Here is a 54,577-nt window from a genome sequence, read left to right as displayed (position 1 = left end):
TATGGAGGCGCCATTAAAACATTTTAAGCAGGGGAGTGGCCTGATCTGAGTGGCATCAATGGAAAATTCTGGCTGCCTTGTAGAGAGGTTGGACTGGAGACGGTACGCCAGGTGAGAGATGATACTGGTCTGAGCTCAGTGACTGGACAAGGAGGAGATAATAGATTTGAGAAATGGAGGGGGGAAATTTGACAAGATTTGGCTAGATGTCAGAAGTAGTCGGGGGAGGAGAGTCAGGTTTCTGGTCTGAGCAGTTGGGTAGATGTGCTGCTTATTAAAATTTTAAACACTGGAAAAGGAAACAGGAATAAGATGAAGGAAATGAATTCAGTTGTGGGTAAGTACAATTTTTGACACTTGTGAAACTTTCACATAGGGACATTCAATAGGCAACTGGGTGTGCAAGTTGCAACTCCATTTCAGTGGCTCAGTCGTGTCCGACTCTATGACCCCATGGACTGTAGCACATCACCAACTCCTGGAGCTTGCTCCAACTCAGGTCCATCAAGTCGGTGATGCCATCCAGCCATCTCATCCTCTGTTGTCCCCTTTCTGCCTTCAGTCTTTCCCAGCATCAGGGTCTTTTCCAATGGGTCCGTTCTCATCAGGTGGCCAAAATATCAGGTGGCAACTCAAGAGAACAGCAGAATTCAACATTACGCTCCACTGATTCCTTACTGCTTTCTCCTTCTCTAACTTCTTGTTTTTATCTTTTCCTTCGCTCTTTACACGTTAGAAGTTTCTCAGCTTGTTCTGATCCCCTTTATTCTACTTACACTCACTTTTATCCTGGGTGAACTCATTCAGGCTGTGGCTTTAAATACCATGTAATATGATGACTACACCAAATTTGTGTTTCCAGTTATCTCTTCCCTTAACCCTGGATTATATCCAGCTGCCTACTTGACCTTTCCACTAAGTTGTGTGGAACGTTACTTTTTTGAAGACTCTGCTGGGACCAAACAGAACATCTCCAAAATCCATTTCTCTTTTCCTAGTATTCCTTATCAGTCTTCACCATCCACCCAGGTTGGATCAGATAAAAAACAACTGATTTCTTTTACTCATGTATACTTGAAAATCCTTTTAATTCTACCTCTAAAATATAGCCTTGAAACCATCTTTATATTCCTAGTTGTAATCCTAGTATTAGCTATAGTCTCTGGTAAGTGCAGTTAGCCCATTAATAGACCCCCTCCCCCTACAGTCTTGCACCTCTAAAAACCATTTTTCGTACAGTAGCCAACAGCATTGTATATCATGTCTCTTTTAAAGTCCTTTCAGTGACCTGTTGTATGTAGGCTATAAATTCCGTACCTTGTCTTACAGAGCCCTGAGTGATCTGGCCTTTGTCTCTGTGACCTCATAGAACATTTATCCATATTAGCCTTCCTTAACCACAGCAGTCCTAGCTCTTAAAGGTACCAAACGTGCTTCTGCTTTAGTGTCTCTGTATATGGTTTGTCTCGGATTCTCTTTTCTCATGCTTACCTGGCTGACTGCTTTTCATCACAATGTTGGGTCACATTCCACCCTCCCTCCCAGGTCTTTGCTGGCCTTCCTATCTACAATACTTCTTCCAGTCACACATCACCTCTTGTAATGTCGTCATAGTACCTAGCACTACGTGAAATCTCTTTGTAGTTAGTTTTTCTCCATTAGGATGTAAGCTCCAGGAGAGTAGGGAACCTCTTCTCTTGATCACTGTTGTACCCCAGTACCTAGAACAGTGTCAGACACAGAATAGGTAGGTACTCAATAAATACTGACTAAATGAATCTATTACAGATTTGAGTCATTAGTGTATAAACGGTAATTAAAGATGAAAGTGGATATGATAAAGCAAGACAGTAGTGGTTTTTCCGTTCTCAGTGAATTCTAGAATTAGCTAGGAACCTTTTTAGAGAGTAGAGCCTAGGACGAAACCTTGAGAAATACCGACATCTAAGAGGTACTAGGAGAGATGGAAGCAGACTGACCAGTGAGGTGCCTGTGGAACCCAAGGGAAGAGTGGATTTCAAGGCGAGAAAAGCTACTGATGTCAAGTGCTCAAGTTGGCCAAGCTATATAAAGACTAGGGGCTTCTCTGATAGCTCAGCTGGCAAAGAATCCGCCTGCAAGGCAGGAGACCCTGGTTAGATTCCTGGGTCGGGAAGATCCCCTGGAGAAGGGATAGGCTAACCAATCCAGTATTCTTGGGCTTCCCTTGTGGCTCAACTGGGAAAGAATCTACCTGCAATGCCGGAGACCTGGGTTCAGTCATACCTGGCTTTGATTCCTGGGTTGGGAAGATCCCCTGGAGAAGGGAAAGGCTACCCACTCCAGTATTCTGGCCTGGAGAATTCCATGGACTTCTGGCCTGGAGTATATAGACCATGGGGTCGCGAAGAGCCGGACACGACTGAGTGACTTTGACTTTCACTATAGGAAGCATTCGTTATGTATAGCAACGTGGAGTTGTAAATTATCTGCACAGGGTTTCTCAACCTTGGTGCTACTCACATTTTGGGTTGGATAATTCTTTGTTGTGAGGGGCCCTCCTGAACTTTGTAGAATGTCTAGCTGCCTCCCTGACACCAGTAGCAGTCCCCAGTTGTGACAACCAAATGTATCTCTGGACATTACCAAATGCCCCTGGCTGGTGGGGGCAGGGGGGTGGGGAGCAATTACCACTTTTGAGAATCACTGCCTTAGCAAAGGTGGTTTTGGCAGAAAATTGAACCCAAACTGAAGTAGGGTAAGAAATAATAGAGAAATGGAGACAGGTGATGTGAATGACGATTTAAGAGCCTTGATTATGAAGGGTGGTTAGAAGTAGGATGAGGTAAGAAGGGGAGACATGTAGACCAGGGGTATGGGTTTTTATTTTTAAGGTGGGTGGGAATTGATCATGTTTATGCACTACTTGGAAGGAAGTGGGGATAATTGGTATTTAAATTCCTTGAAGGAATGGCATCCAGAACAAGAGGATTTTGCCTCAGGAGAGGAGCGTGCCTCTTGCATCGTAATCGGATTTAAGTGCAGATGCTGTTAAGAGTAGTAACAAATGACTAACATTTATTGGGAGCTTCCCGTGTACCAAGCGCTTAATGAATTGGTGTGTGTTAACTCATTTAATTCTTGTAACAATGCTGTGAGGCAAAGAGGTATAGGGAAAAATACTCTTTTTGAATATGAAATCACTGGAGAGGTGAATGGTGTAAATGATTTTGATTGCTACCCGACGGGGCTTTCAGAGGATACACTGAGGAACAGAGGCTCTGAAAGGTTAAGTACCTTACCCAGCATCACATCTCTAGTTAAGTTACAGAGATGAGATACTAACTAGAGTATCTGGCCTTAGTACCTGTGCTCTTAACTACTGTGTATAAGGATTCTTATAACAGAGATGGCAAGTATTGGGTAATTTTCATCTGATGTCTTTTTTTTTTTTTCTCCCTGAAGAGAAATTACAATGGTCTTCTGAGAGTTGAGGAGGTATGCGATAGAAAGTTTGAAGAGACTGTAGGGAATGTGACGAGAACAGAGAAAGCCTGAAATAACTTGTAGGAAATAGGAAAGCATCATTACTCAGCACCCATAAGGTTGCCAGAGAGCAATAAGGGCTCAGTTAAGATAGGAGGCAAGTATTTTGGAACCAGTCTATGGATGTGTGAATTCTCTCCACCGTAATCAGCAACCTGGTTATAGGATCAGAGGCAATTTGATTCAGGGTTGGGAGTTTTATTAGTCAGGGAGAGAGATGCTAGTGGAAGTATGAGGCTAGTGAGGAGAGTGGTTGCTGGATGGGGTCCAAGCTGAGTAGAAATTATAGTGAGAGGGGGCTGGCTAACAATGTAGGGGAATCAAGAGCTTAGGGTTATTGATGAGATTCAAAGGACTGGTAGTGGGGATAAAAAGAGCTGGATAGATGGGAGATTTGGGTCAGAAAGTATTACAGATGTTCATGAGTATTTTGGAGTTGGAGCCATTCATGGGGGTGATAAGGGCTAAAGTGTGGCCACGGAAATGAGTAACTGAAAGGGAAAAGCCTTTGTAGCTGAGCTTAAGGACCGAGGAGCTGAGGTGTCAAGACGGTTGTACATAGCGATGGCGATAGCAAGACTAAGGTTCAGGCAGTGAATGAGAGGAAATAGGGAAGTGGGCAGAGGGTGGGAGAGCTAGTTTGAGCCAAGACCCTGAGGGAAACAATGACAGGAGATCGTAACATTGGAAGGAATGCAGGAGGAGGAACATCTGCCGTTTCAGGAAGAGGCCGGTTCAAGAGCCGGGTTTCAGGAACAACACAGAGACGGGTGAGAAATGTTTGAAGAGGCAGAGAGTGTAAATCCGTTCCCCACCCCCACCGCCCATTAGGGAGTATCTAGAGATCCCACTAGAAAGGGAGGAGAAGGGAGGGGTCTTGCGTTTTGGATGGTGTCCAAAATCAGTCCCAACAGATCCGGATGGTTGAGAAGAGTGGGCAGTTCAGGCCTCAGCGAAGTTGCCCCAGTTTGGACTAAGCATGTTTCTAAGAACGTTGGGTCTAGGTAGCTCTAGTACTGGGAAGACTGGAATGTTGATGGTCTACCAGATGGTAGATGCTGTATACCGACGTTTATGCTCATGCTGTCTTAAATCTGGTGAGGGCTGGTGGAATTAGGATGGAGGTCCTGCTGAGCAGAGACTGTGGTATTTGGCTGAATAAGGAGACCCCCCGCTGGAGAGATCCACAAGTGTGGAAGAGGAAGGGTTGGAGATCTGTGGGCAAAACTTTGCAGGTAGTGGAGAGCCTGAAGTAAGTATACAGTTAAGGACTCATTTTGTACCCATAGGCTGTTAGAGTGTAAAAATGTTAGTTGCTCAGTTGTAGCCAACTCTTTGTGACCCCGTGGAGCCTGCCAGGCTCCTCTGTCCATGGAATTCTCCAGGCAAGAATACTGGAGTGGGTAGCCATTCCTTTCTTCAGGGAATCTTCCTGACCCAGGGATCAAACCCCAGGCTCTTTCATTACAGGCAGATTCTTTGCCGTCTGAGCCACCAGGGAAGCTCACTTTCACTTTTCACTTGTACCCACTTGTACCCACTGTTAAGGCCCAGGGAAATTTAGGTTAGGATGCTCATTGGTGCAAAACTGCAGAGTGGACAAGAGAGGAAAAGATCATTTTTCCATCTTTGGCCTTTGTGCCACACTATTAGAGGCAGTCCTGCTTACACCCCAGAATAGTGATACTGTTCCTTTGGTTTTTACTTAAAATTCTATAAAGCAAAGCATGAATTTATAAGTGGTAGGGCAGGTGGGCAGATAAATCTCAGTGACATATACCATGCTGGATTCAGAATAACTGGACTACTCTAGAACCTGGAATGTGGGGCGGTAGGAGGGAACGTTTTGTTTCACTTTGGCCTTTCCTGCTCAACGGGAAGAACTTGACCTCTCGCTGACCACTCAATAAGATGGCAGGGGTAAATGAAGGCAGCAGAGCTTTTTAGATCTCTGGTGGTCACAGGCTCACATGGCAACACTGGAGAGAGGAACAGAGAAAAGAAATCGCCACTTGAGTGCCTTCTATGGAATACCAGGCACCAGTAGGTTTTGTGTTATTCTGACCTCCCAGGCGGCACCAGGAGACGTGAGAGATGCAGGTTCAATCCTCGGGTCGGGAAGATGCTCCGGAGGAGGCATGGCAACCCACTCCCAATATTTTTTGCCTGGAGAATCCCCATGGTCAGAGGAGCCTGGCAGGCTACGGTCCATAAGGTCGCAAAGAGTGGGACACGACTGAAGCAACTTTGCACACACGCACGTAATCCTAAGAGCCCTCAGGAGTAGTGTGCATTACTCCCTTCATTTTGTAGGTGAGGACGGTTCAGTAACTTCACAGTCGAAGATCAAGTGAGTGATGGGCCCTGGGACTTGATTTCAGATTTGTCTGACTCCAGAGTCTGGGCTTTTCCTTTTAATGGAGGACATAGCTTGCTGGGATTGGTGTGACCAGTCCTATTGGCCGAGGGAAACTGAAGCATTTCGTAAAATGAGGGAGGCACTAAGGCAGTTCTTAGAGAGTAAATTGAGTCTGTCAGAAGGAATGACCCTGAGGGAGCTGGAAAGCAGGTGTGAGGGAAGAGACAGTGGAGACGATGGTCATCTCTTGACCACCAATAGGGAAATGGGGAGGGGGGATGGGAGGGACAAGTTAGTAAGAGGAAATGGCCCAAGAGCCAAGCTCTCCAGGATTTTCTCCCATTTTCCTCCTCAGCAGCCCCCTCTGGACAGAGGCTCAGCTCTGGCTTTGTCATAACATTCTGGGTGCAGACAAAGGACTTGCTGTAGGAAGACAGGCTGGCCATCCAGAGCAGGTTTGTCTCGTGGAACGGACATGTGGCTGAGAGCAAGGAAGGCCCAGCCAGGAGTGAGGAGATCTGTGTTTCAGTGCAGCTCATGAGGAAGGGAACCATCATCATGATGAAGGTAGGTAGAGTGATGCTCATTTATTTATGGAAGATAAGTACTGAACATTTTCCCAGGCGAACCTGAGAAACACCCTTAAGAAAAGAGCAGGGACCCGACCTAAACAACTGACCTAGTTGGGGGTCTCAGCAAAGATCTGGAGCTGTTTTCTGATCCCTTGTGCCCAGGACCCCTGTGACTCGTGTTTTGGGGTTATAGAGAAAGAGGGTAGGAAGCCAGGGGTATCAGACCCTTTCTGGGGGTTTAGCTTTTTCTGGTGGTCTAACATGGCACTGGACTTTGTAAGAAACAAGGGGTTCAGCTCTGTAAGTTGAAAATCTTGGATATTTGACTCTTCAGGTTTCTCAGGCTCTTTCCGGAACCTTGTAAACTCCACCTTCATGCTGGTCTTTGGCATCTCACATACAAAAAGAACCTTGTTCTTTAGCTTGTTTTGGATCCAGGGATCGTTGGAGGCCAAAAGAATTAATGTTTCTTGTAGCTGCATTGAAACAAGCCCTGTGGCTGGCTCCCTTCAGGCCAGCCCTGGGAGGCGGGAAGGGGAGTTCTGGCCACAGGTCACTCTGAGTCCCAGGGAATGAGGTCAAGGGACAACGTCTAAGGGCGTATTCCCCTCCCCTCCGTCAGAGGGCATGTGGTGTGAGGAGAGTGGGAGAGGCTGGAGGAAGAGGAGAGCAGGGGTGCCTTACACTCTTCTTCACAGACGCGTTCTTCTCCACATCCAGCATGTCCAGGACCAAGTGGAACACCTGTGGGCTGCGGATCCCCAGGACGCTCTGGCAGAGGCAGGATGAGGGCATCTCGGTAGCCGGCCCAGGAAGATGCCCCGTCTACGCTCTCTTCCATTCTAGCGCCCTCGTGATGACCCTTTACCTGGACAGGAGATGTGGCTTCCCAGCTGCTTCCTTACCTTTGAGGGCCTGCCTCTGCATTGGGTTCCGGTACAATTTTTTTCACCAGAAGAGTCAAGATAGTTTCTGTTACATCTGAGCAATGCCCCTCACACCCTTCACCTGTCCCTTCTCCTACCCAGCTCCAGTCCTGCAGAAAAGCTTTCCCTTAACTCCTGGTACGGTGGGAAGTCTAAAATAAAAAAGCCGGCAAACCACCTCCCCACAGTTTGCCGCCCTTTCTTCCCCTCAGTAGCTCTCCTGGACTGCCCACTCCCCCAGCCATCAACACATCTGGTCAGAGTTGCGGAGCTGGCCTTACCAGAGAGATGACTGCTTCCTTGCGTGCCAATGCATTTGAGCTCATCAGCTGCCTGAAGAGAAGGGAGTGAGTGTGTTGTGGTCCAGTTAAGGGGTAGGGGAGGAAGACTGGCTGCTTCTCACAGTCCAGAGTGACTCAGGTATAAAGCTGATGAGTGATGTTAATTTCATTAACGGCCCCTTCTTGTTTCTTGGGTCAGGAAAGGGACTGGAAAGGGAAAGGTTGGTACAACAGTTTTCCAAGGGGCTCTGTGTGATGATCAGGACTCACATTTGTCCAGAACTTTACCGTTTACAAATCCCTTCCAAGTCCTCATCTTAACTTGAGCTTTAAATAGTACCTCTGAGTGGTAGGTATTACCAGCCCCTTTTACAGATGAAGAAAAGCCCAGCGGTCAAAGAGTGACTTGGCCAGTGGCCTGGGCAGTGCGATCTGAGACCAGGCAGTAGGCTCTCCGCTCTCACTGGCCTTCTGTCCCCTTCCCACAGCCTAGGGTTTGGCCCTGGTAGCTCCCAGCCCAAGCCACTCACGCCTCCACCAAGTTCAGCATCATGGGCTTCATCTTAAGCTCTTCCACGGTTTCAGCAACAGCCTGCCTCATAGCCTGAAGAGAGATTAAGGTGGGACAGAGGCTCAGGGGTGTGCTCTTAAGTGCTTCCCAAACTTTTCTTTTGGATGTGGACCATTTTTTAGCCTTTATTGAATTTGTTACAGTATTGTTTCTGTTTCACGTTTTGGTTTTTTGGCCCACAAGGCATGTGGAATCCTAGCTCCATGACCAGGGATTGAACCCACAGCCCCTGCACTGGAAGGTGAAGTCTTAACCACTGGACCATCAACCTTCATTGAGAGTTTACTTTGTGCTGTGTGTATGGCCCTTGCCTCAGGGAGCTCACGGTCTGGTGGGGGAAACAGACAAGTGAACGGGCAGTCAGACTCGTGAACTAAATGTAGGGACAACAGGAGGGTCTCCTAACTCAGTCTGAGTTCCAGGAAGACTTCCTGGAGGAAGTGATGCCGCAGCTGAAACCTGAGGCATGAGTAGGAGTTAGCCAGGCTGAGAGGCTAGGGGCCAACTTCCCTGGGCAGAGGGAAAGCAGGTACAAAGGCCTGGAGGCAGGAGAGAGCACAGAGAGGTTAGGGGACAGGAAATGGTTCAGTTTAGCTAGGTGACCATACAGAGTCTTCAGAGTGGGACACTCTGAGCAATTACACTGGGACCATGGGTGTAAGTCAGGACAGGGTGCTCCTAAGTACTGCTGGTGCGTGGCTGGGCACGAGTGTGGTGAGGATAAAGAGTCAGACAGGTCTTGGGTGGTGAAGGGCTATGTAAGCCCTCCTGAGAGCTTGGGGAGTAACTGAGAAGTTTTTTGCAGAGGTGAGCTGCAATCTGATTCACAGATCAGAAAAATGTCTTTAGCAGTGCTGTGGCTGGCTTTGTAGCAAGCTCTAAGAAAGGTAAAAGTGCAGGGGAAGGCAGGGTGATTCTGTTGGTGGTGATTGGAAAGCTTCCCATAGGAGGTGTTGTCTGGGCTGGTCTGGAAGGGGTAATTGTATTTTAATAGGCAGTAGGAGAGAGGAGCTACTTACCAGTGGAACTGAAAGCAGAGGCAGTTTTCCACCTTTCAGGGGAGGGAGGAATAACAGGGCACTTTAAGCTGAGAGGACTGCCTGCACAGAGGCCAGACAGCTTGGAGACAGGAGCTGTATTCTGGGGAGTGTGACGCATGCTTTGGGGGGCATGCATACACAGAAGAACTACACAAAAAAGATCTGAACGACCCAGAGAACCATGATGGTGTTGTCTGGAGCCAGACATCATGGAGTGTGAAGTCAAGAGGGCCTTAGGAAGCATCACTACGAACAATGTTAGTATAGGTGATGGAATTCCAGCTGAGCTATTTCAGATCCCCAAAGATGATGCTGTGAAAGTGCTGCACTCAATATGCCAGCAGATTTGGAAAACTCAGCAGTGGCCACAGGACTGGAAAAGGTTTATTCCAATCCCAAAGAAAGGCAATGCCAAAGAAAGTTCAAACTACTGCACAATTGCACTCATCTCACATGCTAGTAAAGTAATGTTGAAAATTCTCCAAGCAAGTTCAACAGTATGTGAACTGAGAACTTCCAGATGTTCAAGCTGGATTTAGAAAAGGAAGAGGAACAAGAGATCAAATTTCCAAAATCTGTTGGATCATAGAAAAAGCAAGAGAATTCCAGAAAAACACTTACTTCTGCTTCATTGACTATGCCAAAGCCTTTGACTGTGTGGATCACAACAAACTGGTGTAAAATTCTTAAACAGACAATACCAGACCACCTGACCTACCTCCTGAGAAATCTGTATTCAGGTCAAGAAGCAACATCTAGAACCAGACGTGAAACAACGGACTGGTTCCAAATTGGGAAAGGAGTATGTCAAGGCTGTATTTTGTTATCTTGTTTATTTAATCTATATGCAGAGTACATCATGCGAAATGCTGGGCTGGATGAAGCACAAGCTAGAATCAAGATTGATGGGAGAAACATCAATAACCTCAGATATGCACATGATACCACCCTTATGGCAGAAAGTGAAGAGGAACTGAAGAGCCTCTTGATGAAAGTGAAAGAGGAGAGTGAAAAAGCTGGCTTAAAAGTCAACATTCAAAAAACTAAGATCATGGCATCCCATCAGTTCATGGCAAATAGATGGGGAAACAATGGAAACAGTGACAGACTTTATTTTCTTGGGTGCCAAAATCACTGCAGATGGTGACTGCAGTCACAAAATCAAAAGACACTTGCTCCTTGGAAGAAAAGCTATGACCAACCTAGACAGCATATTAAAAAGCAGAAACATTACTTCACTGACAAATGTTCACATAGTCAAAGCTATGGCTTTTCTAGTAGTCATGTATGGATGTCAGAGTTGGACTATAAAGAAAGCTGAGTGACGAAGAATTGATGTTTTTGAACTGTGGGCTGGAGAAGACTCTTGAGAGTCCCTTGAACTGCAAGGAGATCAAACCAGTCAATCCTAAAGGAAATCAGTCCTGAATATTCATTGGAAGGACTGATGCTGAAGCTGAAGCTCCAATACTTTGGCCACCTGATGCGAAGAAGTGACTCATTGGAAAAGACCTTAATGTTGGGAAAGATTGCAGGCAGGAGGAGAAGGGGACGATAGAGGATGAGGTGGTGGATGGCATCACTGACTTGATGGACATGAATTTCAGCAAGCTCCAGGAGTTGGTGATGGATGGGGAAGCCTGGCTTGCTGCAGTCCATTGGGTTGCAAAGAGTTGGACATAACTGAGCGACTGAACTGAACTGAACTGAACTGAACTTTGGGGGGCAGTGTGGTGGGAGCCAAGGCAGGGTGGGGGTCCTTTAGGGAAAGGTGAAGAGACAGGTTTGGGCTGTCTGGGCTTGGGAGCGTTGGTCTCACTTACGAAGAAGGGCTCATTATATGTCTTCCTCCTGAGTAGGTCAAATGTGAGGTCTTCCAGACCATGTGCCTGGATCCGTTCCAGTCCTATGGCCTTGAGCATCTGCATGGCTTCAAAACGGTGCTGAGGGCAGACACAAAGGACAGACCACCTTCCTCATCCCCCAGCACATCCTTGTGCTGGAGCAGGAAGGGTACTAGGCAGTTGAGAGCTTACCTCCAGGACGCTGGAACAGGACAGCTGGTCCAGGATGCTCCTGACAACTGTGGCTGAGTGCACACCCATTATCTTGACCAGCACAGTGAGTGCCTGTCGGGGTGGGCAGGGCGGGGTGGGGTACACCAGACCAAGAGGCATTTGGATGGCCAAGCACGCTTGAGGGCTAGAACTTGTAGGAAACAGGCAGAGTCCTTTCTCCTCCCTCTTTGCCTCATGAGTGAGTGTGCAAGTTCATGTGAGCGCACACGTGCATATACATGAATGAATGGACTATACACAGATCTGTGTACACTGACTTCCACGCGACCCACATACATATTCACAAACACACAGAGGACCCTGCGGCGCTCCCTGCTGAAGCTCCTTTTCTCTGGGATGAGGATGACAGGGATCAGAGCCCACCAGAGTCAGCACCGTTTCCCCAGGGCTCCCCAGGGAGCCCAGCCCGCCGCCCCTCACACCTTCATCTGCTGGGTCTTCGGCCCTTGGCCCAGGCACTGCAGCAAGTGCTCTCGGGCCACGTTGCTGTGGGGCCTCAGGAGCCCCAAGCACAGGGCCGCCTCCGCTGCCGCCTTGTACGCTGCGTTCTTTATCAGCATCAGTAGCACCAGCGCCAGCTTCTCTTCATCCTCCACCTGAGTCCTCTTGAGAGGGAGACGGGGCGGTTGGACCAGGTCTCCGGCCAGGCTTTGTGAGGGCAATTCATGACTGCTTCCAGCCCATTCTCCCTCTTCCCCAGAAGGAATCTCCTGTCAAGAGCTTAGTTTACCCACTTCCCTTCTTGCTGCCATCTACTTGCTCCCAGCTCACATCCTTTCACTTCTCTATGACTTTTTCTTGTGAGTGGGTCGGCGTTACTCTCTTTAATACCTCTGCTGTCTCAGCTCTTGGCATTTGAAAAAAATATACAGGTCATTGCCCCGACGCCTCTCCTCCCATAACCTTGTCCTTGGCGCTACGTCAGCCGTCAGTTCCCACAGAGGGACTTCATCGTTACCCGTTACTGCAGCTTCTCTCGGACTCCCTCTCCTCCTGTCTTTCTGGTTCTCCTCTGATGTCAGCACTTATTGTTCTACCTACTGTATAGCACAGGGAACTCTGCTCAGTGCTGTGTGACGACCTAAATGGGAAGGAAATCCAAAAACGTATGGGGCTTCCCTGGTGGCCCAGTGGTGAACAACTTGCCTGCCAATGTAGGAGACCCGGGTTCGATCCCTGGGTTGGGAAGATCCCCTGGAAAGGGAAATGGCAACCCACTCCAGTATTCTTGCCTGGAAAATCCAATGGACAGAGGAGCCTGGTGGGCTGCAGTCCATGGAGCTGCCAAGGAGTTGGACATGTTTTGTCCAAGTTTGTTGACTAAACAGCAACAATAGATACGAATGACTGATTCACTTTGCTGTACAGTGAAAACTTAACAATGTAAAGCCAATGAATTTTTTTTAAAGGAGTATATTAAATGGCTTTACTTTGAACTTATTTCATTATCTGTACGTGAATATATATGTGGGTTAGTTACTCATGTATTTTTTTCCATCGTAAATTGTCCGTAAAAGTTCCTTACATTTGTATAGTGTGGTCAGAGTGCTCCTATTTATTCCTGTTGTTAATTGAATTCTTCTAAACAGGAATTGGGAGTCTTTACTTGGATATTACATAAAAGATGAGTTCTTCTATGTAAATGTAGATGTATATACGGGGGACTGTGAAGGTTTATAAAAGTACACGGTCGGATCTATCACTTGGGCATATTGTGTTATCGCCATTGCTCTTTTATTTTTTAAACTTTTCTTAATGAAAGAATTTATCTGTAACTTTTGTATTCTTTACGTTCAAATTCTTATAAATAAAAACGACAGTGAATTTTTTTGTACATTTAATGCTAATAAATCACTCTATTAGAAAAGTTGCTGGACTGCATGAAGACTGACAGTTCATTGAGCAACTTCGCCCTCCTCCTCACTTTCTTCCCTTTTACCCAGCTTCAGTTCCATGGTCCCTGGACTCCTTTACCCCCTCTTTATTGTATTAAACTCTCCACCGACTCTATGCCTGCACTTCCCAGAGGAAATCAAAGTAATGATGACTAATCTCGCTTGAAGTATATGAACGCAAACCTTAAGAAAACCCTTAATGATGCCTAACGGTCAGACTGCTTTCCCTGGGCAGTTCTCTTTCCCACCTTCCTAATTCCTCTTCCTTCCTCTGGACCCTCGAACACTTCTTCCTCTGTTCTCTTAAGTTGATGACCTTGCTTCCTACTTTATTGAGCAAAATAAAAGCAACTAGAAAAGAAGTTCCAGAGACACTTTCCACCACTTCTGTCCAACTTTCAACAGCTGCACCCATATTCCTCCCTTTCCTCATTACTGTGGCCCATGGCCATCTATCTAAAAAAGTCAATCCTGGGGACTTTCCTGGTGGTCTGGTGGCCAGGACTGCACACTCCCATTGCAGGGGGCCCAGGTTCGATCTCTGGTCAGGAAGCTAGATCCCACATGCTGCCACCAAGGGTCCACATGCAACGAAAGATTCTGCATGCCACAACCAAGACTTGGTGCAGCCAAATAAATAAAAATATTAAAAAAATAAAGTCAGTCTCTTATGTGTTGCTCTCATCCCTTCTCATCTTCTCAAGAACATTGCTGCCCAACTCTTCCCACCCTCTTCAAAATGATCATTTTCCTAACGACTGGATCGTGACTCCTCAGCGTTGACACATGCTGCTATTTTTTCTCTTTCTAGAATTTACCCCTGTTGCTGACTACAGCTCTATCCAGGAAAACTTGGACAGTTGCCCATTCTTGCCATCTTGCCCTTCTTTCCTCCCATTTGCTCTTAACCCTACTCCATTCAGACTTTCACTGCCCCACCAGAGTAGTTCTTGTTAAGATAATCCATGATCCACCCATGTGGTTAAAGCCATTGTATGGATTCTCAGCCCGTATATTATTTGATATGATTGATTTGTCTCCTTTTCCTTGATGAATATTCTCTACTTGATTTTCAGTATACCACACTATTGGTTGTCTTCCTACCTGTTGGCTACTTCTTAATATTTACTGGTTCTTCCTTTTATCTCTGACCTCTTAACACTGGGGTGCCCCAAGGCTTGATTCTTGGTTCTTAGTGATCTCATCTTGTTGAATGGCCTCTATGCTGACAACTCATAGATTTCTGCCACTGGTTCAGGCTTCTGAACTCCAAATTGTATATCCAGCTGCTTGTTTGTTGTTCCCTTTGGATGTCCAGAAGACGTCACAAACACAACTTGTCCAGAACTGGACTTCTGATATTACCTCCAAGCCTGTTCCATGTGCAGCTTTCTCCATCTTGAAGTGAAGTGAACGTTGCTCAGTCCTGTCCCCATGGACTATACAGTCCATGGAATTCTCCAGGCCAGAATACTGGAATGGGTAGCCTTTCCCTTCTCCAGGGGATCTTCCCAACCCAGGGATCGAACCCAGGTTTGATTGAACCCAGGTCTCTGGCACTGCCAGCAGATTCTTTGCCAGCTGAGCCACAAGGGAAGCCCAAGGATATTGGGGTGGGTAGCCTATCCTGTCTCCAGGGGATCTTCCCGACTCAGGAGTTGAACCAGGGTCTCCTGCATTGCAGGCAGATTCTTTATCAACTGAGCTATCAGGGAAACTCATCTTAGCTGATGACAACTCCATCCTTTCAGTTTCTAGGCCAAAAGCCTTGGCTTCCTCCTTGTTGCCTCACTTTCTCTTATAGCTCACATTTAACCTATCAGAGTTTTACTTTAAAAATATATGCAGGGGATTTCCCTTGTGGTCCAGTGGCTGAGACTCCACACTCCCAATGAAGGGGGCCTGGGTTTGATCCCTCTTCAGGGAACTAGATCCCACATGCTGCAACTACAAGATCCTGCATGCTGCAACCAAGACCCGACACAGCCAAAACCAATTGATAAACATTAATACATATATACATATTCAGAACTTAATAACTGCTTACCAACCCCACTGCGACCCCTGTGGTCCAAGCCACCATCGTGTCTCACCAGGACTGCTCTAACAACTCCTAACTGGTCTCTCGGCTTCCACTTTTGCCTTTCATCCCCTGCCCGTCTTTCTTCAACATAGCAGTCAGAGTGAACATTTTTTTTGTTTTTTTGGGCCACTGTGCCACATGAGGGATCTTAGTTCCCCAACCAGGGGTCAACCAGGGACTGAGCCCAGGCCCCCTGCACTGGGAGCACAGAGTTTTAACCACTGGACCACCAGGGAAGTCCCCCAGAGTGAACTCGGAAACAAGTTAGATCACATCATTGCTTTGTTCAAAATCCTATTCCACTCAGGAGAAAAGCTCAAGTACTTATTAAAGTCATCCAGAAGGCCTCATATGTGCTAGTCTCCTATTAGCGTCTTTGGCCCAACTTCATTTCCTCCTGCTCTCTCTGCTCCCTCCCCACTTCTGTCACAGGGCCTCCTTGCCGTTCTTGCCCATACCAAGCCTGCCCCTGCCTTCGGGACTTCGGCTCGATTCTTCCTTTGCTGGGAATGCCTTCTCTCAGATATCTGCAAGGCTCACCCCTCACCTTCGTGCTTGAGCTCAGACGATGACTTCCACGTGAGGCCTCCCCTGTCCCTCGTGTTTAAAATTGCAACTCATTCCATCTGCATTCAGTATTCCCGATCACTCTCACCCCTCATCATCCCGGTCACTCTCATCCCTCATCATCCCAGTCACTCTCACCCCTCTACGTAAGTCTCCCACTTGCTGTATCTAACATACTATATAGTGAAATTTGTTGGTTATTACGTGTCTCCCCGGGCTTCCCCTGTGGCTCAGCTGGTAAAGAATCTGCTGGCAACGAGGGAGGCCTGGGTTCGATCCCTGGGTTGGGAAGATTCCCTGGGGAAGGGAAAGGCTACCCAGTCCAGTATTCTGGCCTAGAGAATTCCATGGACTGTATAGTCCACGGGGTCGCAAAGAGTCGGACACGACTGAGCGACTTTCACTTTCACCTGTCTCCCCTCCCCGCTTCCCCCACCCCGCTGGAATGTAAGCTCTACCAAAAGCTGAGATCTCTGCCTGCGTTGTTTGCTGACATATCCCAAGGGTCTAGGGTGATGTCTGGCCCATGATAGCTGTTCAGTGTAGGTTTGTTGAGTAAGTGGATGTAATGAATTCTATTTTATGTGGAGCAGTGACGGGGTCAAAATAAGAGGATCCTAAAGGGGAAAAATCTCAAGTAGTGTCAGTAGACTTTCTTGGTCCCTGTCCCCTCTGGGCAGAGGTTTTCCTTTAGCAGGTTATTTTAAGGATGAGGCGTGGTCACTGAAAAAGCACAGGCGCTGGGACTTCCGTGGAGACCAGTGGCTAGGACTCCACACTCCCGATGCAGTGCACCCAGGTTCGATCCCTGAATGGGGAACTCTATCCCACATGCCACAGCTAAGAGTTTGCATGGCGCAAGTAAGACCTGGTGCAGCCAAATAAATAAATGTATATAAAAAAATAATCTAGGCATTGAAGTAGGTGCTTTGCATATATTATCTCATTCAATCTTCTCAGCGATGCTGTAACTACTACATCCATTTTAGAGAAGGACAAATGACAACTCCGAAAGCTGGCTTTTCAGAGGTGGTATGACCAGTTCGGGAGCTACACCAATGATTCTGTCCCGGCAACCTACTCCTCAGGGTACTCCACAAGGACATCATCCCCCTCATCGGAACTAGGAGCTAGGTTACCCTCTCCCCAGCTTAACCCCCAGCCAGCACCATTGATGACCTGTCCGACCTTGCCCCGGGGACTGACTCTTACCCCCCAGTCACCTGATCTCTGGGGACAGCAGCCCAGGAGTTCAAAGCCGCCCGAAGTGCTATCAGAGTATCCATCCTCTGCCCCTCATTTTGGCCCTTCAACTTCTTGATGAGAGTTTGGATCACGTGCTTTTTCAGGCATCCTGGACAGGGAGGAGCCTCAGGTCAGGGCAGAGCCTCCGGGTCGGCTCCTCTCTGCCAGACTCCACCTGACTCCCCTGAGGTCCCACGGTCGGCCGTCCCCCCAGGACACCAGAGCAGCTGGCTGAGCGTGACCGCAGTTCTCAGAGCCTGCTCTCTGTCTCCCTCCCACCTCTTCTCCCTCTTCACCCCACCTTCCTCTCTCTGCCCAACAATCTCTCGGATCACTCCCAGACCTGCCAATGACTAGGTTGCAGCTGGGGGGCCGTCCACTGCCTTCTGTCTTTCCCTAAAGGTGGATTGTGGCTACATAGCCTCCTTCCTTCCCTGCCCCTACTCCCACCCACGGGGGGACCCACTCACCCAGGATGGCCAGGGTTCGACAGGCCTCATACTTCAGTTTCTCCGATCCGGCTTGGGCCTGATTTAAGGGGGTGGAGGGTGGGAACACGCCCTAAGGTGGTGGAATATCAGGAGCTTTCAGGATCAGCTCAGCTTAACTTTTCATTTTACAGATGAGGAAACCGAGGCCTAGAGAGTGACCTGTTTATGTTCAAACACGGGTGTGGGCAGGGTGATGTGATGGAAGGACCATAACTTAGGAGTAAGACTTTTGTTCACATCCCTATCTGGTGTCTGATAGCCACGAGGCCTAGGGCAGTTCACCTGGCCCCTCGGAGCTTTCATTTTCTCATTAGAAAAATGCAGCTACTGCTAACTAGTTCTAGTATCAAAAGATTTAAATGAGATTATGGGTAAGAACACAGCCCGCCCCACCCCCAAAGTCAACTTCTCTGTCAGACAAAGGGGATCTTCAGATCCCCCCTTCCCCATCCTTTAAGATCAAGCTGCCCTTTGAAGGAGCCAAGGGCATGAGATGGGCACATGTCACACAAGGCGGCTTCCTCCTTCCAGCATCTGACCCATCATCCTTGACCCTGGTGGGCCTTGTCTGTGCTCAGGTGCCAAGGCTCTGCAGACCGCAGGCCCTGTGTCCTCCTCTCCTGGACTCCGTGCAGCCCCAGACTCACCACCTGCCACAGTGCGTCCAAGACAAACTTGTCGCTGACCCCCAGGCACCCCAGAGCCTGCAGGAACAGGAGAGAGGAAAAGGAAGAGAGCTTGGACACCACCGCCACAAGCTGCCACCTTCTGGACACTGCTGGAGGTTGTTCTTGGAACATCACTCCCTCCCCGCCCTCCACCTCCAGCATCTTTCTCCTCACCAGCTCAGCCAACTCCTACCTGGCCTGTAACCACGCCGCTCCACCCTTGCCACTTCTCACCTGGGCTGCGTAGAGCTGCTCATCCTCGCTGGGAGATTTCAGGCTTTCTGTGAGTTCCTGCCCATCCAGGGAAGCCAGTGGAAGGGAAGAAAGGGACAAATATAGCTCTACCATGCTTCTTTCAAAGTGGAAGGAGCTCACCCAATCCACTCTCCTTCCCCCGCTCCCTTTTGCTGGCAGGGTCTGAGGGTGGAAGGATAGTGTGAGCCCGAGGTAAAGGAATCCTCAGAAAGAGTCTCCCCATTCTGCCCCGGCTCCTGCCATGGCCCCTGACCTTTAACCTTTGCCACTTCAGGGGGTCCCCAGCAGGGTCTAAGGGCTTGGACTCCATTGGAGACCTGCGAGTCAGCTTGCTCATGGGGAGATGGAGCTTTTGGCTGAGGGTACCCTCCTTGAGGTACCTGTGGGAGAAATGACACAGGTAGCCCTGGTCCCCTTGTTCCCTTCCTCCTTACTTCACAGATTCTCCTCTGCCTCTGGTCCTCAGCCCAGCTCAGATCAGCTTCCATCTACCCCAGGGTCTCCTAGGGGGTCTGTAGGCTGATTTGCCCCACCCCAGCCCCCCAGCCCCACTCCACCCCTTTCTTCTCTTTCCATCCTTTCTTAGAAGATGGGGAGGGCGTGGAGAACAGGAAGGGACGAAACACACCTGGGGTGATCTCTCATTTTCCACAGTGTCTTCTGGGCCTCCCGTTGCTTTCGGCGATCATACAGGGTATACCAGTGCGTGTAGAGCTCGGGCTTCTTGTAGTAGCAGTAAGGTATGGCATTTGGCTTGCTCGGGTGCTCCCTCCAGCACTCTGGACTTGGGGGAAACTCTTCCTTTGGTGCCTGGAGGCAGGTGTGAGTGGCAGAGCAGCCACAGGGGACATTTCTCAGCCAGGAAAAGGGCCAGGGCGAGAAGAGACTAGACGAGGGAAATACCCTTCAGCCTCTCGACCTGAAGACACAGCCAGCTCCTAACCAGCTGTGTGACTTGGGCAAGTGACTTTACCCTACCAAGGTCTCAGTCTTCTCATCTGCAAAATGGGGCTAATCATCCTTGTTCTGTACCCCTCCCAAGGTGGTTGTGAAGGACTACTGACATAAAGACTGGGAAACCGTTGTTGGTTTGTAAGTTGATCTGAGTACAGTTGGCCCACTGTATCCACAGGTTCCACATCCATGGATTCAACCAACCATGGGTTCAAAATATTAGGGGGAAAAAATTCTAAGAAGTTCCCAAAAGCAAAACTTGAATTTGCCATGTACCCGGTAACCCTTTATATACCATTTACATGGTATTAGGTATTATAAATAATCTAGAGAGGATGTGTGTAGGCTATATGCAAACACCACTCCATTTTATACAACAGACTTGAGTATCCGTGGAGTTTGGTATCCCCTGTGGAAACCAAGGGACAACTGTCCACAGTTCAGTTAGTTTAAATTTCAAGGGACTTGAGAAAGTCATCTGGGGACTTCCTGGTGGCCCAGTGGATAAGAATCTGCCTGCCAATGCAGGGGACACAGGCTCGATCCCTGGTCCGGGCGGATCCCACATACCAAGGAGCAACTAAGCCCGCCTGCCATAACTACAGAGCCTGCGCTCTAGAGCCCATGAGCCATGCCAAGAGGAGCCACCTCAGTGAGAAGCCCACAGCGGGCAGTAGCTCCCACTCCCCATAACTAGAGAAAGCCCATGTGTAGCAGTGAAGACCTTGTGCGACCAAAAAGAAAAAAAAGTCATCTGGGCAAGGAGATGAAAAGGCCAGGGGCAGGGGAGACGTGGAGTAAAGAGAGGGGTATTTTGGGCTCCTGCTCATTCACTCAGGCATTCGACAGATTTTCATTGAGCACCTACTATGTGCCAAGTGCTCGGTGCTGGGGAGGCAGTTATCATTCCTGTCCTCGTGGAACTTAATAGTTTCATTGGAAAAACAGGATTTCTTCAAATAATCTGTCTTAGACACTTGTGAAACTGCAGCTCTGGTTGTGGCCAAGGGGTTTTAGATGGGTCAGGGGATTTCTCTGAAGATCTGACAAGGTTCATTCTTGTCTCTTCTCAAGCTGTCCTGTCTCTACAACAACTCTCTGAAAAAGAGCTTTGGCTAGTGGTTCCCAGTGGGGTGACTGAGACCATCATGAGTTCGCAGGTGATTGTCGTGACTTCAGAAAATGGGACATTGACTCACTATAAGCAGGGTTGTCAGATTTTGTAAGGACCAAGCAAATAAAAAACAGGATTGAGACTTCCCTGGTGGGTCCAGTGGCTACGATTCCAAGCTTTCATTGCAGGGGACCCGGCGGTGGGGAGTGGTGATCAATCCCTGATCAGGGAACTAGATCCCACATGCCACAACCAAGACCCAGAGCAGCCAAATAAGTAAACTTCTCTACTTCAGTTAAGAACAAACAAACAAAAAACCCCAGGATGTCCCATTGAATTTCGATTCCAGGCAGTGAAGGCAATATTTAGGACATAAGCATGTTGAAAAAAGTTCATTGTTTCTCTGAAATTCAAAAATAACTCATTAAGCAACTGCCTACACAGCCGAAACCTTACAGATGTTATCTCATAGCCACTCGACAAAGGAGCAGGGCAGAGGTTGGCTTGTGACAGAGGCTACTCCTGCGGTTCAGGGAGGGAAAGCCACTTGTCCAAGGTCACACAGAGTTCGTGGCAGCCCCAGGGGTGAGAGCGGAGTTCTAAGTATGTGTTTGTGTTAGTCATTCAGTCGTGTCCGACTCTTTGCGGCCACATGGACTGTAGCCCACCAGGCTCCCCCGTCCATGGAATTCTCCAGGCAAGAATACCGGAGAGGGTAGCCATGCCCTTCTCCAGGGGATCTTCCCAACCCAGGGATCGGACCCAGGTCTCCTGAATTGGCAGGTGGATTCTTTACCGTCTGAGCCACAGGGGAGCCTGTAGGGTTCTATGAACCAGCCTTAATGGAAAGGGGTGGTCTGCTGACCCTCTTCCTCCAGCGAGGCTCTCGGGGTGGCGGAAGTCAGGGGTCTCACCTGGTGACAAGACAAGGAAAGTAGGACGGGAGCTGCAGCTCTTCTGAGTTCTGTGGTGCAAAGGAGACAATGGACAAGGGTGAGCTGTAGAGCTGTCCTTCCGGGCATGCGTTTGTCGAGCATTAGCATTTAGCGAACATGACATCAGGCACCAGGGAAGTAAAGAAGCCATAGTTCCTGTCCTTAAGGGACTTGTACTTTTCTGGTATCTTGGTCTGTGGAATAGCAGCATTGCCATAGCCTGGAAGCTTCTCAGAAATGCAGAATCTCTCAGGCCTACCAAGTCAGGATCTTTATTTGAGTAAGATTCCTACGCATGTTGAAATTGGAGACACACGGGTCTGGCAGAGTGGGTCTCATCCCTGGCTGCGTATTAGAATTATTTGAGAGAATTTTTTTAACATGCCCCAGTCCTGCATCACACTAATTGAATCAGATTGTCCGAGGAAGGGACCTAGGCATTTTAGAAAGCTTCCCAAAGGATTCTAATGTAAAAATGGTCAGTGGTTCTCAAACGTGAGTGGCACTAGAAAGAACTAGAGGTCTTGTTTTTTGTTTGCTTGTTTTGGCCATGCTGAGTGGCATGTGGGATCTTAGTTCCCTGACCAGGGGTTGAACCTGTGCCCTGCTTTGCAGTGGAAGCAGAGTCTTAACTACTGGGCCACCAAGGAAGTTCCTGGAGGGCTTGATAAAATACAGATTTCCTTATCGCCAGATGAAGACTCATCCCCAGAGTAACTCTGAGGTGCGGTCTGAGAATTCACTTTTTTGGTTGAGGTGGGTGTGGTGCACACGGCATGTGGGGCTTAGTTCCCTGACCAGGGATCGAACCCCTGCTGTCTGCATTGGTGGCACAGAGTCAACTCCTGGATCGCCAGGTAAGTCCTGAGAAGTTGCATGTCTAACAAAATACTGATACTGCTGATCCTGGGAACATATTTTGGGAACCACTGGTCTACTGGTGAGATAGAACCGTTTACTGGGGATTAATTAACAAAGGGAAATAAATGTGAGGATGGATAGAGGCATAGGTGATCTTGATGAGGGGTCCTAACCTGGTGGGGAGGAGCAGGGAGGGTTTCCAGAGATTATCCACAAGCTGAGTCTTCAGTGCAAGTAGGAGAGGTAGCCAGACAGATGAGAGGAAGAACAATGGGCAAGAGGAACACCTCGAAACCTTGGCTTTGTGAGAGTGCAGAGCAGGTGAGGAAGCAGAAGCTGGGGAGTCACAGAGACATCCCGCCTTAGAGTGCCCTGGAAACTTACCTTGAGGGGTGTATGGAGCCTTGAAAGTACCCAAGGATCCACCCTGACTCTGCCCATAGCTTTGCTGACATCACCCGGACTCCTGCTTGGGAGTGGGGGCCAGGGAGCTTCCCTTTTCGGGTCCCTATTCCCAACTCCACTCCTGTCCATTCTAACCTCACCTTTGGTCCTTCCTGGATATTCCAGCCATGGGCAGTTGAGCATCGCCCTGTTGATGTCAGAGATGTCGACTGATTTTTCGTAGGCCATCCTCTTCTCCTGGGGGGCGGGCAGGGACTACAGGGACAGCTGCCTTGTGAGAGCCGGGGCAGAGCTCAGGGAGACCTGTCGTCTGTGGCACAAGAGGGACTAGTGAGGTGTCTGGGCTTCTAGAGCTAGAAGCCTCCGAGTGTTGAGTGAGAAGATCACCTAGGTGCATGGAACACTCTGGTTCTACTCTGGAGCCCCAGCCCCGGCATCTACTGGCCTGTAGCTTGAGCCAGTCGCTTTCCCTCTGGGAGCTTCACTTTCCTCATCTGAAAGGAGGAAAGCCACGTCTGTCTGGCGAGCTCGAGGGGCAGCGGTGAGGCATAAATTAGAAAAGAAAGTCAAAGCACTTAATGAACCTCAAGCTCACGTAGCCCGTGTTATTTTTTTGTCTCCTCTGAAGTGCTTATTTTTAAAAAAATTTTTCAAAAACTTTTAATTTTGTATTGGGGTATAGCCGATTAACAGAAAATTGTGTGCCAATATAGTATATTAACGCATATACATGGAATTCAGAAAGATGGTAATGATGATCCTATATGCGAGACAGCAAAAGAGACACAGATGTAAAGAACAGACTTTTGGACTCTGCGGGAGAAGGCGAGGGTGGGATGATTTGACAGAATAGCACTGAAACATGTATATTACCATATGTGAAACAGATCACCAGTCCAGGTTCGATGCATGAGACAGGGCGCTCAGAGCCGGTGCACTGGGATGACCCTGAGGGATGGGATGGGGAGGGAGGTGGGAGGGGGGTTCAGGACGGGGCACACATGTACTCCTGTGGCTGATTCATGTCAATGTAAGGTAGAAACCACTACAATAGTGTAAAGTAATGAGCCTCCAATTAAAATAAATATAATTAAAAAACAAACAATGGTGTAATGGTTTCAGGTGAACAGTGAAGGGTCTCAGCCATACATATACATGTATCCATTCTCTCAAAACGCCCCTGCCATCCAGGCTGCCACACAACATTGAGCAGAGTTCCCTGTGCTATACAGGAGGTCCTTGTTGATTATCCATTTTAAATACAGCAGTGTGTACATATCCATCCCAAACTCCCTAATGATACACATACCTCCTCCTTTGACAGCAAGAGATAGAAGTCTTTTGGTTGTTGTTCACAAACATATTTACTTTATTTCATTTTAGAAAAAAAAGTGAGTTTTTAAAACTATATGAGGACTTCCCTGGTGGTCTGTTTTGCTAAAAGTTTTGCTTTTGTTTTAGGTATGAAGGCTTTGTTAACAAAAGAAACCACTTGATACAAACACACACTATGCAATTCCAATATCTAATAGAGCATTGTTTGGCTTAATTTCAATATACAGTCATTAAAAGAAAAATAAAAACGACAGGGAAAGGTAACAGCATCTACATCAGCAACTTGGACTGAAGCCTGCATCCAGACTTGAGTGCTGGGAAGTCCCAGATGACAGCAATCTGAAGCCTGAACAAGACCACCTCCATTTAAAGTTTCCTAACACGGCCTGGGGTTAAGGCTCCATGTTTTCTCTGCAGGGGACACAGGTTCGATCCCTGGTTGGGAAACTAAGATCCCACATGCTGTATGGTGCTACCAAAAATTAAAAAATAAAAGAAACCCTTGAATTATTAAAAAAAGTATGAACAGCAATAATTAAAATGCAAATGTGGAGAGACACTCAATTAACATTGATAAGTAGAAATGTCGTCCCTTTACAGATTTTATCTCAAAGTCTATCAGCTGTACGTCAGCTTGCATTGCCACCAGCAGCTCCCGGCTGTAGAGTCCTGCTTGCTGAGCCACTGCTTCTGGTTGAAGGTTCTGTGTCATTTGTACCACAGAGAGTTCCTTTTATTGCTTGCGGTGATTGCTACACCGGACCCCAACGCTCGGCACACAGTGGGCACAGTGGGCACACAGTGGGCAGCTCGCTCTGAGAAATCGCGGCTGCTAAGTCCTCTGGCTGGGCCTTCACTTCCAGTAAACTGACATCACGTGCCCTGATGGGCCACACTGAGAAAGACAGCGTCACCTTGTGGCTTTCTGCCGAAAATATTCAAGCTGAATCTCCTTATGGAGAAGCAAACAGACAAACCCCTCTTAAAAACTATTCTACAAAAATCCAGTCTGAATTCCTACGAAAATAACAGTGTACTTAAAGACAAAGTCTGTTAAATGACATGTTAGCTAAATTCAATATGTACTTGTAATTGGATCCTGGATTAAAAAAAAATAATGACTATAAAGGGCATTGCTGAACAGTTGTGAGCATTTGATCATGGATGGTATATGAGAAATTAATATTTTACCAGTGTTAAATGCTACTCATTCTGTGGTTCTGTAGAATGTCTTGTTACTAGGAGATGTACACAGACTGTTAAGGGGGAAATGATATCTCATCTGCAACATTTATTTCAGAAAAAAATGTGTATGCCAACCATCCATACGACACACGTGTGTCACACATGCACACATACGCACAGATAAAGCACATAGATAAAGTAATATTTGAATCTAGATGGGAAGTATATTCTTGCAAATTTCAGTAGATTTGAAATCTTGCAGATTGAAGATGGAAGAGAAAAAAAACATCAGCTTTGGCACTGGACCTTGGACCTGGTGGGTCTAAATGTTCATTGTACCCCCTCCCACCCCCCCTTTTTTTTTTGCTTTGGGGCCTAGGGCAAGTTATTTCCATCTCCTGCCAAGGGTTTTCCCCCACTATAAACTGGGTTAGTAATACTAACTGTCCCAAAGTGTTATGAGGATGAAGGATGGTGGAAGTAAGGAGCTGGCAGTGTGTGGCACAGAGTGAGCACTCAGTTAACGCCCGCTCTAACTATGAAGATGTATTTTGCTAAGACAGGTTCACGGGAAAGAACACATCAATGGGAAAGTTGGAATACTCCCACCTGCAAAGTGCTGGTACCCTTGCAGAAAACCACAAAATCCCCCCTTCTCTTTATTTGAAAGAACTGAGGTGTTTGGGAGGAATAGGATGAAAACCCATTCCAGGGGCTTAAAGAAACCACTGCAGGTAAGGGGTCGGGTGGGCTTGGGTGGAAGCCAGCAGAACAGGCGGAAGGGCTATCCATGGTCTGGGGAAGCAGGGAGGGGTGAGGCAGGGAGGGACAGAAACTCTTGGGGCTCCAGGGCTGGAAGATAGTGACTGCTCTTCGCTCAGAGTAGAAAAACCACTGGTCGCTTTATCTGCCCTGTCCTGCCCACGTGCCTTCCCACAGAGCCTGCCCCCCGGCTCTGCTCACAGCCCCCAGATCCAGGCTGGACACCCAACGGGACAAGCCCTGGATCCAAGGCTTGGCTCACGAGGGAGGGGGCAGTTCTGGAAAGGAAATCAAACCAAGAGTCAGCTTTGCAATCACTTGGAGAATTTTAATGAAAAGCTGATTTCTTCACATTTGCCAGTCCAGCCCTCCCCAGTGAGGGGCCGAGATGGGGGCTCTGGACATGACCAGAGGAGCCCAGTCTCCCGCCCTCCTTCCCCTCCCGAGACGCTGACATCCTTTCTAACTGCAGAGCAGTGGCTGGGCAGGGGCTCTGGAGCTCGGAGCTTAGAGACCTTCTGTGCGTGAGGGCAGAGGCCCAGGAGCCCTGGGGGGCTTTTACAGCAGAGCAGCTGCTGCGTGGGGTGGAATCATGCCCTCCCAGAAGAGGGTGGGAGGAGGGCACTGCGGGGGAGCCTCCCAAGCTGCTTAGGACAAGAGCGAGAAGCAGAGTTGGCACAAGTTCAGGTTCAAGGCGTCCTCCACCCTAGCTCAACTCCAAACTGTTGATGTACTCTCGCACCCACTTCTTCTCTGGGTTGGCGCACACCTGACGGTTCTTCCTGGTGATAAAGCTGCAGGAGAGAAGAGAGGGGGACTTGGTCAGTGTGGAGACACCCAGGTTTGGGGATTAGGGGGACTGAGGCCGGGAGGAAATGATACCGGGTGGGTTATTTTTGGAGCTCCACGATTGTGTGTGTGGCTTTCAAGGAAAGAATGCTTTCTCTTCTGTTGGGTCAAAGGACTACAAGCCAGAAGCAGCTATGTGCGCACTGTAGCCCTCATGCCCCTGTACAAATATATGTACCCTGGAGAGCTCAGGGAATACAGGACTCGAGGCGCCCAGGGTTGAGCGGGTCAACCACTCACTAGCCTTTTCTCAGCACTTCCTGTTTTAGAACCTGTGCTGGCTGCTGAAGATGCAGCGAAAAAGAGGCACCCTCCAGAACTGAGTCACGGCTGACTAAGTGCAAGACGAGGTGGCAAAACAAATGCGCAGTGTGGTTCTAGGTAACACAGCGCCTGCCACACGTAGCCACTCAACGAAGGAATCCGTCTGTGGGTGAACGGAAGAAGGACTCAAGTGAGTCTTGAGTTCACCACTCACTGGTTAAATCACCTTGGGCAAATCGCTTAGGGCCTCTGAGTCTACACTTACCTCTAAAATACGGAGAGAAATAATTCCTACTTTGCACAATTGCTCAGATGAGATAAATGAGTGTGAATGAGTTTTGGAAAATACCATATATGTGTTGTTATTGGGGTGCTGTGGGGCCTCTGTTTTAGGGTGGATCACAGCAACATGAGACCAGAGGTTCTGGTAGTGGATGTGGTGGCTTGGAGAGGTTGAGGGCCCTGAGATATAGACACTTGTCAAAGCAATTAACTGGCCGGGATGTGGAGGCCAGTCTACAGGTGTCGATGGTATCAGCTGGAGGGCTTGCAGCCTGGGGACCATGGGCTCCGTCCAGCTGCCTGCCCTGCCAGTTTGCTGGGAGCGTGGTTCTCTCTGGGGGATGCCCTGGGCCTGGCCAGCAGTGCTTCTTGAGTTATTCTGTTTAGTAGCTAAGTTGTGTCCGACTCTTTTGCGACCCCACAGACTGTGGCCTGCCAGGCTTCTCTGTCCATGGGATTCTCCAGGCAAGGATACTGGAGTGGGTTGCCACACCCTCCTCCAGGGGATCTTCCTGACCCAGGGATCGAACACGCATCTGCTGTTTGGCAGGTGGGTTCTTTTCCACTGAGGCGTCAGGAAGGGGCCAGCAGGGCCGCCCGTTCATTCACGGCTTCCTCTCCACCTCACCCTGTCTCCCTGCACCTTTCTCACTTTGCCTTCTCCTGCAGGCCGCTTTCCTGCGTCTTTCTGGGATTTTTTTCAAAGTGAAGGCTTGGGTTGTCTGATGAGGAAGCGGATCTCTGGGCCCCTTTTCCTGCTCTGTCGTGGAGAGCATGTGCTCTCAGGGGAGCTGCTGCACCTTCTCGGAGCTGCGCTCTGAGCGCCCCATCGCCTCTCTTTCTCCCCCTTTCTCGGCGTGCAGAGAAGAGAAATCGAGCAGAGGCCTGTTCTGAGTTGCCCTCTTGTTTGGGGTCGTGAGGGAGCTTCTGGCGCAGACCCTGCTCTGGGCCAGCCAGGTGTCATACAGGAAATCCTGCCGGCTCGCTGTCCTCTCTCCTCCGCCCCGCTGGCTTGTGGCCAGGAAATTAAAGGTCAGGAAACCGCCATCACCCCGGCCTCCCGCTCCTCCCTGATGAATGCGAGACTGGACGGCAGCCTCCCTTGCCAGGCCATCTCTCCCCGCGCCCCCCGCCTCCGTGGGGACCCTGTCTTGGCCCGACTGCCCTCCACCTTCAGCTGCTCCTCCTGGGCAGCCAGTGTGCTCAGCATCACTACCCTTTCCCCTCATGCGCTCCCTCAAGTCTCTGGCCCCGGGTGTGGCACACCGTGGGTGCCTAATGAATGTTTATCGAAAGAGTTAGTGACTGGACGGATCGCATTTGCTCATCAAGTTTCACTTCTGTGTCTCTAAGAATACGTTTGTGGGAGAAAGACGATCAGCTAACACCTACCAGGCACCTACTTGTGTGCCAAGACATAGTCTAATTTCATTTTTCTTTTTATTACTCTCTTTGACCCAGGGAGGGAAATACCTTTATTCTCCTCCATTTTGCAGACAAAGAAACTGAGGCTCAGAGAGGCAAAGTGGCGAGCCTGAGCTCACACAGATACTAAGTGGAAGAGCTGGGGTTCCAGGGAAGACAGGCTGGCTGGAGCAGCCGAGATGGTTGGAATGCCACTCTGACCTCAGAAGACCCCCTCCTCCTTTAAAAAGTGCCACAGCTCCGGCCCCAGCCCCGTTTCCTCAGCTCCTAACCCTTCAGCTCACATTCCCTGCTGGACACTTCCACAGGCTCATGGTGCTGGCATCTTCGTCCTTTTTCTGCCTTAATTGGAGTATAACTGCTTTACAAAGTGGTGTTAGTTTCTGCCGTACAATGAAGTGAATCAGCGGTGGACTTCTCCCCGCCCCACCATCCCACCCTCTAGGTCATCACAGAGCACTGAGCTGAGCCCCCTGTGCTACCCAGCAGTTCCCACCAGCTCTCTGCTGTACACGTGGGTATTTATGTCAAACCTAATCTAATTCATCCCACCTTCCTGGGATCTTAGTTCCCCTCTCAAGGATGGAACCCAGGCCCCCCTGCATTGGAAGCACAGAGTCTTCACCACTGGACCACTAGGGAAGTCCCAGTCCTTTCCTTTTAAAACAGCTCTTCCTTGGGACTTTGGGGGGCTCCACGCTTCACCCTTCTCCAGGTGTGGGCTGAAACCTCAGCGTCACCCTCAAGCCCTGTCTCTTCCTTGCTCCTGACCTCACATCACCTCCCAGGCTTGCTGATTCCACCTCGGAAGTTCCCTCACCCCTGTCTCTCCTTCCCTTCAAGTCCTCTTCAACCTCAGTACCACTCATGTGGACAGCCTCTCCACTGGACCCCTCTTGTCTAGACTTTCCCTGTTCTAGCTCATTTCAGTTTTGATTCTTTGTGGGGACCCTTGAGGCCCTCAATGCTTTTCTACACGGAGACTCTACAAAAACCTAAAGAGAGTTCTGGCAACAGCCCTGCTGCCCAATACACCCTGTCCCTCAGTCCGTTCCCAAGTCAAACAGCGCAAACTTGCCCTAAATCCCTTCTCTTAGCTGGGCCCCGAAGCGCTGCCTGTCCCTTCTTCCCTCTTGTCACGTTCTTATAGGGTGTCCTGATCATTGCTGCATCTAACTGAGACCTGGAAGGGCAGGGGTGGCGGTTTACTCCTCTCTGCCTGTCCATAGTAGGTGCTCAAAGAAGGTTTTTCTGTTTCGCTTTTCTGTCCGAAAAATACTTGCTTTCAGAAATAAAATTAGTAGTACTAAATAGCAAATATATAGTACAGCAATAATTTGAAGAATTCATCAGGACCAAAGGCCAACTCTGAATACCTACAACTCTGGATCCTACAACTTTGCCAGTGCTGCAGGAATTTTTGGATTAAAAAACTTCATCGTGGGTGGTCCAGTGGGTAAAAGACTCCATGCTCCCAAAGCAGGAACCCCAGCTCCATCCTTGGTTAGGGAACTAGATCCCACGTGCCGCAACTAAGAATTGGCATGCTGCAACTGAAAGGGTCCTGCAGGCCAGCAGCTAAGACCCAGTACGGCCCAACAAATAAGTAAATATTAAAAACAACAACAACAACAACAACAAAGTCCTCATTATACAGAAAACTTCACGATTGCCCCATTTTCATTCTTTAAGCCTCTATCGTCTTAAACTCCATAAGCAACTATCGCTAATGATCTTACTAGCATAGAAAGAGGAGGCTCCAGAAACAGGCTCCCTCCCTCACTTACTGCGCAACCTTGAGCAAGTCACCGAACCTCTCTGGGTCTCAGTTTCACTCTCTGAAACGTTGAGAGAATTCGTCGTATCTGTCAGGGATGCTATGATAAAATGTAGAGCTAATGCATGTAAGACATTTGACACACAGCAGGAACTTCCTAGGTAGCAAGAATTATAATTTTTCCAAATGTCATAGCACGCATGTTTAAAGGAGAATCTCATTTCATTATTGTTTCTTCATCAATCAAATACTATTTTTTTTAACATGCTGCAACTAGGGCCTTGACCTCTGACCTCTCCTCTCTAGTTTCTCTGTGGTTGTGGATGGCTTTGATTGGGGGCGGGATGTGGGGGACTGTGGGGTCCTTTTCTGGAAAGGGAGGTATGAGTCGATCTCCACTCAGGCACGTTGCAGACCAGGTTCAAGTAAGTCACATCCATAAAGATCAGAGAGCTAACCTAGCCCATCAGAATCGGGGTGGGGGGTTGCGGGGGGTGGTGCTCCTCCAGGAACACGTCTAGCTTGTTCCACGATAGCTGGGGAATTTGAATCCAGAGAGGGCAGAACCACAGCTGTTTGAGCAGCTGGAGGATGATGGGTGGGAATGGACCCGGCACCCTCTCTGAGGGCTCCTCCCAGGGGAGACTGATTCTGGGGCGGGAGTTTTCCCTCCCTCCCCGCCCCCCACCCCCCGAGGGTTCCACGGGGCTGAGACTCACACAACTGCTGCCATGGAGCACTTGCTGCTGGTGTAGAAATATTCCTGGACGTGGGTGCGGGGCAGCGGGCGGGAGAGGTAGGCAAAGCAGCAGGGCGTGGTGTCCGAGGCATCTGGGAGAAGGAGAGAAGGAGACTCCTGGATCCGTCGCCAGTGCACAGTGGGTACTGGCTGGGTGCTTTATAGGATTTATCTCCAGCAGACTATTTTCCTCCTTTGGCTGAAACTGAGGCTCAGAGAGGTAAAGACACTTAGCTGTGTACACACAGTGCCAGAGTGGGGATTCTCTCACCTAACCCTTGAGGCCAGCTGGCCTCCTTCTTTCTACACCACAGCCCCATGCCTTGGGTTCTCAGGACAGGCTGGGTCTCCTCTGGGCTGGTCTTAGTTCCTCCGCCCTTATTCTTGCCCTCCTAGGATCCTCGGTGGATTCAGAACTTGGTTTCTTTGAGACCTAGGCTGGGTTGTGGGGAGGTTTTTAAAACTCAGACTTCATGACTCAGCCAGGGCACCAAAGAGGGGCCTGAAGATGCATACTGCATCGTGGGCGCCTCTGACTGAAGCTACTGAGAGGAGGACGACCCAGTAGTGATATCAGAATGCCCCCGGGAAGGGTCAGTTGCCGTTTCTGAACAGAGTAGTAGTGTTTCAGAGCCAGGAAGAACTGGGTTTGAACACCACTTTTCTTACTTCCTAGCTGCGTGACCCTGAACAGGTTACTTAACCTCTCTGAATTGTCAAGGACAGCTACTCAAAGATTAGATGCAAATATTAAGTAAGATGAGATATGCAAGGCAATCAGCACAATACTTGATCCATAGTGGACATTTAATTAGATTTTGTTATCTGTTCTCTAAATCTATGAAATGAGGAAAGTATGACTGTCCCAGGAGGATTTTAGTCAAGTGCTTAGAAACTTCTTAGAAACCCTGCTGGTGATGGCAGACATGAGTTAGTGGTGTTTGCAGGTCAGCTCGAGCAGCCTTTGCCTGTTAGTAACCCCAGTCCACACTCGGTGAGCACCTGCACGGCTTGGGGTGTAGACACTGAGGACACAGACAAATTGACCAGAGGGGTCCCTGCCATGCAGTGGCTTAGAGATCTATCCCAGACAACTGGACATCTGAGTAAACCAATGCAGAAGAATATAAATCATAGGAGTCAGATGGTATAAACGCTGCAGTTGAAAAGAAGGCAAGGGCTTCCCTGGTGCGTTAGTGGTAAAGAATCTCCCTGCTAATGCAAGAGACACACATTCAACCCCTGGTCTTGGAAGCTCCCACATACCCATGGGGCAACTGAACCCGGGGACCACAACTACTGAGTTTGTGCTCTAGAGCCCAGGAGCCGCAAGTACTGAGCCCAGGCACCCTAGAGCCTGCACTCGGCACCAAGAGAAGCCACTGGAATGCAAGGCACTGCAACTAAAGAGTAGCCCCCTGCTTACCGCAACTGGAGAAGAGCCCATGCGGCAATGAAGACCCAGCACAGCCAAAATAAATAGATAAAAATAAATAAATATTTATATTTAATATATAAAAAGGAAAGAAAAGAGGGCGAGATCCGGGCGAGTCTAAGGGCTGGCCCCGGGGACTGTGGCGGTCAGGACTTGGACTTACATGGGGAGGCAGACGCAGGAGCGCAGAGGGCGGCCGCCATCAGGAGGACAGCGAGGGCAGCGGAGGAGACCTTCATGGTAGCTGTGGGCAGAGGCTGGGGCGATCCACGTGCTGATCCTCTGCAGCTCCGGCTCGCCCTTTACAGGGCGCCCCGCGGCCCTTTATAGACAGGCAGGCGGGCAGACGGGGCGCCCCCCCTCGGGGAGTTTCCAAATAGCAGCCACACACTGCTGCTGATATCATCAGTGAAATTGCACAAAACGGAAAATAAAACTGAAATAGCCTCCGGAAATATATGTGTGTATGACAGAGAGTGTGTGTGTGTTTGAGTGAGTGTGTGTGTGTTTGTCTCTCTTCTCACGGCCTTCGCATCCAGAGTGAGCTCATCACTTCCCTCTTGGCCCTCGAGAAGAGCCAGCACAAGCCGCGGTGGCAGAAAATCTCTTCCACCGCAGACAGCCTGGGCTTTGTCCTCTCAGAGGTCCGGGAGCTGCTTCCCCCCGGGGCAGGAGGAGGGGCGGAACGACCAGATGGAGCCTGGGTTCCCTGGTTCCCATGCAGTGCCCCGTCCATGAAGCACTGCTCATCGTGATGAGATCTGTCATTGGGGCATCCTTGAAATCGAACCCAAGTGGCGGTCTGGATTAGACCCGAGGTCCTCCTTCTGTTTCAAAGCATTAGATACAGTCAATGTTCATCAATTCCTATTTGGGTAATTCAGAATTAGTGACAGTTTGGCCTGGGCTGAAGTTGACTTCTGAGTTATCTAAAAGTGTCTATTGACAGTGACGAAGGCAAACACATTTTAAAAAGTATAATTTTAAAAATATAATCTTATACCAAGGATGTTTCTCGCTAGCTACTGTCACATATGCAACTTGGCGGCTGACGAGGACTGAATTACCCAGAATGGGGAGAACTTGTTTCTTTTCTTCTTTGTGAAGACTTTGAGGCAGGATGGTTGTTATTCTGGTTTTATAGAAGTGAACACTAAGCCTCAGAAGAGGTCATTAAGGTCCTCATAGCACACTGCAGGAAGTGGGGCTTGAACCCAAGTATTTCTTTTCTATTTTTTTCAGACTGACTTAAAAAATGAACCATGGTTGATTTACAAATTGTGTTAATCTTAGGTGTACAGCAAAGTGATTCAAATATATATGTATAGATAAATTTATATCTATCTGCATATACATATGGGCTTCTCAGGTGGCACAGTGGTAAAGAATCTGCCTGCCAATGCAGGGAACGTAAAAGACTCAGGTTTGATCCTCAGGTTGGGAACATCCCCTGGAGGAGGAAATGACTACCCACTCCAGTATTTTTGCCTGAGAAATTCCATGGACAGACGAGCCTGGTGGGCTGCAGTCCATGGGGTTGCAAAGAAGTCGGACACGACTGAGCACACACACACACACACACACATTGTATATTCTTTTTCAGATCCTTTTCCATTATAGGTCATTGCAAGTTACTGAGCATAGTTCCCTGTGCTGTACGGTAGGCCTTGGTGTTTCTCTGTTTTGTATATAGTAGCGTGTATCTGCTAATTCCAAACTCCTAATTTATCTCTCTGCCTCTGCCTTCTCCCTTTGATAGCCCTAAGTTTGCTTCTATGTCTGTGAGTCTGTTTCTGTTTTGTCAATAAGTTCATTTGTATCATTTTTTTTAGATTCCACATATAACTTATATCACATAATATTTGTCTTTTTCTGACTTAGTATGATAATCTAAGATATCTGACTTACCTCACTTAGTACGATTGTCTGTAAGTCTGTCCATATTGCAGCAGAATAGCACTATTTCATTCTTCTTTTATGGCTGAGCAATATTCCATTGCATATATGTACCACACCTTCTTTATCCATTCACCTGTCTATGGACACTTAGGTTACTTCCTTGTCTTGGCTATTGTGAATAGTGTGGTTATGAGCATTGGGGTGTACGTATCTTTTCAAATTAAGAGTTGTCATCTTTTCTGGGTATATGCCCAGGAGTGGAAATGCTGGATCGTATGGTAACTCTATTTTCAGTTTTATAAGGAACAAGGAACCTCCATAGTGTTCTCTTTAGTGACTGCACCAGTTTATGAACCCAAGTACTTCTGATGACCATGCTCAAGCCCTTTCCACTGACCCACATTAAGTTAAGCTGTCCATCCTCTCTAGGTGCCAGGTTTATTGTTCTAAACCTATAAGAATCCTCTTATTACCTCCTGACCTATTAATCAATTAGCAATAGAAAACACAGTTTTGGAAAACACAGGCCACATCATTTAAAGAAATAAATTGCAAGCACTTAAGAAACATCCAACCTTCTACACAAAATGATCTGCCTGTTTGAATTGCTCCCTTCACAGAATCCCCTTAGTCCCCAAACACATGGGAGGCTGTGTGGCCTAGTGGTTAAGAGCAGGCACTTTGGTGTTTTTCTCCTTTATGAGCCAGGTAGCTTCCTACAAGTTACTTCATCTGCCTGGTCTCAGTTTCCTCATCTATAAATCAGGGATAATAGTACTGGCTCCTCCCATAGCTGCTGAGACAATTAAGATCCCATAATGTGCTCATGCTTGTAAAGGTCTTAGTACAATTCCTGTTAAGTACTTCATAACATTAGCTAATGTTATTAGCTATTATCATCATATTATTATTAACAGTAAGAAAATGGCAGTCCCTTTAAGGATATTCTATACTGTAGGTTTTCCACTGATTTAAACCGGACCCCCCCACTCCTACCGTTGATATGGATTAGTGAACTTTATTGTAGCTGTTTAGTCACTAAGTCGAGTACCCCTGTTTTGTGACTCTGTGGACTGTAGCCCGCAGGCTCCTCTGATCATGGGATGTCCCAGGCAATAATACGAGAGCGAGTTGCCAAGCCATTTCCTTCTCCAGGGGTCTTCCCGACCCAGGGATTGAACCTGTGTCTCCTGAACTGGAGGTGGATTCTTTACCGCTGAGCTCAAGCCTGAATTTATTACAGAGACTAATTTTAAGCAGGGGTGAGTTGAGGCTTAGAGAGGTTAAATGACCTGCTTAAAGTCACATAGCCTAAAGTGGTAGAATTCAACAGGGAACCAAGGTTTGTCTGGGTTCCTAGCTTTCCACCACACTGCACTGTTTCTGGAGAAATCCTGAAACCTTTGCTAAGGCTCAGTTTCCCACGTGAGCTCCGTTTCTGTTGCCTTTCCTCGATCTCAGCTTCCCTTTTTCAGGAAAAAAGGAAAGTACTTTCCTGGATGCCAAATCTGCTGAGTTGGGACACAAGCTGAGGACAGAGATGCGGGAACCACAGATGGACCAGATTCATCCCCATTTTTAAGTCCAAGTGAACCTTTCTGGTGGGTGTGTGTGCCTGTCGGTATATAAGTGGTCGTGGAAATGGGGGTGTGGTTTGCAGGGCTGGTTGCTAAGCAGGAATAGCAGCGGGCATGTCAGGAGTATTTTCTTCTCTTTTGGTCATTCCAGTGGATTGTGGGGTTGCAGAGGAGAGAGAAGAACCCAATTGTGATTCACTTCTGCCCTTTCTCCTGTGCGAAATCAGAGTTTGGACTCATGGAGTCAGTGTATCTGTGGCTCAAAGGTACTGATTCCAGGAGGAAATCAGAACACCTGTGTGAACAGTTTGGTACCTGGTGCAGGGTGAGTGTCCAATGAATGGCAACTATCATTAAGACTCACCCAGAATTTTATGTTTCTGAAAACCAGGACTGCCTGCCCGTCTGACTCAGCACACGGTGGTTGAGAGGATCTAGGGAAGTGATGATGGCCGATGTGCCTAGGGACCAGGCGAGGTGCAAACGCCGTGAAGATGCCTCTGCCCTCCCTGTCCTGCCAGTGTGCCTAGCCAACACCGCTCCTTCCACAAATTGTCACTGACAATTGCTGTGAGCCAGGCAACCCTCTCTTGGGACCCGGAGGGAGCCAGTCAAAGGCCTGCCCTCTGGAGCTTCTGTTTGTGGGTGGGGGAGGGGGAGCCAACCCAGGACAAGGGAAAACAGACTCCTTTCTGTGTTTCACTTCTCTTGTTTTCACTTCCTGGATACAGTAACAATGTCTTATGCTTTTTCTTTTTTTTTCCATTTTGTTTATTGCATCCTTTCCCTGCATTCCAACAAATGTCTTGGAGGTGACTTATGCTAAATTAATGCTGGTTTATGGGCTTCCCTGGTGGGGCAGTGGCTAAGACTCTGCACTTCCAAGGAGGGGGCCTGGGTTCCATCCCTGGTCAGGGAACTAGATTCCACATGCCCCAACTAAGCATTGGCAGGCTGGAATTAAAGATCCCTCTTGCCACAGCTAGGACCTGGAGCAGCCAACTAAATATGGGGAAGGATACAGGCACCGATGCGTCGACCCCCTACCTCACGTGTGTTCCACCCCTGTCCCCCGCAAGGGGACCTGCGGTGTCCCCGGCCTCTCGTTTGCACCCCGCCCCTCCCCTTTGCCCGTACCAGCCCGCGGGCGAGGTCCACCGCGGGATGGAGAGGAGGGCGCGGCACGCCGAGGCTGGGAGGCCCGCGAGGGGCGCCCCCTTCCCTTTAGACGCCCCTCCTTCTGTCCTGACCGCGCCCTCCACCCTGGCCCCTCGGTCTAGGCGGGACGGGCGCCTTCCCGACCGCGGGGATGAGAGGGGCGCCTGCCAGGGTGGGCTGCTGGCGGAGAGGCGGAGCCCCGCAGAGGGACGAAGGGAGGTATGGATGCTAAGAACCAGATGAAAGCTGTGAACGCTTTCCACAAACACGTGGAGACCGACCCAGACACACGCACACATCACTTTGCATGTAAGAGGTTCATAGACCCAGCAGGATCCTTGATGGGCCTCTCGAGTTCAGACAGCTGGTTCTCTGTCCTGAAGGAAACCTGCCCCCAGCCGAGTATGGCCCCTCCTCGGCCCTTCTGGCCCAATCTTTCATTTTCTCTTTCTTTAGTTAAACTGGCCGCCTGCCCAGCCTAACACTGTGACGTTAGGAAACCAAAGGCAGGCAAAGAAAGTGAAACCCCCATCTCCTCTGGATTCCGAAGCTTTGCTCTGACCTGGAGTTCCCCGCCCCGTGACTGTGTGGGGAGCGGCTCTGGCTTTTCTGGTGGACATTAAAAAAAAAAAAGAAAAAACGTCCAGAGCCAGGGAAATTCCCTCCATCCTCTAGGAATCCCAGTCGGGGTCCCTGAGAGAAGTCGGCAGCAAAGTAATTTCCTCTGGATGACCCTTAATTGTCTCCATCCACAAGTTAGAGAGGGGGCTTCCCTGATGGCTCAGTGGTGAACAGTCTGCCTGCCAAGTCAGGAGACACAGGTTCCATCCCTGGATCGGGAAAATCCCCTGGTGACGTGAATGGCAACCCACTCCAGTATTCTTGCCTGGGAAACTCCTTGGACAGAGGACCCTGGCGGGCTGTGGTCCATGGAGTCTCAAAAGAGTTAGACACGGCTGAGCAACCAAACAGCAAGGCAACAAATTGGAGATTTGCTCTCTGATTGTGTTTTTCTTCTGCACCCTCCTTAACACGAGTGAATATCTCAGGCTTAAGCCAGTGCGCTGCTGTCTCCCGCTGTGTCTGCAGGGCCCCCTGGGGTAGGTGCTAGTTTGTGAGGGTGGCGTTCTTTAGGGGGTGGCAGTGTGAAGGTGAAGGGGAGGCCTCCCAGTTGATGCAGGGAGTTTGCCCAGGTGGGAGCGGGATCTGAACCCCTATTCAAGACTTTTCCTGCTCCATCTTGCCCTGTCCTTTGATGCCAAAAGCTCAGCTTCTCTGTATACCGGTTCTGAATTTTCGAGACAGAGCTTTTCGTGAAGTAGAAAAGAATCGATTTATCACTTTTCCAGGCAAATGGGACCATGGCAGGCTCATGCCTTCAAAACCACTTGGGGAAGATAATGAGAAGTTTTATAGAAATTGTTGAAAGAGTGCGTAATCAGCTCTTGGACATTCTTCTGATGGGTTGGTGGTGAAATAAGGAGGAGTCAACATCATCAACCTTCAGGTCCAATGGGTCTGGGGTCTCCAGGCTTGTGGGCAAGCAGGCCATACTTCTCCCTCCTGCAGAGGGTTTCAGTTCCTGCAAAACAGCTCAAAGATATTGTGAGTATCCCTTGATGGGGAACCAGGACCTTGCCCCAAGGCTGCTCTTGACTGTTTCTGCCTGATCTCTCATCCCCTCCTTTCCCTATTTAACAACTGTCTGAATCTGCCCAGTGGAATTCAGGGAAAGTCATGAAGGCCATTAATCAAAGAAACGGGGGACACAGAAAGCCCTGTGCTCAGGAGCCCCAGGCGGCCCTGCATGATATTTCCTGTTGGCCCAGCTGCGGTTTGCTCGTCCTGTCGTCCTGTTCTGGGCTGCCCTTCCTTTCCCCATCCCCTGGTACATTTCACTGTCAGGGCTCCTGCCATGACACCTGGGCTCCGGGTTCAACCACAGCGAGGTCGAAGGGCTGCAGCTCCTCAGCCTCCCTCTGCTCGCGCCTTCACCACACAGGACAGGGGCTGTGTGCGCCCTGCTTGTTTACTGCGGCTGGAGACCACAGGTGGTGTGTTTGCGCGTGTGCTCACCCCTTTCACTTCGGGGCAGGTTGGGGAGGCAGGACTGGAGGAGCCCACCGCAAGGCGCCCTGGAGGTGGGGCATCGAGGCCTGGACAGAAGGATCCGTTCTTCCAAAATTGCTGGGGATGGGGGACGGGGCAATTCCAGGGCCTCCTCCTCCTGACACTTGGGAGTCTGTTCTTTGTTTCACTCTGCATGCTTGTCGGAGGCTTCCCTTTCTCTGTACTCACTTTCTGAGCCCCCTTCCGCTGTCCCTAGACCCTAGGAGAAAGCCTGGTGAAGGCGGGGACAAACTTGGGGCTGAAATCAAACAGATCATTTACTCTCTGTATGTCTTTGGTCGAGTTATTAACTCGTCTACACTTCGGTTTCCTTTCTAGAAACAGGGCAGAAACTCCTAGCTCCTGGGACTTTGCTCCAGAGGATGAAAGGAGGCAACCAGTTGACCGCCCATCACCAATCCTGGCACCGGCATATAAAGAAAGCAATGCCTTCTCTCTGTCCTCCCAAATGTCAAGCTCCAGAGTTTCCTCCCTCATGGTACCCAGCCCCCCACCCTACCCCTGCTCAGGGGAGGTATTCATCTCAGCTCATTATCAGGAGACATGGGGGCAGGCGAGGGAAATTGACGGTGATTTTCCATTAGCTGTCCGGCACTGTGCTGGATATTTTAGGCATTGCTAGATATTTCAGGCATTATTTTGTTATTAGGCAGAAAGCACACAAAAAACAGGAATGACCCAGGCCTGCCTTGACCTTTCCTGCCTTCTGTGTGGCAGATTTCAGAGACTCAGGCCCTGGATTTCTCACTCTCTGAGCCTGGCCGCTGGGTGAGACCTGGTCCCTGCTTCCCCTTTCCTGGCTGGCCCTGCAGGCCAGCACACAGACCCTGTTTTTAAAGAGTTTCACAGACAGATTGACAAAGGAAGTAACACAAATTTCAGAGTCTCACAGGGCTCTGTGGCTGTGGTCTGGATTCTGCCCCCTTTTAAGAGCTGGTTCTGAGACGCCCCTTGACCTCTTGCCTGTTGCAGCCATGCCTGGGGCTGGGGGTCTGCAGTCTCCTGTTTCTTTTCCAACCTGTCCCCCACCTGCCCCTGGCTGCAGAGCGTTCAGGCCACAGAGAAAGGGACTATAGGACCTCCCGAGGCACTCGCAAGGAAATCCCCTTGGGGAATTTTCTCAAAATGGGGTTTGGAAATTCTGCACCTGAGTCACTCCTGACAGAGGCAGCTCTGGACAGTGACAAAAGGCGGGGACAGGGCTCTGGGCCCAGTTCAGCTCCAGACCTCTTAGTGAGATGTTGGCAGACCTCTGCCCTTTGTGGCCCTCCGTTTCGTCATCTAGGAAGTAGAGTTTTGACCGTATTGTTTCTGAGGCCGTTCTCCGTTAAAAGCTATAAAACTAGAGGATTTGTGGTATCCTGAAGGAGAGTTGGGGGTGCGTGTCCTAATGCCCCTAAAATTGATTCACATCACTTCTCCTGCAGGGAAGGCTGAGGAGTCATCTTATCATCTCTCCTTCCTTCCCATCCAAGGGAAGGGACTCACCTTACTACTTAGCTCGTGAAGTCCTTGCGTGGGCCATTCTGGTTGGGCCTTTCACTTCACTCCCTCCTCACTCCTTCCATTTCTCTACACGGCCCCCCTTTCCATTCATTTCTATGTCTGTGACATGTAAAACTCTTTGGGGCTTCCCTGGCGGCTCAGTGGTTAAGAATCCACCTGCCAGTGCAGGAAGCACGGGTTTGATCCCTGGTCCAGGAAGATCCCATGGTCTGCGAGACCACTAAGCCCCTGCGCCACAACTGCTGAGCCCACCCTCAGCTATTGCAGCCCTCGCGCCCTAGAGCCCGTGCTCCACAACAAGAGAAGCCACCGCAACGAGAGGCCCGTGCACTGCACCTTGAGGGTAGCCCCCGCTGGCTGCAACTAGAGAAAAAAAGCCTTCATGGCAGTGAAGATCCAGCACAGCCAAAAACAAATAAAATAATAAAAAATAAAATTCTTTGTTTCTTAGTGTAGACAACAACCCTGGCTAACTTAAGCAGGAGGGTATTGTACTGGGGCAATGCTGAGTAGTTCACAGAATGGATAGAGCGTTGGAGAACCTGACTTGGAAAAAGGGCAAGTGAGAAACCAGGGTATCTGGGTGGCAGTACTACTGGGCAGTCTCATCAGGGTACCACTGTTGAAATAAATGCCCCCCAGCCATTTTTCCTACCCGTATCCCAACCTATTAAAGATTCAGAGTCCTAGGGGAGGGAGGGTAGACAGCCAAGCTGGTGTCATTTGCTTACTTCTTTGCTGGGAGAGGACAGAACTCTGGGATTTGCAGTACCACTGAGAATGTACACCATGGAGGAGAAATAAGTCCACGAAAGGACGCTGCTACTACTACTGCTAAGTCGCTCCAGTCGTGTCCGACTCTGTGCGGCCCCATGGACGGCAGCCCACCAGGCTCCCCCGTCCCTGGGATTCTCCAGGCAAGAACACTGGAGTGGGTTGCCATTTCCTTTTATCAAGATTATATTTGGAAGGGAGAATGGATACTGTGCAAGGAACTTAAAAAACAGACACAGAAACACATGAAACCAATACGAAACCCAACCATCCACCCATTCATCTATCCATCTATCTATCTAACCTTCAGCCAACCAAGAAACACACTTTTAAAAAACCCAAAACCTTTTATTTTGTATTGGAGTATAGCTGATTCACAATGTTGTAACAGTTTCTGGTGAACGGGGAAGGGACTAGGCACACATAAACATGTGTCCCTTCTCCCTCAAACTCTCCTCCCATCCAGGCTGCCGCAAAACATTGAGCAGAGTTCCCATGCTATTGCAGTAGGTCCTTGTTGGTTATCTATTTTAAATATAGCAGAAGAAACACAATAAAAAATCTTTTTTTTTTTTGGTCTGTGTGGCATGTAGGATCCTAGTTCCCTGACCAGGAATGGAACCTGTGCCATCTGCATTGGAAAAGTGGAGTCTTAACCCCTGGATCACCAGGGAAGTCCCTGAAGAAACATTTTTTATTCAGCACCGCTGGCTCAGACGGTAAAGCGTCTGCCTGCAATGTGGGAGACCCAGGTTCGATCCTTGAGCTGGGAAGATCCCCTGGAGAAGGAGATGGCAACCCACTCCAGTACTCTTGCCTGGAAAATTCCATGGACTGAGGAGCCTGGTAGGGTACAGTCCATGGGGTTGCAAAGAGTCGGACACGACTGAGTGACTTCGCTTTCACTTTCATGCACCAGAGGCCATACCAGGAACTTAGAATGCAAACCCATCCATCATAAATATCCCAAGAGTCTGCTTGGATGTACCTACAAAGGATGTATATGTGGGGCTGAGACAAAGACGAGGACCCAGAGAAAGGAATTCATGTCTATCCATGCACTGGAGGGCCTCTAACAATGTTTCTAGGGACGGAGTGACTCGTTTTGCATGCGGGCAGACAAGGGATGGTTTTTGTGGACATGTATTGCAGGAGATTGCTCACCACAAGTGCACAACAGGATGTGGCCAGGATTAAGCCTCTTAATCCTAGGTTCTGCCTCTAGTCTCTACCTCTCTAGCAGTAGGGAAGTCACAGTTCCTTTTTAACATCTCTCAAACGGGGACCGTGAATATTAGAATCCCTGCCCGGTATAACTCAGGGAACTTCTGTGAAGGTGGGGTGAGTTAGTAGGTGTGAGGTACTTTCCAAGTGCAAAGACAGAACTGTTTTTGCCATGCTTACTTCTGTCTCCAGAATGGCTAATGAGAACACTCCTGGCTCACGCGTCCCTCTCACTTCTTTTCAGTCCTCACTGCCCTCCATCTAGCGGTCACCCTGGAGAGGGTCTGTTGAGATTTTTGTTTCTTTAGGCTGGTGGATGAATGTCCAGGATAATCACTGCTACTCACCTTGGAGCTGTGAATGGCCAGGGCTCTGTGGGCCCGTGCAGGTTGGAAACAGCCCCTGGGTGAGTGTGTGTGTGTGTGTGGGGGGCAGGTCCTGGTTTCTTGTAGAGGGGAATACAGTGACTCAGAAAGCCCTAAAAACACGTGGGTGGCTCAGCTACTTTCAGTTCACAGTAGAAAGGAGATGGTTCTCCAAGTTTTTGCTAAGTCAGCACAAGAGATTAGAGGTGAGATCAGAAGGTGAAGCAGATATTGTCTGGAAATTGACCCATGCTTACAGGGACCCAGGCCATGACCCTGGGTGAAGCTTGTCGGTTCCCAGTGCCTGTGTTGTCATCTGTGAACTGGGTGGCTTGCCTGTTGGTGGTGCTGCCTCGTCTTTGTCACTTGTCCTAGGATGACTGTCTGGCCAGGCACAGGCCTGCCTGTCTGCCCCCAGCTCATCTCTTGCAGCTAACAGTCATCCCTCATATGGAAAGCACTCTGTGCGCTGCCTTTCATTGATGTGGTCTACACACACTGCCACCTCTCTGGAGGGTTGCTTGGCAAAACCCATTCAAATTTTAAAAGTGCATATTGTATTTAATAAGCACAGGCAATTCTACTTCTAGGAATTTATCCTTCATTCATACGCACACGTGCACAAACTTAATATATACAAGATAGTCATGGTTGGTAATGGTGAAGGCTGCAGACAGCCTCACTGTCCATCAGGAAGGGACTGACTGGGGCTTCCTCCATGACTCAGTGGTAAAGACTCTGCCGGCAAAGCAGGCGCTACAAGAGATGTTTGTTCAGTTTCCGGGTGGAGAAGATCCCCTGGAAGAGGGCATGGCAATCCACTCCAGTATTCTTGCCTGGAGAATTCCATGGACAGAAGAGCCTGGTGGGCTACAGTCCGTAGGGTTGCAAAGAGTTGAAAACAACCGAAGGGCCTGAGCATGCAAGGGGCTGATTAATCTGGCACTTCCATATAACGGAATTTTAGGCAGCTACGAAAAAGAATGATGTAGTTCTTTATGTGCAGATATGAAATGATCTCTTAGGTGCAAGAGGCAAGAAACAGAGTAGCTTTTGAAGCGTGCTACATGTGTGTGAAAAAAGAAAACTCATCTATGCTTGTAAATGTACAGATTCTCTTCTGGAGGCTCTTGGGAAACTGGTATTAATTACCTTCCCTTCCTATCAGAAAGGGCAATGCAAAGGAGGCCTGGGGGTAGGGATAAGAAGGGTAGTGCTTTTTAAAAAAATCTTTCAGACACTTAAAACATGAGTTTAGGGACTTTCCTGGCAGTCCAGGGGTTAAGACTCCAAGCTCTTAATGCAGGGGGCACGGGGTTCAATCCATGGTAGGGGAACTAAGGCCCTACATGCCCTGCATGGCAGAGCCCAAAGGGAAAATATGAGTTTATTTAGGACAAAAGTACATTTTGAAAAATTGACATGAGTTATTCTTTATTAATTTATTATTATTGTTATTATTTTTTACTTTTTGGCCACAATGCAGAGCATGTGGGCTCTTAACTTCCTGACCAGGGGTTGAACCTGGGCTCCCGGCATTGGAAGTGTTGAGTATTAACCGCTGGAGTGCCAGGGAAGCCCCAACATGTATCATGTTAAACAATATAACCATTCAAAAATTATTAAAGTATTTATTTTAAGTTTCTGGTAAAAAAATTACCTTTTTTACATGACTCCTTCACCCACCTTGGTTGATTTTTTTCTTTAAAAAATTTTTATTTTATTTTGGAATACCATTTTGCTGACAAATGTCTGTATAGTCAAAGCGATGGTTTTTCCAGCAGTCATGTATGGATGTGAGAGTGGTACCATAAAGAAGGCTGAGCGCCTAAGAACTGATGCTTTTGAACTGTGGTGTTGGAGAAGACTCTTGAGAGTCCCTTGGACTGCAAGATCAAACTAGTCCATCCTAAGGGAAACCAGCCCTGAATATTCACTGGAAGGACAGATGTTGAAGCTGAAGCTCCAATACTTTGGCCGCCTGACGCGAAGAGCTGACTCGTTAGACTCTGATGCTGGGAAAGATTGAAGGCAGGAGGAGAAGGGGACAACAGAGGGTCAAATGGTTGGATGGCATCCATGGGCATGAGTTTGAGCAAACTTCAGGTGAGAGGGAAGGACAGGGCAGCCTAGTGTGCTACAGTCGCAGAGACAGACATGACTTAGCGACTGAACAACAGCTGATTAACGATGTGTTTCATGTGTTCAACAAAGTGACTCAGTGAAACAGATACATGTATCTGTTCTTTTTCAAAATCTTTTCCCATTTAGGTTATTACAGAATATAGAGCAGAGTTCCCTGTCCTCGTTGATTATCTATTTTAAATGTAACAGCGTGTATATGTCAGTCCTAAACTCCCAATTAATTCCTCCCCACCAGAGGGATACTATTTTTGTATCTTCAGAATTTAGTATCATGTGCATTTTCTGTCAGTTTATAAAGAGTCATCTGGCAGGAAGTGCCCAGGAGTCCCTTGGCATTTCAAGCTCGGTCTTAGAGTCTCTTTAATCTCTAAGTCCAATGAGGGACCCAGGTCTCACGGGGGTGGGATGGCTCACCCAGAGGCTCATCCTTGCTGCAGTCTCTCACCCAACCCCTCATCCCACCAGCTTTTAGAATCGTGCTTTGACCCCCAAAACACAGCCTTCTGTGGTTTCCCCTAGAAGGAGACCAATGTCTGGGCCTTGGGAAGGGAGGGGCATATTTCTATCTCCTCCGAGAGAGGGTGTTGCGTAGTGGAAATTGCACAGGCCTTGCAGTTGCACAAGCTTAGTTTCAAATTCCAGCTGCTGCTGCTGAAGCTGTGACAGTTCAAGAACCTGCCGTGACCTTGCTAGATGGTCTGCTCATCTGTAAAACGGGCTGACTGCTACTGAGCCCTGGGACTGGAAAGACGAGAGGAGGTCATTGTGTACAGTGCCTGGCACACAGCAGCTGCTCAGTGAATAGCTGCAGCTGCGCACATGGTCACTGAAGTCAGGGTGACCTCTTCTCACGAGGGAGGGAAGAAACAGTGGTGGTTGGAATTGATGGCCCCCTGGGCTTGGCCCCTTGCTGGGTAGAGGTGAAAGGGCATGGTGCCTGGCAGCCAGGGGGGAACAGTGCCTGCCTGCTACGGGTGCTTGGTGATTAGGTAGTCTGGAGAGCCTCGAGTCTGCAGCCGCCTCTCTGTAGCTCTGACGTCTGGGGATGGTGTGGTCGGCCCCATGGTGACTGTTTGCAGGACGGGACTTGCCCTGGTGTTTGCCGTGGTGACTCTGGTCAAGGAAGAGCCTGCTCAGGAAGAAGCAGGAGTGCTGGAAGCTGCTCCGTGAGGCTGGCATGACCCCAGCATCAGGGGTTCTTATCTCCTGGCTCCACACGTGACTTTGCAGCACACTGGCCTTTCCTGCCACTTGGGAATTGTTTTAAAAATGGGGTTTTCCTCCCAGCTACAGAAACATCCAATCCTCCAAGGAGGGGCAGTGGTGGAGGCCACAGAGTTTGGAGTAAGGCCCGCCTGGGTTTGAGTTCTTGCCTGGATGTTGACTCACTCGTTGGCTGTGTTCTTTAACTTTGCTGAGCCTCAGTTTCCTTGTCTGTGAAATGGGGGTAATAATGCCGCCTACTTAGCACTGTGAGGATTCACAGAAATGTATGGGGCAGTACAGAAATGTTGTCTCGGGAGAGCTGGTTACAGTTGAGCTGATTGGTCTAAAATGAGGGCTAAAATCTTCTTAGGGAGGGAATTACTTTTGGGTTTGGGGAAAAGGTGCATAATGGGCATATCTGATTAGAAAAGGGGAGACTCCCTGCCTTATCCCACCCTACCTCTGTTGTCTAGAGAGGCTAATTTTTCTGCAAAGGAAAGAAATAGGTTTGAGAGTTTTTCATGGTCAGTGTGAGAGTTGGTGTGTAGTTGTGAGGGAGAAGAGGGGAGGTGCCCAAGGGTCCCAGGTCTTGGGAAGAAAGTCAGGCCAGGAAGAGATTAATTTTTTCTGTCAGGAAATGGCCAGTGGATGAAAAATTTTTTTTTTAATCTATCTATCTATTTATTTTTGGCTGTGTTGGGTCTTTATTGCGGTACCTGGGCTTTCTCTAGTTGCAGTGAGCAGGGTTCACTCTTCATTACGGTGCAGGGACTTCAGTAGTTGGGGCTTAGTTGCCCCATGGGGTTTAGTTGCCTGTGGCATGTGACATCTTCTGGAACCAGGGGTCAAACGTGTGTTCCCTACATTGGCAGGCAGATTCTTCACTGGTGGACTACCAGAGAAGTCTGGCCAGTGGATTTTTAAAGCAGGGATTTTTATGGCTAATATCTACTTTTATTATTTATTTATAATTAATTTATTTGGCTGTGCTGAGTCTTGGTTACGGCACGCAGGCTCTTCAACCTTTATTGCAGCCTATAGGATCTGTAGTTGCTGCGATGAAGCTCTTAGCTGCAGCATATGAACTTAGTTGTGGCACGTGGAATCTAGTTCCCTGGCCAGGGATTGAACTGGGATCAGACACCCTGTATTGGAAGCACAGAGTCCTAGCCACTGGACCACCAGGGAAGTCCCTAATATCTAATTTTAGGTTCCCACCCAAATTATTCTGTGCTACATTCAGAACCTATCATATGCCCAAATTTCCAGTAAACATCTGTTAACACCCAATAACTCACAGAAGGGTTACTTTGGGGAGATGAGGGCCCTGCGTGGGAAGGGAGAAATTCAGTGGAAGCTGGCAACTGGAGGGGAGAGGTGGCAGGACCCAGCCCCAGCCTTCAGTCCTCAAGAGGGCATGCGGATGGGCTGCGCTTCCTGACAGCTTGCGGTCGCTGAGATGCCGGAGGGAACGGGCTTTGGGGATATTTTGGTGAGGCTCCGGATGACCCCAGAGCAGAACCTGCTAGGTGGGTGGCTTAAAAAGGAAGGAAGACACGCTGAGACTCAGGTCCAGGAGCACGTGGTGGGGCAGAGGCTGCAAGTGAGGGATCAGGGGCTCTGGCCACCACGCCCAGTGAGCAGAACGTGAGTCCCCGGAGCTCAGAGCAAGGTGAGATGACACCTCCGCAGGCAGTAACCGGAACCGTAGGGTGAGAGCCACGCCCCTCACCCCCAGCCAGGGCCCCCGAGGCTGCTTCAGTGCCCCCTGCATCCCCAGGCCCTCTTGGAGAGGGTTTCCCATCGTTCATCCTTGGAGGAAATCGGTCTTCCAGTGTGCGATCAGTTCCCAGAACAAAGAGAACATCCGTCTTCGGGGGTGTAGCTAAGTGGTGGCATGTCCGTTTTTGACACTGCCGCGTGCTGTACGGTAAAGGATCACCCCACTGTCGCAGATGCGCACCACTCTCCAGCCACAAAACCACCCTCTCGGGTTGCAGACACACAGGCTGCTCTCTGGCCTCAGTGCTGCAGATACTCAGAGCATCTGTCTCTGCAAAGCCCTGCTGGTGCGGCTGAAAGCACAAGGGACCCTCACTTTTCTGCCATGTAGCTGTCCTGTGACTTGTAGCTTCAGTCCTTTTTTTAAACAAACAAACAAACAAACAACTCTTTCTTTATTTGACTGTGCCAGGTCTTACTTGGGGCACACGGGATCTTTGATCTTTGCTGTGGTGTGTGGGGTCCACTTCCCTGACCTGGGATTGAATCTGGGCCCCCTGCACTGGGAGTGTGGAGTGTCAACCATTGGACCACTAGGGAGGTCCCCTTCAGTCCTCTATATGAGGCTTAATTTCCCTCCCAGGGACCAGGCAGGAAAGGCTCAGAGAGTAGGATGTGGAATGGTTTTGTCAAAAAAATAGACAGAAAGAAAGAAAAGAAAAGAAATGGGAAGTATGGAGGTTGAGTCACAGGGCAGTGGGGCTAGACCCAGGCCACCAGGACGCCAGGTGGGTGGATTTTCTCTTTACTGTTCTGTTGAACTTGTCCGTTCCCCCTTTCTGTTAAATAGGGAATAATTTTAAACAATTCTTCCCCTACTGCTTTGGCAAGATTCTCTAAGATAACATAAAGGATTGAATAGGTCTTAGCACATTGTAAGCACTCACTACTGACCAGGCTATATGATCTTGTTTATTCTCGCCTCACTTTTGTACTCTTGGTCTCTCTCTCTTTTTCTCTCTTGCCTCCCTTTTTTCATCAGTGAAAAGGTGAGTGGTAGCACCATTCAAAACCTCAACAGTAGAACAGGCATGTGGACACAGGCGGAAGAGAAGGATGAGATGAACTGAGAGATTAGGATTGGCATATACACATTACCGTCGTGAAATAGATAGCAAGTGGGAAGCTGCTGTATGGCACGGGAGCTCAGCTCGCTGCTGATGGCCTGGAGGGGTGAGGCGGGGGTGCTGGGAGGCAGGTTTAAGAGGAAGGGGATATATGTGTCCAGCTGATTCACCTTGCTGTACAGCAGAAAATGACTCAACATTGCAAAGCAATGCTCTCTTCCTCCCCCGCGTGCGTGTGCTCTCTCTCTCTCTCTCCCCCCCGCGTGTGCTCTCTCTCTCTCTCCCCCGCGTGTGCTCTCTCTCTCTCTCTCTCTCCCCCGCGTGTGCTCTCTCTCTCTCTCTCTCTCTCTCTCTCTCTCTCCCCCCCGCGTGTGCTCTCTCTCTCTCTCTCTCTCTCTCCCCCGCGTGTGCTCTCTCTCTCTCTCTCCCCCGCGTGCGTGCGCTGTCTCTCTCTCTTCCTCTCCTACATGCGTGTGCTCTCTCTCTCTCCCTCTCTCCCACGCTCTCCTCCACTCTCTTCCCTTCAAATCTTTGGGTTGTCATGCCCTCATGCTTCCAGGATGGATTCTCCTGCTATCTTCTAAATAAAATAGAGCTGTAACACTGGGGGAAAAAAAAAAAACATTGTAAAGCATCTATACTCCAATAAAATAATTAAAAATGAGAACAGAAAAAAAAAAGACATAATGCACACCTAGAATAAACATCAAATGCTTATCATAAAAAAAGAAAAAAGAATCTCTATTGCGAGGAAAGGGGAACTTTCCTGTTGAGAGTGAGGGGCTGGCTCCTGGTAATTAGGGATCGTCAGGACCCCAGGATTTGGGCCCCGGCCAAAGCAGTGTGAACTTGCTACTTCCCTCAGCTCCTTGAAAGCCAATTCCACCACTTACTAGCTGTTTGACCCTGGGCAAAGGGGAGAACTTAGTCGAGCCTGTTTCCCTATTGGTAACGTGGGGCTGATCCTGTGCAGGACACACTGGGGCTGGGATGGTTGACTGGCATGTTCCATGTCATGGGCCCAGCTGAATGCGTAAGGCAGGTGCTCAGGATAAGTAGCTGCTTAAGCTAAGATGATGAAGCTCTACTGCTCAGGCCACTATCCTTGACTTTTCTTTCTCACACACGTCTCTGAGGTTGGTCTCCCCTGGAAGCAGAATACGAGATATGGATTTGAGTGCAAGTACTTACTGGGCTTGGGCAAACCCTGGGAGGTGGTGAGGGACAGGGAAGCCTGGCGTGCTGCAGTCCATGGGGTTTGAAAGCGTCAGACATGACTTGGCTACTGAGCAACAACAACTTCCCTGGGAGTTGATCCCAGGAATTTCCAGGAGGGAAAATGGAGCATAAAAAGTAAGAATGCCCCTGCAGGGTTCTTTACTGAACAGATTACCATTGTGAATGGGCTTTCCTGGTAGCTCAGCGGTAAAGAAACTGCCTGCCAAGGCAAGAGACTGTGGGTTCGACCCCTGGGTTGGGAAGATCCCCTGGAGAAGGAAATGGCACCCCACTCCAGTATTCTTGCCTGGAGAATCCCATGGACAGAGGAGCCTGGCGGGCTACCATCCATGGGGTCACACACAGTTGGACATGACTGAGCAATTAAACAACAAACCGTCATAATGGGGCACCTTGGACCAAGGGCATCTGTGGGCAGAGCAAAGCCTCAGGGAAGCCAGGGTTGGAGCACCTCCAGCAGACTCCTCCCTTGCAGGTCTCCAGGCTGGAGACACAGGGTAACAAGAAGGAAGGGAAATGATGCAAGTAAAACACAAACACAGAAAACGTTCAGATCATTAAAACCGATTCCAGTAATGCAGAAGCACCGAGAGCTGTGCTGGAACCTAAGTTACAGACTCAGGTTTATAAGAGTTTGACATTGAAGCTCCAACTTAAAAAGAAAATCTTAATTTATCTACTTAAAAAATAATTGTAATATATAGTAGAACTGTATGTAACCTTGTTCGGTAGTTTTCAAGTCTGCTGTAAATGCGTTATCACATTTTCATAATTTAAACATAAAAATAAAGAAAGAAACTGTAATATAGAGTGGAATTATATGTAACCCTGCTCTGTATTTTCCAAGCCTCCTGTAAACGTGTTGTCATACTTTCATAATTTAAAAAAGAGGAGACCACAACAAGACGAGACACTCTGTGCCTCAGAGGAGCAGACCTCTCAGCTAGATGTTTATCTCAGGAAGGATCTGAATGAACCCGGATTCTCACCTCGTCCCATGCACCGGACGTCGCTAACACCATTCACCAGAGCTATCTGCTCTCTGTGACTGGTGGTGCTCTTTCACCAAGTTGTCTGGTTGACTGCTCATAACCCTCAGCTGATGATCATACAAACCCTGGCTTCCCCCTACTTCTTTAGAGCAACTTTGCAGAGCGACTGGGAGGCTGGCTCCCAGGCTACAGTCCTCAGCCAGTCCCTGAATGAAACCTGAAGTCACAGCTCACACACTGTGTCTTTTTCTTTAGGCCGACACAGGGGAGACCCCAAAGAAGAAGGGCTGTGGAGAACATTCAGACAGACGGCCCAGGTCCTGGGGAAGGTCTCCATGTCCTCAAGCGGACCCCGGACTATTGGAACACCACCACACCCCCCAGTCGGCACTAACCCCAGGGAGGAAGGCTCAGCAGTCACTGGTGGTGACGGGTCACCATATAGGGCCCCCAATGCCTGGAACACCTCCCAGCAAGGTGACATTAAAACTTCCAGCAACAGGGCAGGATAAAAATACATCTCAGACCAGGTTATAGCGGTAAAGTCCTCCGGGGACCTCTGGGACATGGCGTGGAGTGAGAAGCTGAGTCATTTGCCCACCACTGCGGGTCTATCATTGATCAAGGGCTCTTCAGGATGAATTCCCCAGCATTCCCGTCTTGCTGGGGGTGGGCTCTGAGGCAGGGAGGCAGGGGCTTCCTGTAGAGGGCCAGCCAGTGGTTGTGTGGACTGGATTAAAAGGAAGATCTGGACCAGAAATATTTCTTTGTTGTGGCCTTGGAGATGGAGAAACAGTGTGGGGATAGGACCTTCCTCAGCTGCTAGGCATGGACATTGAGCTGGGCGTGTAGATGCTATGACGTTGGCCCATCGAGACAACAGGGCGGATGGGTCAGGCATTGATCCGTCCCTCTGGGAGCCTTGGCGTCAGACAGGCATAGATTTGAATTTTGGCTTGGTCACTGACTAGCTGGGTGTGTTGGAGCAAGTTGCTCGAATTCTGAATTCTCCATGGTTTTCTCATATGCCCTATGGCTAAAATCCCTGCCCTGCAGGGTAGATATTAGGATTAAGAGACATAAAGGATGCTGAGTGCCCAAGAGTTGATGCTTTTGAACTGTGGTGTTGCAGAAGACTCTTGAGAGTCTCTTGGACTGCAAGGAGATCAAAGCAGTCAATTGTAAAGGAAATCAGTCCTGAATATTCATTGGAAGGACTGATGCTGAAGCTGAGACTCCAATACTTTGGCCACCTGATGCGAAGAGCTGACTCACTGGAAAATACTTTGATGCTGGGAAAGATTGAGAGCAGGAGGAGAAGGCGACGACAGAGGATGAGGTGGTTGGATGGCATCACCAACTCGACAGACATGAGTTTGAGTGAACTCCGGGAGTTGGTGATGGACAGGGAGGCCTGGCATGCTGCGGTTTGTGAGGTCGCAGAGTTGGACACGACTGAGCGACTGGACTGAACTGAACTGTAAGGTGCCTGACACATAACAAGATGGTCTCTGAGTGTGATTTTCCTTTTCGTTTCCTACTGCCCCACCCCTTGCTTCTTGGAGCTGGGCTGTGACAGGGTTGTGGGTCACAAGTGGGTTTGAGAATGGAGGCTTCTTAGGAAGAGGTGAGGGGGACTCCAGCTAGAAAAGGGGAAGTGGAGGCACGCTCATGACTCAGAATTTCTATTTCAGGCTCCCAGGCGGGATTGGGAGGACGCTTCCCCAGCCACTGTGAGATATAAGCAGACAAGAATGAGCGAGGCCAGGGCTGGCTAGCCAGTGGGGGGGTTTCCTGAGCTTGGGCCCCTCCCTTCCCCCCTCTCCCCTGGGGGGTGAGGGTGGGCTGGTGGTCCTGGCAGGGACTCTGCTCTGTAGTAAGGCAAGAAAGGAGGTGGGGGAGGCACCCTGTCAGTTACGCAGCCAGGAGCCTCAGGCTGCTCTGTGAGCCCAGGAGGGAGGCAGCTAGCGGTCCCACTGTGGTCCACCCTCAGGATGAAGGGTCAAGGGCATCTGTGGGCAGACCAAAGCCTCAGGGAAGCCAGGGTCGGAGCACCTCCAGCAGACTCCTCCCTTGCAGGTCTCCATGCTGGAGACACAGGGTAACAAGAAGGAAGGGAAATGATGCAAGTAAAACACAAACACAGAAAGCGTTCAGATCATTAGAACCGATTCCAGTAATGCAGAAGCACCGAGAGCTGTGCTGGAACCTAAGTTACAGACTCAGGTTTATAGGAAAGAGAACTTAACCACTATAACCTGGTCTGAGATGTATTTTTATCCTGCCCTGTTGCTGGCAGTTTTAATGTCACCTTTCTTGGAGGTGTTCCAGGCATTGGGGGCCCTATATGGTGACCCGTCACCACCAGTGACTGCTGAGCCTTCCTCCCTGGGGTTAGTGCCGACTGGGGGGTGTGGTGGTGTTCCAATAGTCCGGGGTCCGCTTGAGGACATGGAGACCTTCCCCAGGACTTGGGCCGTCTGTCTGAATGTTCTCCACAGCCCTTCTTCTTTGGGGTCTCCCCTGTGTCGGCCTAAAGAAAAAGACACAGTGTGTGAGCTGTGACTTCAGGTTTCATTCAGGGACTGGCTGAGGACTGTAGCCTGGGAGCCAGCCTCCCAGTCGCTCTGCAAAG

The 54,577-nt window shown here is 49.2% G+C and overlaps 2 protein-coding genes across 2 annotated transcripts; both read right to left on the bottom strand.

The window, feature by feature from the left end:
- Nucleotides 1-6,563: 6,563 nt before the first annotated feature.
- HEATR9 (HEAT repeat containing 9) lies at nucleotides 6,564-23,053 on the bottom strand. The gene is made up of 15 exons (XM_052657795.1): nucleotides 22,966-23,053; nucleotides 21,539-21,588; nucleotides 19,185-19,366; nucleotides 18,810-18,936; nucleotides 18,536-18,592; nucleotides 18,281-18,337; nucleotides 17,613-17,670; nucleotides 17,121-17,251; nucleotides 11,775-11,957; nucleotides 11,311-11,403; nucleotides 11,098-11,217; nucleotides 8,194-8,267; nucleotides 7,664-7,715; nucleotides 7,141-7,227; nucleotides 6,564-6,932 (listed from the first exon to the last, which is right to left on the bottom strand). Exons 1-15 carry the CDS (start codon nucleotides 23,051-23,053, stop codon nucleotides 6,564-6,566), a joined length of 1,728 nt encoding a protein of 575 aa, XP_052513755.1.
- A 3,516-nt stretch (nucleotides 23,054-26,569) lies between these two features.
- On the bottom strand, nucleotides 26,570-33,158 carry LOC128064805 (C-C motif chemokine 5). The gene is made up of 3 exons (XM_052657764.1): nucleotides 33,042-33,158; nucleotides 31,424-31,535; nucleotides 26,570-26,901 (listed from the first exon to the last, which is right to left on the bottom strand). Exons 1-3 carry the CDS (start codon nucleotides 33,115-33,117, stop codon nucleotides 26,814-26,816), a joined length of 276 nt encoding a protein of 91 aa, XP_052513724.1. The 5' UTR covers nucleotides 33,118-33,158; the 3' UTR covers nucleotides 26,570-26,813.
- Nucleotides 33,159-54,577: the final 21,419 nt, after the last annotated feature.

The sequence above is a fragment of the Budorcas taxicolor genome, chromosome 19 (assembly GCF_023091745.1).
Source record: "Budorcas taxicolor isolate Tak-1 chromosome 19, Takin1.1, whole genome shotgun sequence".
NCBI lineage: Eukaryota > Metazoa > Chordata > Mammalia > Artiodactyla > Bovidae > Budorcas > Budorcas taxicolor.
The sequence above is the reverse complement of the archived record's forward strand: the minus strand, read 5'-3'. Positions and strand labels throughout refer to the sequence as shown.

Bases quoted from the DNA above. Each gene is read 5' to 3' on its own strand.
- HEATR9 (XM_052657795.1), bottom strand. From the start codon at position 23,053: ATGGCCTACGAAAAATCAGTCGACATCTCTGACATCAACAGGGCGATG. The intron at 21,589-22,965 runs GTGAGGTTAGAA...TTTGCACCACAG, and splicing joins ATATCCAGGAAGGACCAAAG to AACTCAGAAGAGCTGCAGCT. The intron at 17,671-18,280 runs GTGAGTCTGGGG...CCCTTAAATCAG, and splicing joins TGGACGCACTGTGGCAGGTG to GCCCAAGCCGGATCGGAGAA.
- LOC128064805 (XM_052657764.1), bottom strand. From the start codon at position 33,117: ATGAAGGTCTCCTCCGCTGCCCTCGCTGTCCTCCTGATGGCGGCCGCC. The intron at 31,536-33,041 runs GTAAGTCCAAGT...TCCTTCTCCCAG, and splicing joins TCCTGCGTCTGCCTCCCCAT to ATGCCTCGGACACCACGCCC. The intron at 26,902-31,423 runs GTGAGTCTCAGC...TCTCTCCTGCAG, and splicing joins TGCTCCATGGCAGCAGTTGT to CTTTATCACCAGGAAGAACC.